This window comes from Quercus suber, unplaced genomic scaffold (genome assembly GCF_002906115.3).
Source record: "Quercus suber isolate HL8 unplaced genomic scaffold, Cork oak 2.0 scaffold_46, whole genome shotgun sequence".
Classification (NCBI taxonomy): Eukaryota; Viridiplantae; Streptophyta; class Magnoliopsida; order Fagales; family Fagaceae; genus Quercus; species Quercus suber.
In genome coordinates, this window is record NW_027069511.1 from 660,678 (window position 1) to 732,766 (window position 72,089).

At 35.9% G+C, this 72,089-nt stretch overlaps 1 protein-coding gene, 2 long non-coding RNA genes and 1 other non-coding gene across 10 annotated transcripts; all 4 read right to left on the minus strand.

Annotated features, from left to right (window-relative positions):
- Positions 1–11,999: 11,999 nt before the first annotated feature.
- Positions 12,000–15,353, minus strand: LOC111998126 (putative leucine-rich repeat receptor-like serine/threonine-protein kinase At2g24130). The gene is made up of 2 exons (XM_065771619.1): positions 12,896–15,353; positions 12,000–12,455 (listed from the first exon to the last, which is right to left on the minus strand). The coding sequence occupies exons 1-2, from the start codon at positions 15,351–15,353 to the stop codon at positions 12,043–12,045; spliced, it is 2,871 nt and encodes a 956-aa protein (XP_065627691.1). The 3' UTR covers positions 12,000–12,042.
- Positions 15,354–26,347: 10,994 nt separating this feature from the next.
- LOC111998127 (uncharacterized) lies at positions 26,348–28,398 on the minus strand. 2 transcript variants are annotated; one of them, XR_002881434.2, is made up of 3 exons: positions 28,082–28,396; positions 27,421–27,629; positions 26,348–26,590 (listed from the first exon to the last, which is right to left on the minus strand). It is a non-coding gene; the product is annotated as an uncharacterized LOC111998127 (transcript). The 2 variants fall into 2 exon arrangements; XR_010628246.1 differs by lacking the exon at positions 26,348–26,590 and having other exon boundaries at positions 27,110–27,629; positions 28,082–28,398.
- Positions 28,399–29,033: 635 nt separating this feature from the next.
- On the minus strand, positions 29,034–32,966 carry LOC136066767 (uncharacterized). Of its 2 annotated transcripts, XR_010628245.1 has the most exons (4): positions 32,942–32,966; positions 32,695–32,862; positions 31,540–31,652; positions 29,034–29,299 (listed from the first exon to the last, which is right to left on the minus strand). It is a non-coding gene; the product is annotated as an uncharacterized LOC136066767 (long non-coding RNA). The 2 variants fall into 2 exon arrangements; XR_010628244.1 differs by lacking the exon at positions 32,942–32,966 and having other exon boundaries at positions 32,695–32,932.
- Positions 32,967–33,071: 105 nt separating this feature from the next.
- LOC112017331 (uncharacterized) lies at positions 33,072–35,854 on the minus strand. 5 transcript variants are annotated; one of them, XR_002883462.2, is made up of 6 exons: positions 35,483–35,854; positions 35,207–35,346; positions 34,752–34,830; positions 33,784–34,267; positions 33,568–33,589; positions 33,072–33,487 (listed from the first exon to the last, which is right to left on the minus strand). It is a non-coding gene; the product is annotated as an uncharacterized LOC112017331 (long non-coding RNA). The 5 variants fall into 5 exon arrangements; XR_010628247.1 differs by having other exon boundaries at positions 33,784–33,818; positions 35,483–35,851; XR_010628249.1 differs by lacking the exon at positions 33,568–33,589.
- Between the last annotated feature and the right edge of the window lie 36,235 nt (positions 35,855–72,089).

A 72,089-nucleotide genomic window follows, 5' to 3' on the forward strand; every position in this document is an offset into this window, starting at 1 on the left:
ACCTTACCATTCAAGCTTTGTACCTCCTTAATGTTCTTTGGAGGTGTCATTTCCAATATGACCTCAATTTTGTCGGGGTTAGCCTCTACACCTCACTGCGATACCATAAAGCCGAGAAACTTTCTTGATGATACCCCTGACACATATTTGCTGGGATTGAGTTTCATGTCTTAGAGGAGTAGGGTTCCTAATGTCTATCGAAGATGTCCAAGTGATGATCCTCCTCCGTGCTCATCACAAGCATGTCATCCATATATATACCTTGACATTCTGCCAATCTACTGGATGAACATTTTATTCACAAGCCTTTAGTATGTCTCCCCTGTGTTCTTAAAACTAAATGACATGACCTTGTAACAAAATAACCCTTGGCTCGTGTCGAATGAAGTCTTCTCTTGGTTAGCTTCATCCATCCTGATCTGGTTGTATCCAGAGAAAGCATCCATGAAATATAATAGCTAAAGTCAACTGTTGAGTCCATAAGGAGGTTAATGTGAGGGAGCGGGTAACTATCCTTTAGGTAGGCTCTGTTTAGGTTGGTGAAATCCATGCACATCTTCCACTTGCCATTCGCCATTTTTACTATCACTAGGTTGGCCAACCATTCAGGATAATACATTTCCCTGATGAAGTCTGCTTCCAGCAACTTGCGGACTTCTTCTACTATGGCTTTGTCTCTTTCTTGGGTAAAGACTCTCTTCTTCTGTCAAACAGGAAGGAAGGATGAGGACACATTGAGCATGTGAACCATGACAATTGGATTAATCCCTAGCATGTTCTCATGGGTCCAAGTGAAGACATCTTGATTATTCTTCAAGAAGAGGCCGAGCTCCTTGCAGACTAATGGATTGGCTTGCGTACTGATACAGGTGATCTGACTTGGGACATTATCGTCCAGGAGATTTCCTCTAGGTCTTCTGTTGTTTCTACCATGACTCGTCGCTCCTCAATGTTTAACGATTACAAATGATCATCCATTTCTAGCATGGCTATGTAGCATTCACGTATTTCTAAAGGCCATTTGATCTCCGTGTGCTTCTCCTATCCCATACTCCGTTGGGAACTTTACCAGTAAATGGTATGTAGACGTGGCTGCTTTTCATGCATTGAACATAGGTCGCCTAATGATGGCATTGTAGGCAAAGGACTAATCGATGACTAGGTAAATAACCTCCTTAGTGAGCTACTGACGGTACGTTCCAATGGTTACTGGTAGGGTGATGGTCCTGACAGGGAAGACCTTGGTACCACCAAATCAGACTAGCAGTGTGTATGAAGGCAGGAGGTGCTCCTTGTCGATCCTCATTTACTGGAATGTAAGGTAGTAAAGGATGTCCGTAGAATTCCCATTATCCATTAGCACTCATTGGGTGTTGAAGTCCGCTATCGACAAGTTGATGACCAAAGCATCGTCATGAGGGTGGTGGAGACGTCGGGCGTCCTCTTCCGTGAAATTGATGGCTGGGTTATCAACCCTAGTCATTTTAGGTGGCCAGCCAAAAATCTAGACGTTTTGCACCATCTATAAATATGTCTTTCTCGTCTTCTTAAAGGAGCCAACCATTATACTTCCTCCTACAATCACCCTTATCTCTCCAAGTGGGTTCCTTGGTCTTTCTTCGACCCATTGGTTGGGTTTAGGGTTCCTTGGCAGGTTCTTTCTGCTTCTGACAAATTGTTGTAATTTTTCTTGCTTGATGAGGGCTTCAATCTACTACTTTAGTTCATAACATTTTGGAAGTGTTGTGCCCACGATCTCGATTGAACTGGCAATACTTGTTTCTGAACCTTTTGTTTGGACCGGCGTTTAGCTTGTCCAGCAAAGTCAACGTCGTGTCGTCCCTTATCTGCATAAGAACTTGTTCCAGCAGGGTATTTAGTGGCATGAAGTTCACAATCCTCCCAGGCGAAGGTCTTGATCTCCTATCGTCCCTTCAATCACTTGTTCGGGCAAATTTTCTTCCTTTGTCAAGATGGGGATCATCTTGTCTTTCTCTTTTCTTTGGCCTACCCCCTCAGGCAATCATGGCATCTTCAGTATTCATATACTTCATGGCCTTGTATAGCATATCGGCCATTGTCTTTCGGTCGTTCTTGTAGATGGAGAAAAGGAACACTCCTAGATAGAGCCCGTTGGTAAATGTGGTGACCCAAACTTTATCATCGGCTTTGTTAATCAAAAGGGCCTTCTTGTTGAAACGAGTCACATATCAACAGGCTTGTTGAGGACCTTGTTAGGACATATATGTTTTAACTTGATTAAAAACATATGTCACTTATTTATGTAAATTGGCTAATCCTTTGACAAAACGCACTCTACTTGTAATTGCGTAGTTCTAGGTGTTTTTAATACTTCAAGAAACAATGTTTCAAGGTCAAGTGTTGAAGTCATCAGGTCTGTACAAGAAAAAGCAAGCTGAAGTGCAAAGTTTTTAAAGCTTGACACCTGCTCGATAGCTACCTCGACACCTACTATCTATCGAGATTTAAAATTTTAGATTTCTAATATGATTTTCTTGGGATCCGTGAATATGTTTTTGGGCTTTCTTTTCTTCTAACCCTAAACATATAAAATGATTATTTTAAGAGCTGTCAAGTGTGACACAAGTTGCATTAGCATTGAGCAATCTCTGTTCAAGCAAATTGTGATCAAAAGACGAAGTTCTTGACCTAGTTCATCATCCATCAAGAAGTTGCTGTGTATTTGCACCGTAGAGTTTTGTAACCAAGCATCTTCCTGCTATTCATCATAAAGGATGAACTGAAGAACTTTGCAGCCAACCATTCTTCCTTAGTTGGTGTTCAGAAGTCGTGTACTTGGATCCGTGCATTGGTTAGTCACGTACTTGGGAGCCGTGCATCAAAGGAGGGAACTGTCGCTACAGATCAAGTCCAATTGGGTATTGGGGTAAGGGTTCAACTGTAAGTTGGTAAGGTACTTGGGATTCCTTTACTTGTAACCGCTTGATTTGATAATAGTGAAGTTTCGGGAGTGGTGACCTGAAAATCACCAGGTGGGGTTTTTGCCGTAAGGGTTTTTCCCATTCGTAAACAAATCATCGTGTTATTTATTTTCTGCTGCATATTTAGTTGTTGGTGATTTGTTTGTGCTTCCATAAAATTGCATGATTAATTGATTAATTAATTACTTGGCTAAATTAATTAATTAGGGTTAATCACTAGGGGTTATTCAGATTGTGACCTATCAAGTGGTATCAAAGCGGGCACACTCTGATTAGGGTTTGATCTTTGCTGTGTTGATCCATTGACCCCTGTTTCTCATGGATAGAGGACAATCTTTAATTATACCTCCTTTATTTGATGGCACTAACTATGCATACTGGAAAGTACGCATGAGAGCTTTCTTGCAGCCTTTAGATGAAAAGGTGTGGCAAGCTGTAGAGATTGGCTGGACTAAGCCAACAGAAGATCCGGCCGATTGGGATGATACTAAGATCAAGGCGGCTAACTTCAATAGCAAAGCGTTAAATGCCCTATTTAGCGCAGTCACAAATGAGGAGTTCAAGAAGATATCCTCAACTGAAACTGCTAAGGAGGCTTGGACCATCCTCCAGACTACCTATGAAGGTACAAAGGCTGTCAAAGATTCAAAGCTTCAGAGGCTCACTACAAGCTTTGAAGAAATTAAGATGGAGGAGGATGAGTCGTTTGATGAGTTCTATGCCAAGCTCAAGGACATAGTGAACTCAGCCTTCAATCTTGGGGAAACTATCCCTGAACCCAAGATTGTGAGGAAGGTGCTCAGATCTCTACCTGAGAGATTCCATGTCAAGATTACGGCAATAGAGGAATCAAAGGACATTGACAAGATTCCTTTGACTGAGCTGGTAGGAAACTTGCAAACCTATGAGATAGGACTATCTAGGATTGGCAAGTCAAGTAAAGGTAAAAGCAAGGCCTTGAAGGCAAAGAGCAGTGATACAGATGAGTCTTCCGATGATGAAGATTCTAAGATGAAGTCCTACATCACTCGGCAGTTCAAGAAGTTTATGAAGAATGCCAATGGAAGGAGCTTCGACAAGGACCATAGGCAGTTCAGTTCTTCTCAGTTTAAAAGCCAAGACAAAGGGAAGAAGGATGCTAAGGATGGTGGTCAGTACACTGTTCCTGCAGGACCAAAGTGCTTTGGATGTCATGGGTTCGGACACATGAAACATGAGTGTCCTACATATCTCAAGAGCATTGGGAAAAGCAAGGCACTTGCTGCAACTCTAAGTGACACTGAGCCTGAAGATGATTCTGACAATGAGGATGACGGAATCTTAAATGCCTTCACTGCCACAGTCAATCCTACTAAAGGGAATGTTGAAGAAGTGGATGAAGAAGAAGAACTGGTGGAGTCAAATTTTGAGAAAATGGATGATCAAGATGATATCCATTCAGCCTATGAGAAGCTTTACAAGCTCTCTGAAAAGCATGAGAAATTATACAGGTTGGCCACCAAGAAGCTCAGTGATGTGGAACTTGATCGTGAAGAGTTGTCCACAAAGTTTGATGAGGCGAATCAAACTATTGGAGCACTGAGATTTGAAAACAACTTTCTGGCTGAGAAGACCAAGAAGCTTGAAGCAGAGCTGTTTCAAGTTAGAGCTCAACTAGAGAGGACTTCAAGTGCAAAGCTTGATGAGATGCTTAGCAATCAGAAATCTGCTTCGGATCAAACTGGTTTATGGTATGGTATTTCTTTCTCTAATACTGCTTCTACTAGCAATACTGTTTTTGTTCCTCCTGCTAATAATACTGAAATTGAGAATATTGATGTTAAAATTGAATTAGCTAGTGAGAACTTAGACAAGGGTAAATCTATCTTAAGAGCACCCCCTAAGCAAGATGAGAAAGATGCTAAAAACCCTAGGGCCAAGAAGGCTAACTCTCAAAAGCCTAAACAAAAGAAGCAGCATCTCTGTCATCATTGTGGAGCTGCCGGTCATACTAGACCAAATTGCTATAAGTGGTTAGCCACTCAATAGAGCAATGGCATGATAGCATCTGGAAGCCAAATTCAGATTCAATCCTCTCTTGCTCCTCTTGAAGATCTTCTGAAAGCCCTCATGTTCCTTTCGAACTTGAACGGGTTAAATTCTTCCCCCTCACTGCCGGTTCAAGGATTCAATCAAAGGAAAGGATCTTCCAAGGTGTGGAAGAAAAAGGATTTTAAGTGATTTCATCACCTTCTTTTCCCTTATTGTTTTTCTTTGTATTGCATTGCTTGTGTGTTTTGTTTTTTTGCTGAGTCAGTCTAGTTTTTGCTTTATTTTGTTTAACATATTTTGTGTGTTTACCTTCAATTTTGTTTATTTTGTTTTTGATATAAAAAAAAAAAATTGAAAAATTAGAAAAATACAAAAACAGTGTGTGTTTTGTGTACTTTGGTACTTGTGTACCTTGGATGGCCAATGAAACAAAGTTTTCTAAACTTTGTATCTCTTGTAACTTAGATGAGCATCTCTATGCACAACTAAGCAAGTGAGCTTTGTGGCTCTTGTTTGTGATGAGTAAGATTAGGTTATCTCTTAAAACTTAACACTCATATCACTCTTTTTGACGGGTAGGACTAGAAAATCCTAAGAGAAAGGCATAAATAACCATCTCACCACTGTTGCCCGCCAATCATAATATGACACCTGTATGCTTCGGCATAGCAAAAGTGCAGTGTCAAAGACATTCGTATGCTTCGGCATAGCAAAAGTGCGATGTCAAATGCTTAACATCTTGGGTATTTCTTTTCTCTCTTTTATATACCCATGTATGATATGCTAAAATAAAAGAAAACATGCAAAGAAAATAAAAAGCAAAAAGATTAAAAATGCTTTATATATGGTTGCAAGCGTGTATTCTAGGAGATGTGGGAGTTATAGGATGTACCTCGAAGGTGATAGTCCCCATCAAACAGTTATGATTGTGTGTGAGTTAAAAGTTATTTTCTCATATCTCAGATCGTCATAACATTTATACACATATGCAATCTTGCGATGTTTTTCACACACAACACGCAATATTCTTTGCTACTTTTGATACATGTGCAGGTACAATGTGATTTGGCCATCACAAAGGTTTTACATGTGCTAATGTATGCTCACTAAACTGTCATAACTTGTTTTTGAAATATAAAATTGGTTAGACTTGTTTAGTGTGTGTGTGTGTTTTGCATGATCCTTGTGCTTATTTTCTTGTTGAGAGATGTTTTTGAGAGGTTTATATGTTGAGTGGATCTTTGGTTGAGATGTGTGTTGGATTGCATTCATGTCTGTGTTTTTCCCTTCTCGAAAAACTGCTTTTTACTGCTGGCTCGACACCTCCCTCGACACCTCCTCGATACCTGGTCATCTGTCGAGCTTCTCAAGTTGTTTGTTATCGCAATCTCGACACCTTTTCGACACCTGATGGATCGATCGAGAAAGTTTCTGTTCCCTCGATAGATTCTCGACACCTGACGGATCGATCGAGATTCACTTAGTGTGTTTGAGTCTTCTTTCTCGACACCTGTCTCGACACCTTGTGGATCGATCGAGATATCTTCTGTCTCCTCGATACCTTCTCGACACCTTTGCGATCGATCGAGCTTCACGTATCTGAATTTCTTCTTGCATCTCGATACCTCTCGATACCTTCAGCTGTCGACGGCAAATTCCTCGATACCTTTCTCGACAGCATCCTCGATACCTCTCGACACCTCAGCTGTCGAGATTTACTGAGGTGCCTATTTAAGGATCTGTCGCGATTTTCTTCATTTCTCACTCGATCTCTCTCGATCTCTCCGTGTCTGTTCATCTCCCTTTCACTCTCCTTTCACTCAAATCCTCCAACCCTCTTGGATCTTGATCATTTCTTGCTCAAATCGCTTGGTAAGTTCACTTTTCTCTTCCTTTTTCATGCATTGCATGTTTTAAAACCTAGTTTTTGGGATTTTTCATAAAAGTTTGGGGTTTTTCAAAATTGTTGAGTTTTTATTGAAATTTTGGGTTGGGTTTTCACTTAAATGTTGTTAAAATGTCATACATTGCATTTCATGTGCATTATAATGATATTTACATACATTTAGATGTGTGCTATATGCTGTGTGCTGGTAGGATTGGATTGGGCTGAGCCCATGATGAAATTTTTGTTTTGCATATCACATGATCATGCATTCCCATGCATACGTACTTGTTATTCAAAATATTTGTCATTTTTGAACTGTTTTGGGAAATTTTCTGAGTGTCTTTCTCTCTCTCTCTCATTCTTTTACGTTAGTAGTGTCTATGGCACCCAAACGTAAATCCACTCCTGCTCGGAACCCTCTGCGTTCTGGAGCTTCTACTTCTTTTAATACTGCTCCCTTTAACCTTCGGTACCGTGATGGAGATGCCCATAAGGCATTTTCGGAGAACTTTTCTAAACGAGGTGTTCATTCGGAACGCCAAGTTATTCTGGCGGACTTCGCCGATACTGACCTTCCCTCTATCATTCACAGTAGGGGATGGGGGTCACTGTGTGACATCTCGGTCACTTGCCCTCTCGTGCTGATACAGGAGTTCTACTCCAACATGCACGGGATTGATCTTTCAGTACCTCACTTCTTCACTCGCATTTGAGGTACGCGCATCCCTGTCACACCGCAGCTTGTTGCGGATGTGCTTCGGGTACCTAGGATAGAGTTTCCTGATTACCCCTCTTGTGAGCGTCTGAGGACTGTGTCCAAAGATGAGCTCATTTCCGCTTTTTGTGAGTGCCTTGTTGATTGGGGTGAGCATCAGTTCACATCATGTAGGCCTTTTGCTAAAGGTCCTAGATTTATTAACATGGTGATGACTTTTGTTCTCTATCCTCTTTCTCACTATAACTCTATCACAGAGCCTCATGCTTGATTTTTGCTATCCCTGCTAGAGCATCTTACAATAGACTTTCCTTCTCACTTCATCCGGTCTATCATAGATGTTTATCTTGATTCGGCGTCCCGTGATAAGCTCATCTTTCCTTCTGCTATCACGCGAATCCTACACCATTTTTCCATTCCCTTTCCTGTGTCCGACCACTTCACACACATATCTGCCATAGATGCCGCTACCGTAAAACGTAGTGAGGCGCAGTTCAGGTCGAGACAGCCGGGTGCCACTCCTCCCTCCCGTTCGGCTCCATCCAGATCAGCTCCATCTACATCTGCTCCTTCATCCTCTTCGAGCGATGTATCCCTTAGAGATATTATGGTGCAGCTGCAGCGCATGGACACTCGTCTTGATACACTCTCTGCTGAGTTGTATCAAGTAAATGTTCGTGTTGGTCGTATTGCACGACGGCAGGCGACCATGGGTGGATTTGCTCTAGAGGCTACTCCTTCACCACCTACTCCACCAGCTTCAGATTCTGAAGATGATGATGATGATGATGATGGGGATGCTAGCTCTGCCGATGAGATGTCTACATGACACTCTACCCTTTGTCACTCGTGAAAAAAAGGGGGAGTAGTTTTGGGCTATGAGAGTAGTCATCTTAGGGGAGGAGTTAGTATAGGACATTTTTGATAGGGGGAGTGTTGTCATTTTTTGAGGGATGTAGTGAGGCTATATATGTATTCTTTCTTATATCTTAGATACATTGGTCTTGTATATGAGATCCTTTGAGCATTTTACATACATTGTACTTATCTTATCTCTTATATATGTTGATGTATGTTTCTTTCACCTCTCTTCTTCATGTGTTGTTTCTTTTCTATCTTTATACACGTGTTCTTCATACTTGTATGCAATCTATTTATTTCTGTTTCACACAAGATGCCTTGATGAGTTTTGTTTAAAGTGTTTTAGAAATACAAGTTGTCAAAGTCTACTTGCCATAAACTCTCTTCTTGCAAAGTTTTTCAAGAGTTTGTGTTAGGATAGATTTTATTGTATTCAAACAAGTGAATATGAGTTGAGTGATTTATGACTTCTCTTATATGCTCATTTGTTTGTTGTGGTTTTGTCACGGATTGCCAAAGGGGGAGATTGTTAGGACATATATGTTTTAACTTGATTAAAAACATATGTTACTTATTTATGTAAATTGGCTAATCCTTTGACAAAACGCACTCTACTTGTAATTGGGTAGTTCTAGGTGTTTTTAATACTTCAAGAAACAATGTTTCAAGGTCAAGTGTTGAAGTCATCAAGTCTGTCCAAGAAAAAGCAAGCTGAAGTGCAAAGTTTTTAAAGCTCGACACCTGCTCGATAGCTACCTCGACACCTGCTCGATAGCTACCTCGACACCTGCTATCTGTCGAGATTTAAAATTTTAGATTTCTAATATGATTTTCTTGGGATCCGTGAATATGTTTTTGGGCTTTCTTTTCTTCTAACCCTAAACATATAAAAGGATTATTTTAAGAGCCGTCAAGTGTGACACAAGTTGCATTAGCATTGAGCAATCTCTGTTCAAGCAAATTGTGATCAAAAGACAAAATTCTTGACCTAGTTCATCATCCATCAAGAAGTTGCTGTGTATTTGCACCGTAGGGTTTTGTAACCAAGCATCTTCCTGCTATTCATCATAAAGGATGAACTGAAGAACTTTGCAGCCAACCATTCTTCCTTAGTTGGTGTTCAGAAGTCGCGTACTTGGATCCATGCATTGGTTAGTCACGTACTTGAGAGCCGTGCATCAAAGGAGGGAACTGTCGCTACAGATTAAGTCCAATTGGGTATTGGGGTAAGGGTTCAACTGTAGGTTGTTAAGGTACTTGGGATTCCTTTACTTATAACCGCTTGATTTGATAATAGTAGAGTTTCGGGAGTAGTGACCTGAAAATCACCCGGTGGGGTGTTTGCCGTAAGGGTTTTCCCCATTCGTAAACAAATCACCGTGTTATTTATTTTCCGCTGCATATTTAGTTGTTGGTGATTTGTTTGTGCTTCCATAAAATTGCATGATTAATTAATTACTTGGCTAAATTAATTAATTAGGGTTAATCACTAGGGGTCATTCAGATTATGACCTATTAGACCTCTTGTACCTCTGTCCTTCAATGAAGTAGGTGACAAAGTGTTCACTCAATTCCTTAAAGGTAGAGATGGTATTGGGAGTCAGTCTGTTGAACCATACCCTTGCTAGTTGCTTGAGTGTAGTAGGGAACACCCTGCACATAATCTCATCTGAAACCCCTTATAGGTGTATGAGGGTCTTCAATGATTCCAAATGGTCAAGGAAGTCCCTTGACCTATCGTTCATTTCCACCTATGGCATTCAGAACTTGGCTGGGAGGGAGAAAGAAGTTACCTATTCACCGCTGAACTAACTCGTCCAAGTTGGTGGATACCCGTCCCCTTATGGCATTCATTATCATGTCCATCTTCTCCTTCATTATTTGCATATCTTGGGCCTTGCGCATTGTGCTGATTTCTAATTCCGACGAGTAGTTGGTGTCTTCCTACCCATCTCACCTACTAGGGATGTTGCTTTCTTCTTGATCCTCCCTCTCCTGCCAATCTCCCGTCGAAAGGTAACTGTCGTTCTTCTCCTCGTTGTCCCATCTATTGCGTTGATCTTAAGGACGTCACTCATTCCCCTGGTTTAGCTGTTGCTCTAACTCTTGGTTGCGCTAGGTGAGCCGTTCAACTACTGCTGCCAGGGTTTGCACTTGTCTCTCCAAGGCGTTGGAGGGGTTCCCTGTCTTCTAGTTGATGGTAGCCATTGATCATGTTTGGACCATGCAACTCTTTGTCTTAGAAGCGATGATATGGCTAATCACTCGTTTCCCACAAACGGCACCAATTGATGATGCACCAAAATCGTCAGTAAGTTGATTGCCCTTGGTCGCACCATTAGGTACCTGAAGAATAAGAAAATAAGAACCAAACAGAAGGCACCGGCGGGCTACTGGCCAAAAACCCTCCAAAGGTTAAGTTAGTGAATGAGAAATCTCCAAGAACTCTATAGTGAGAGAACTTTGGATTTTTTATGTACCTTGGAAAAGAGGAGACCTGTGGTTTATATAATGATGCGGAGGAGACCTAAATCCCGGGAATACAGGGCTTTGCCTTATAAGGAGGAGGTGGAGTTAATGACACCAAGATCTTTGGGATACCTTCCATACTAGGAAGGCAAAAGTCATGGGGTAGGGTCATTGTGCGTGGTGCGCAAGATGTTTCCATATATGAACGTGCGTGGAGACCAAGCAAGACCACATTGGATCCGTCGGTATGCCCATCCGTCTGTTGATGGGATTTGTCCGCTTGATACAAAAATGTATCTGTCAACTTTCAGGGGTCTGTCTACTCAGCCATCAGCTTCTGCTGGTGTAGGGCTCAAGGTTCCAGATGGACCTTTCTTGAGACCAACAGCTCCTTTGAGGATTGGTGTCGTCGGTTTTACCATTCGCTAACAGGCACTTTATTCTTTAATTTCTTATTCCAAAAATACCCTTATTAATATATATATATATATATAGATAATATAAGGAAAAAAAAAAAAAAAAGTCCTAGGTTTTGTAATTTGTATTTCTTTTTTATATTTGCTGGATTGTGCAATTTGTATATGTGATTTATTTGTGGGAAGAAGATGTTACTAGATCAAGATGATAGATCAACTAATTTGTAAATGGTGGGTTCCGATTAGCTTAACTAGTAAAGTTTATGATAGTTGAATAGAAGATCTATAATTCAATCACCGCCTATACAAAAAACCAATTTGTGTCTTGGTCTGATGATAAAGAATTATCGTCAAGAATGGACACCATAAATTGAAACTCTCTTAAAAAAAACTAATTTGTAAATGTAATTTATATGTTTTGCATTTCCTACGGTGAATACAACCCATCTGGAGCTTAGGATTTCGATGACTTTGCAGGCCTTCATATGGATGTCTTGGCATGTAAAGCATCTGAATAGAATTGGACCAATTATTGATTTGGTTCAGCTTATTTCTCCCATCTGTTCTGATTGTTTAGATTAGAAGAATGTGCTTAGTTTTAATATGTTAGTCAAAACATTTTAACAGGTGAATTCTAGATCAGAAAATAAATGGCATTTCCATGAAAGTACATATATATATAGAGAGAGAGAGGAACTGTTAGTCATCGCCTAGGGTAGAAGATGAAATTCCAAGAGAGGAGGCGAAGGTTGCTGTAGTATCCCCACAAAGGTATCTCTTGAGGCGATCCAAATCATCGGCTGCATCAAGCATAGAAGGCCTAGTAGATGGAGAGTCCTGTGTGCAAAGGATGCCCAACTCAATCAATTCTCCAATTGCAACTTCCCACATTTTCAATACTTCAGGGGATTGATCTCTGGAAGCTCTTACCAAAGAAGGATCTATCACTCTTTCTATCCTTCCATGATAGTGACTCTTCACCCATCTGTGCAGGCTTAGCCCGCCAGCAAACATGTCATCTGTTGGTCTTTTTCTAGTCACCATCTCAAGCACTAGAATGCCAAAGCTGTAAACATCCCCTTTTGTTGATGTGGTTGATCCATACCCATACTCTGCATTAGAAAATTTTGAAAACTGAAAAGGTTTGTGTTTTCACTAAATTATTAAAAAAAATAATTAATTAAAAGAAAAAAGTGTGGTAGGTAAAAAATTGAACAACAAATTCAGTTAGGATAAACAGGATATGTGGGATCAGTGTATGCAGGTTGCTGTTAAGAGGTAAGTTTGACTGAATATTCTTGTTTTTGCTATTATTGTTAATGCTTGAGTGAGTTTATAATCTGCCTTGATTCTCCACAAGATCGTACAGAATTTTTGAAAGGAAACCGTCTTTTCTTGAATAGCCTTTTTTGATAACAATGCATCAGTTTAGATGTGCTCCAATAGAATTAACATTTCTCTATTCACATTAAAAGCCAGCTCAAAGAAAAAGAAATTCTTCTTTGTTTCATTTTAAATGTTTCTAGATACTAGAAAAGGGAGAAATCCGTACCCGGTGCAATGTATCCAATAGATCCACATAACAAATTTGCAGTAGAATTTCCCATTTCAGCAGCAGCACCATTTCCCCCTCCAGCTGTCATAACTAACTTTGCAATCCCGAAATCAGAAACTAGAGCCGTCATGTCATCATTGAGAAGAACATTGCTTGGCTTTAGATCACAGTGTATGACTTTGACAGGGGAATGATGATGCAGATAGGCCATCCCTTCAGCAATATCACTGCAAATGTTGACCCTCTGGATAAGACTCAAATCCGACGAACCTGAACGCAAACCAGTGTCCGAGTGCAGATAAAGACGGCAATCCAAGCTCCCATTTGCCATATAAGGAAGAACAAGAGCCTTAAAATCAGGTAGACTGCATGCTGTTATAATCCTTATCAGGTTTCTATGACGAATCCTCTTTAAGACTTGGCATTCCCTGTTAAAACTCTTTGTTGAGTTTCCAGATTGCAAATGTAACACCTTGACTGCAATGGCTGTACCATCTGGAAGAACTCCCCTATAGACACGTCCAAAGCTACCGGACCCAACTAGTCTCTGATCATCAAATCCTGAGGTTGCATCTGATAGTTCTTTATAGGTAATTCTTGGAATATTGTGGATTAGTTCTGGTGTAGTTGGTTTTCTGACTGTTCTAGCCTTCCGTGAGTGAATAATTACTCTAACACAACGAAATCCAATCACACAGCATATTAATGTTAAGAATGCTGTTATGAAAATGACCAATATGAATATAATCAAGAACACACGGGAATGAAACCAGCGTCTCTTTTGAGAGCAAAATGGAATGCCAGGAATTTTGCTGGAGAGTGCCCTGCAAAGTCGGTGGTTGTCCAAGAATGACATGTTTGTTACTGAATCAAAGATGCCACCAGTGGGAATCAATCCCTCAAAGTTGTTCAGTGAAAGATTTAGATAGGTGAGTGAGTTAGTTTTATTGAGGCTCATTGGAATCATTCCAGATAATTGGTTTCGTGAGACATCAAAGGATTCAAGATTTTTAAGTTCCCCTAAGGATTCTGGAAGATGCCCTTCCAGAGAGTTGTTTGAGAAATTTATCACTCTCAATGCAATGCAGCTTGATATCTGAAGAAAGATACTTCCAGTAAGTTTATTTGAAGAGAGATCCATCTCTTGCACATTTGCTAGCTTGCTGAGCTCGATTGGCAAAGGCCCTTCGAGATGATTATGCGAAAGATTAATAAAAATTCTGATCTCGCGCATACCTGACAATTCTGGAGGGATGCTCCCTGTCAATCTATTATATGACAAGTCAAGCTCATTCAGATCTATGCACTGTCCCAAAGTTGGAGGTATCATTCCTGAGAGAAGGTTGTTGTTCAGAAACAGGTAATTTATTCGAACCAAATTTCCTAGAATTGCTGGGATTTCACCAGAGAATTTGTTGTGTGATAGATCTAGCAGACCCAGGTGAGAAGAAAACTTGCCTAGTACTGGAGGAATGGCACTGGTGAAAAGGTTGTGTGATAAGAAAAGTTGTTGTAAGCTTGATAACTGACTGATCTCTGTAGGTATCCTTCCATTTAGAAGATTGTATGTCAAATTCAGGACTAAAAGGTTAGAAAGATTTGCTAAATTTGGAGGAATTGATCCAAAGAGTTGGTTTTCCTGTAGTAACAAATAGTTTAGCTGGACACCAAGTTGGCCAATGGAACTAGGCAATCTTCCCCCAAGGCCGATGCCAGCCAATTCAAGCTCCAGTAGCTTAGTGCAGTTTCCAAGTGCAATGAAGAATGGATCAAGATTGGTGTTGTTGTCATGGCTTACCATTTTATTATATGATAAGTGAAGAAAGGCAAGTTCAGGAAGATTCCCAACAAGCTTTGAAGGCAGTTCACCAAAAAGAAAATTGTACTCCACATCTATGTTGTACAGTTGTGAAGCATTTGCTATAGAGAAAGGAAGTTGTCTAGCTAATTGATTGCTGTATAAATTGAGGTTCCATAGAGCTTGACAATTTCCAATCTCTATTGGAATTTCGCCTGTGAGGAAGTTGTTGGAGAAGTCTATGTTATGTAACAATGTGCAGTTGGAGAACAAGGAAGGTGGAAGTGTACCGCTTAAATTGTTTTGGTTAAGAAGTAGTCTAGTAAGTTTGGAAAGAAGGGCAAAGGAGTCTGGTATTGAACCATGTAGATTGTTCCCCTCAATATGGAGACGGTGGAGACGTCGAAGGTAGCAAAATTCAGGTGGAATTTTTCCGAACAAGTGATTGCCAACAATCACTAGTATACGAAGGCCAGTAAGATTGGAAAGGATGGGGGAAAGCAGCCCGACGAGTTCAGTTTTATTCAGACTGAGTTGTGCTACACGGTGATGTTGTTTGTCGCACGTCACTCCCGTGAAGTTGCACACATCAACCGCCGCATCCCAGTTAGCAAGTGCGGAGTTGGGATCATGTATTACAGTTTTTTTGAATGCCATGAGAGCAGCCTTATCTGTATGCAGAGAGTGGAGAGGGGGGTTGTGATGGCCTAACAATGTATAACTAGATGTTAAAGCCAAACGCTGTAGTAGAAGAAAAATTAAGGTTTTGATGAAGATCATGGTGGATATTATTGCAAACCCCAAATAATGTTTCTTTTGTGGAATCCTCGTCTCCTTCTTTTCCTACTTTCACATTGAATAAGAATAGTAATAATAATAAACAAGTGAAAGTAGTGGGAAGAGTCGGGAGCTAGAGCCTAGGGGCAAAGAGAGAGCAAAGGTAATAGAGGGCATGTGGAATGAGCTTTAAGTGAAGGTGGAAATAGATCTTTTGGCAAGAAACATTCAATAGGTGCAATGATTTGTAGGAGGACTAAGAGAATTGTCTCTTTTATCTTATTTTTCTATTGTGGTATTTGAAACCATGATGAGTAGACGTTCAACTCAACGAAAATGGCTAACACTGAGATGACAATAAAAGAATTAGTGCAGAAGATTAGTGGATGGCATTCTTCTTTTAAGAAGGACATGCGCATTTTAAAGTTCAGATTAAATTTTGTTGTGTTACACGCACACTAGCGCACACATTCTCAAACACATAGTTGACATTTTAGTATTCCCATCATCATAACACATTAGCGCACACACGAATTGGAAAGAGGCAGTTGACATTTTGTGTTCATACTAGCAGAAAATGGAGAAATTATACCGTCCTCTTGTGGACCACATCACTTGTCCATCATTCCATTGAAAAACTCTCACTTTTTTAAAACTGTTAAGTCAATAATCAGCTTCTATTTAAAAAAAAATTTATAACTCAGCAATTTTAAATAAGTGAAAGTTTTTTAGTGGAATAGTAGATCACGTCATTTGTCCACCATAAGAACCCTATGATTTCTCAAGAAAATGAGAGATTCAGTTGATCATATTGATGTTCTGTCCAGCCCAAATTTCTTATAAAATATAAATACTAGGTTGACTGATTTTAGAACTTAGGCCCATAAAAATCAAACTTGACCCATTATCAACATCCTCGGCCTTGGTCCCCTTAAACATAAAAAAGATGCCCAAATAACAACAAAAAATTTACCAATCTAAAATCACAAACCCAACAACAAAATTTATCAAGTGAAAAACCCGAAAAAATTAGCCCAAATGACAAAATTTGCTAACAAAAATTTTAGGCCAAAATATACAATTGATCCATGAAGTTTACCGAGTGTTATTGGTCCCTAAAATTTATATATATATATATATATATATGAGCATTATCGATCATTTTGTTAGCTATTGTTAGTTTCCTTACCGATGTAGTTAATAGAGTAATAACATGTCATTTTTTTAACTCGAGGCATCGTTTTTAATATTAAAAAAATTACGTATCAACCAAATTGATGCCCATTGGATTTGCCTATCCATAGGTATTTGGGTTTGCCACGTCAACGTTGTCAATATTTAGGAAAAATTACACTTTATTACTCTAAACTATATTCCGTATTACACTTTACACTCTAAACTTTTCAAATGCATTTTTTGTACCCTAAACTATAATCCTTGTTACACTTTGCACCCCAATGATAAATTTACTAATAAGTTGGATGGAAATTCTAAGTTTATGGTACTAAGTGTAATAAAGAGTATAATTTATGGTTTAATTTATCTTTTGTTTTTAAAGCATTGATAAGACAGGCAATTAGGTCTTTTCATGTGATTCCATATATTTTCATTCAAGTTGATAGTAAACTTAATATTGGAGTGCAAAGTGTAGCAAAGATCATAATTTATGGTGCAAAGTGTAATCAGAAGTATAATTCAGGGTGGTAAAGTATAATTTCCCACAACATTTACCATCCAACTAGTTGATAATGTGTCATTTTTAGTCAATGTTTACAATCGAAATGGTTCTTCTTCAGAAAAGAACCCCATCTTATAAAAAAGTTTATAATACTAGTGGGTAGGGTTAGTTGCGTGTAGTTTTTACTGGCTACAGGCGTTTTCAAAGAGCTATTGTTTAGAAAGGTTCCCTACATTATATATGTGTGTGTGTGAATTTACAAACAAAGCCACCAGATTTATTTTCGAAAGAAAGATCAATTACAGTAACAATATTGATTAAAAAAATTTTAAGGTGATAAGAGTAAAAAGAAACCTTTGATTGGTTGGAGTGTATTTATTTTTAATTATCTCAATAGATAATGACATTAATAGAAACAAATATTTTATTAAATACGTTGGAACTCTATTCACTCATGTGTTCTCGCTGCTCTTAATGCCTTGAGTAACATAGGAAGAAAGGAAGATTGGTTTCTTGTGTTTTTTTTTTTTAATATATATATATATATATATATTTTTTTTTTTAATTCTTCAAAATTTGTAGGAGACTTGAGGATAGAGATTGGACAACTTTGTAACTGCTTGATGATAACAGGAAATTTGAAATTATGAATTACTGGAAGAACGTTTAAATTTCAATTTGTAAACTAATTAGGGGGAGCTAATAGACATATTTTTACTATTTTGCTCTTAATTGTTTTCCCTCATTAAATGTTGGATGCGAGAATATTTTAGACTGATAAATTGTTCATCCCAAATAGGAAAAGCCTCTTAAATAGTAGTATAGAAGAGACGTATCGTACATGCTTAGCACGAGTGATAAGGCTAGTATTACTATTTAAGGGATTTATTTGGTTTAGGATGAATAGTTTACTAGTCTAAATTACTCTCGCATCCAATATTTAATAAACTAGTCGCTATCCCGTGCAATGCACCAGATAGTTACAAATGAATTAACTTTTTATAAGAAAAAACACTATGTGTGTGTGTGTATTAAGAAATAACCATATTATTTCATTTTTTATAAGATGAAACAAATACATACTACCAATGTTTCTCCCATACTATTCATTTCCACAAAAACAATTAATAGATATTCACAACATGATGGAAGACATGACAAACATACATATCGCCTCCTAGACATCAAATTTCAAAATGAAACATATATGATCCACATTTTCATATGCATATTTTCAAATATCAAGATTCTTTTATGTCAAATATGAATAAAAATATTTCTTTTAGCATTTACTCAATTTGTAGTTTGTATAGAAATCCCAACCATGTTGCCACAATGCATTAAAAAAAAAAAAAAAAAACATTATTCATCATGTAAAACTTTAGTTTTTTTTTTTTTTTTTGGGAGAAGGATGTAAAACTTTAGTTAAGTCCATATATTACCTTTAAGGGAGACACATAATAGTTGCATATTTAACTTCATAGGATCTATACATTACTAAATATTTTACAATTTTAAGTACAATCTATATGTAGGAAACTGTCTATAAATGGAGCTGAAAATGAGTGAGGATGAGTCTTTTGACTCTTTCTATAGCAAGCTGAATGAAGTAGCCATCGACAAGTTCAACTTGGAGGAGAAAACAGAGGACTCTAAAGTTGTGAGGAAAATCCTTCGTTCATTGCCGAAGAGCTTCCATGCCAAGGTGACAGCGATTGAAGAGAGTAAGGACCTTAATGATATCAAAGTCTAAGAATTGATTGGCTCACTTCAGACTTATGAATTGTCATTGCCCGAACAAAGGACGAGCAAATCTCTTGCTCTTAAGACGGTTGATGAAAGGGTCGAAGCTCATGACTCATCGAATGAGGATGTTGTCGATAAAGATGTGGCATATTTGGTGAAGAATTTCCGAAAGTTCTTGAAATTCAAGAACAATGGAAAATTTGGTGGTAAAGGGAAATTCCAAAGTTTTGGGAAGGAGAAAAAGGAATTCAAAAGGAAAGATGGAAAGGAGTCCCAATCTACACAAGGAATCACTTGCTTCGAGTGCAACGGACACGGACATTTCAAGAAAGAGTGTCCCAACTATTTGAAATCTAAGGGCAAGGCATATGCCACAACTCTTAGTGACTTGGATTCATCCAATTCTAATTCTGAGGAGAGCTGTGGCGAAGAAGGGAATTACTCCGCTTTTATGACTATTGCTCATGTTAAATCTTTGGAGGACTTGAATTTGCTTGTACAAGAGCTTGAGGAGCATAGTGATGAGGAATCAATGGGAATTGTAGAAAATCGAATGTTGAAGAAGATGAAAGTACAAGGGGCCTTCAAGAAAACTTCAATTCACTCCTTGAGAAATCAGGAGAGTATGCACATGTGACCAAGGCAGTCGTGAAAAAGATGAAGAAGGCAGAGGAGGACTATAGAAGTCTCCTAGTGCAACATAAGGAGGCCAAGTGTGAGATAGAGACGCTAAATGATTAGCTGGCCAAAGCTTACTCAAAGATAAAAATTTCTTGAGCTTAAGGTAGTTCAAGCAAATGCCAAGGTAGAGAGGGTCTCCACCAAGAAACTAAATGATGTCATTTCCTCTGAAAATCAATTCTCAGACAAATCTGGATTGGGATATACTGGAGCAAGTAGTTCAGCTGCCAAAATCACTAAAGAAGTGAAGTTTGTGCAAGCCAAAGAACCTGTAGTGGCTGATGAAAAGAAGAAAAACATGGCTGACCAAAGGGTGTTGAACAAGCCCCGTAACCAATCAGTGATCAAACCTGAAGCTAGAGGGAAATCTCTTCCAAGACCACAAAGAGGTCCAAGAACGAACCATTTTTGCCATCATTGTGGACTTCAAGGACACACCAAACCAAATTGTCATAAGCTTAGAGCATTAAAGAATGCAACTGATCAAAGGTCAAGAGGCCCAAGAAATGATAAGAGGACTTAGGCCGTTGAGTCATCAAGAGGTCGAAATGGTGATCCTAGTGTGATGGACGTGATGAAGATAATCGGTGCATTCACCACCTGCTTGAAAAGCTTCACTAGAAGGTTTGAAAGTCCTAACTCTCATACCCAATCCTATAGGGATATCACCCCAAACGCATGTGACGTGTGGGTGAAGAGGGATACTCATGCATAAGTATTACAACATGTTCATACATCAATTCTTCCTATGATTTGTGACTATGCTTGGTTGTGTGTTTTTTGCTTATTTGAGTTGAAAATTGTTTGGTTGTTTATTTTTTTTAATGTTTTTACATTGCTGTTTTGATCAATCTTTTCTTGCTTTTGTGTCAAAAAATCCAAAAAAAAACAAAAAAAACATAAAAAATAGAAAATCCAAAAAGTTTGATCGACATTGTTGAGTTTTGTCTCTAAACATGTTTTGCCTTGTACCTTTGTACTAATGATTTTGTGCATCTACGAGCTTAGCTTGTTCCCTATGCACTTATATCATTGTGGAAAAAATCTTGAAATCTATGTAACTATTGTAAATAGATCTTCAATCTTGTCATGAATGATTAGTGAATAATTTTGTTGATCTTGAGACATGCATAGACTTGTGCCTATATATCTTCCCACTATTTTATTTTATTGCTTTTACTCAAAGAGCTCACCAAATGTAAATCTCCAAAGGAAAAGAAATATTGAGCTGCAAAAGCCTGTTGCACATACTAGTATTTGACTAGGAAAAAGGGAAAGCGACCAAAAAGAAAATGTATGATGCCCAAAAAGCCAAAGGCTATCTCATCAAATTGAAATATCAAAAATTTCAGCCATTGATCTCTCAATGAGATGTATTGTTTCAAAAAGATCAAATGATGTCATGTATATGAAGCCAAATGAAAAGCTTCAAAGTTATGATAATCAAGTTGTTTGTAGGAGGTCATATATACATATTTCTATTATTGAGATGGGTCACATTATCTAGTGCTATTTGTGTATGTCTTGGTTGAATTAATCATTAAAGCTTCACATTAGACTAAGGACTATCTCATTTCTAATATCCACACACATCACATATGTCTATGTTCAATGAATGTCATATTCATTTGTGTGATTGTACTTGATTAAATGTGTTTTCACATGCTCAATCTTTGTTGATCAAGCACAAAAAGATTTTTGAGCGTTTTAGTTGTTTTTGGAAAGTTTTTTTGTTTTTACAAAAATTATCAAAAATTTTAAAAACATTATTGCCCTGTTCTGGCGACTCAGTCGCAGGTTGGTCCAGTCGCATGCCCCAGTCGCAAAAAATATTTAGAATATTTTTCAAAATTTTGGTTTTTATGTTTCTCGCGACTCACTATGGCAACTTGTTCACGGGTGGAAGGACCAGTTGTGAGAGGTACACAGAGATTTTCGTGGCTTACCTCGCGACTCTCTCACAGGTAGACCTTCCAGTCACAAAAAACACTTAGAAAATTTTTCAAATTTTTGGTCTTAAGTGTTCTGGCAACTGGTCCTGGCGACTTGCACGCGACTTGACTCAATCGCAGAAATCACGTATTTTGCATTTTAAAGGCAGTTTTTAAAACTTTTTAGTTTTCCCTCGAACTTTTGTGACTGTTCATTGTCTTCTCATTTCAACTCTCTCTCAAACTCACCATGTTTAGCTCAAAAATTCCATTTCCTTCATCACTTCAACTTCAATCTTCAAAGAAAAAGGTATGGGTTGTCTTCTTTTCTTTATGTTCTTCATGATTATAACCTTGTTTTCTTTGGATTGTTGAGTCGCTGCTTGGTTCTTAAGATATGGGTGAATTTGGATATGGGTTGAGGCTATTAGAGTTTGATTGGTTAAGTGTTGTTGCTTTTGACAATCTAATACTTGTTTCATTTGTTCTCATCGCAGACACTCATTTTTGTAGTTTGTATCTAGCCTGTGCTTTGTTGTGCATTTCATGCTAGTAGTTGTCTATCAAAATAATAGTTACTTGTGACTTTGTAGTGTGCACAAATTACATTGTATTTAGTTGTCCCTGCACATTCATCTAATTTGCACTACACATACACAAGAACTGCTCATGCCAATATACTGTTGAATTGGTTCCTGAACTGTGGTTGTGTGAATATCAATATGCATTTTTTTGTGCTAACCTGTTTGTGTCTTATGGTGCTGCATTTGGTTCTTAGCTGTGTGTATGTTATTTTGCAAATGTCTCATCGTTCCTCTTGAGGAAAAGAGCCTGAAACTGATCCTCCATCATCTCTTACTTCAAAACGAACTCGACACTCGTCTCAAGCTTCAATCATTGAAAGATTTAGGACTCCACTCGATTCACAGACCTTTGACAATATTTTTAAAAAGGCTCCTACTGTGGTGGAAAGGATTGTAAAATTTAATACCCTGGGAACAACATTTATTCCTAGGATATTTGAAGCAAAAGATTAGGCTGATCTGTTCGGGAACTTCGAGGATTCGATTGAAGAACTGGTTAAAGAATTCTATTCACATGTTAGATACACGGGAGTTGACTTATAATGTTAGGTACGAGGAAAAGAGTTTTCCATCAATCCAAACTACATCGCAAAGGTTCTTCACATCACTAGACCGACAAATGTAGACCTCACTCCGTATGATGATAGACAGCCCCAGATACAAGACATTCTTCAAGTTCTTGGACTTGACCACGAGGTTTCAAGCAAAGGCACATCCATAGGGACTGCAAAGTTTGCACCTGATCTGACGACTCTAAAGTTGATCATGTTCTCCAACCTGTATCCACTCTCAAACTCTGCATTCATCAACCTTAGGGAAGCGCAATTTCTATGTGACCTAATCATAGGAGCTCCAATTGACATATGTGCCCACATTTTTCAGATCATTGGGAAAACAGCGGCTCAATCAGCGACACGAACATGTATCCTTTTTGTAGTCTTGTCATAAAGATCATGGTTCATGAAGGGGTAAGTCCACCAACAGATGGGAAGAAAATAGATCGTCCTCATCCATTGTCCATGTTTTCACTACAAGCCAACAAAAGTCACTCTTCCAAAGCACCTAAAAGTGAACCTTTCCTTTATACCACTTCATCCGGTCAAGGTTCAGCTACACTTGTGCATACCAAGACTGGTTCTCCCATTCCTTCTGAGATGCAAACAACTGGCACCACATCTTCATCACCTAGCTCTCAAGCTAATAGGTTAAGCACTTTGATTGATTGTGTATATCAACGGATTTCAGGACTAGAATGGCTTCTCTACTCCACCAACAACCAAGTTTAAGTGCGTCTCACAACCATTAAGACACAGTTAGATGCTATTTAACAAAAGCTAGAAGAGAGTTTTTAGCTATTCGTGACAAAAAGGGAGAGAAAGATAGCATACAGTAAGGGGGAGAGCAACACAAGAAGGAGAAGTGTGCATACTGAACTGAAAGGGGGAGTTGTCCTACTTATAGTTATTTTTATATAAACTCTTGTGTGGATATGGTGTTAATACTTTTGTGGTACTTGATTCTATATATAAGATGTTATTCAGTTTTATTTTATGCAGTTTGTACCTGTTGCTTTTGTAAGCTTTTAAGGTTTTTGTACCAATACTTTGTAGCTTAAGTACTTGCTATTAAATGTCATGCATTTTCTTTAAGTACATCACTCTTCTGCCCTTTGTTGGATTTTATATCCTTAATGCATTTACCTAGTGTTTATGCATTGATTGAGTGTTGGACATGCAAATAATACTTTGCAATTAAACTTATTAGCTTGCATGTCCGAATGTTCATTCCATGAGTGAATGAGCATTGTGATCACTATTTATAGTGATTGTTCATTTTTGGTCAAGCCATGGTATATTACTTATTTCCATTTTGCTTGATCGCATTATGCTTGCTCCATATGCATTACAAGTTTTTTGCATACAATGATCATATTGTGTTATGGTGTTTTAGAAGATACTTGTTCTTATGGTTCAAAAGCTTTACAGATTCTAGAATTAGTTGTGAGTGAGTTTTGTTCAATTGTTCTCAACTCACACATTAAGTCTAGAGTTTGTTGTAGGGCTTTGTCACGAAATAGCTAAAGGGGAAGATTGTAAGGTTGAATTTAATCAACCATTATGTTGGCTTTATTCCATGCCAAGTTTTCTTGTAATTTAGCATTTAGAAACCCTGTATTTAGGTGAGAATCATGTAAGGATAGTGTGTGAGAGAGTGTGAAGAATTGCTTAATATTGTGCAGTGAAGCAGAGACTTGTGATTGGAACTCGCGGGTAGCTCGTGACTGGCAAGCCACCAGATGATGCACACAAGTGAAGCATGCAAAGAAATTGAACCGTTATGCCAGCTGTTGCACTATAGGAAAAAAAGTTCAAACTAGCCATTCAGTTATCTCGTGGCTTGAACTCGCAACTCAGTCAAGTCGTAAGGCTAAGTCGCTTGCCAGCTCTGTTTTGGAAAAATGACTCTTTGCATTCCAAACACCCACCACTATATATAGACCCTTATACCCACGAAATGTAGAGAGCTTCTAGAGAGAATTTTGAGAGAGAAACTCTAGAGAAAAACAAGATTGATTCATCCACAATCTTTACATAGAGACTCTTTAAATTTCTCTACTCTCACCCTCTACATTGTTACATCCTTGAGAGGTCCTTACCCAAATCATTTTCTCATCATACCCATATCTGTGAGAAGGCTATTTGGTGCTTTGGGAAACAGTTAGAAAGGGACCAATGGTTATTGGTTGATGCTATGGGTTATAACGGAATTCGGTAAGCTAAAGAAGACAAAGGTTCGACTCAACCTCGTTGGAGCAAGAAGCTTGGAGGGCTTAGGTACACTGGGTAGATTAGGCTTGGAGGGTCTTCTGCTATTCATGTATCCCAACTTCATTCTTTAGTGGATTATTGACCGCTTGGAGGGCGGCGAAAAAGTTTTAAGCTGAGGGCTTCAATTTCCTCTTCGATAACACATCATTGTGTTGTCCTTTTGTTTGCATCTCTCTTTCCTTACTCTTTGCCATTTAATTTCCGCTATGGATGTGCTTTTATTTGGTTTAGATTGTTTGTCAATTCTGTTATAAGTTTATGTTCATTTTTCGTACGTACATTGTTTGATATTAAGCTTGAATTGGTAATTTGTAAATTAAGGATCTAAACGTTCATAGTGTTTTACACACTATTTGAACATTCAATAATAATTATAAGAAAAGAGAGGTAAACATTGGGTTATTTTCAGAACAGAACCGTGTCTTGTAGGTAAACCTATCAAATGTATGTGATAGCAATATACACATGAACTATTCACCTAATAGCAATAAATGAAAAATAAATTCTAAACTTAAACTGCCCCTATGACAATTCTTAAATCATGCAATCAAAAAATTTTGTTGGCACCTTAAGTAATCAACAAATTTCTTTTATTCTATTAACATAAACGAATTTTGAGCCTCCTTAAGAGCTACATCTTTTCTTCTAAATGAAAATCCAAATCAAAAAGTTTTTATTCCCCTAGAACATGAAATTTATTCCTCCATTGAGTCATTTAAAATTCCTCAAAATGGAAAGTCATATTTCTCATATATATTCATAGAAGGAGTTGATAGAACTCTCTAAACCCAGCATATTATATAGTCTATTGTCAACTGGACAGAGATATATTCTCCTAGAGATCAAGGATATGATGAAAAGGGCAAACTATTGTCAAATTTAAGGGAAAAGAAAATGAATTTCATAACCACCTTATGCAAAACTAAAATGAGCATTTTTTTTCTTAATGAAAATATAGTGGCATGAGCCTAAGAAGGGACAGTCATGCATAATTTACATGATAAGCTACAACTTGAAAATGCAGAAAATAACCTTCTTACTAATTAGCCAATAAAATTTTGGCTAATTAAGGAGAATATACCAATTAGGAACAACTACCACATCAAATTCAAGTCCAAATCCCATTGATGTAAAGTTGTTTTGTTTCATCAAGCTAATTTCTTCTTCATCAATTGCTTTCGTTATATATTTTTTGTAACAAAATTTTATCTATAATGAAAACATACAAACTTTTAAAATACCAAGACAAAGGAAAATGTACAATGGAATAAAAAAGTGGAGTTGCAGACTTTAGATAAAATAAGACAGACATTAGTTATCTTATGATTGGAACACCTTGGAGGATCATTGTGATTAAAAAAGAAAGAAATGTTTTTGTTTAAGATGTTTGCCTTAGAACTCATTGCTAGACCCTTTCTTTGGTGGATATTGGTAATATCATGGTGCAATTTGTATTATGCTCATATTGTGCCTGCTATGGGTAGTAATTAATTTGTTATCCAAAATATCTATTCATTTCTTTATTGTTACTATTATTATTCCAGAAAGTATGCTTCAAACATAGATGGAACTCTTTCCCACAAGAATTCAATATATTTTGAAGAAAAATAGCCTTTTGCCTTCCACATCCTTAGGGTGTTATCTTTAGAAGCAGCACCCACAATGATACCTTCAACACATGTATATAGAGAACAACTTAAACATTGATAGTGTAAAGAAGTAGAGTCGCTAAAACATTTACCATTGGAAAGAAATAGATACTAGCGAACAAAGAATAGATGAAAAAAATATCTTCAGAAACTAAGTAGGATTAAAAAATGAAAATTATTACTAAATTGCCTTAGACATACAAAGTTCTTAAAAAATTCAAGCCATATAGGTCCCAAGTTCAAGTGAAACAGTTATTTTTGGCATTTCTGGGAAGTAACAATGGGGAAAGAAAAACCCTTTCTTTATCTCAAATTTAGGCTTCTTATAAACCTCCTTTTCCTCTTTTTCTAACAAAGACAGCACCACCTTAACAAAAAATAGTTCCCATGAATCAAAATTCCTAAGCAAATTTAAATATCCCGGTAAGCAAAGCACTCAACAATGGGAGTATAGGACTGCTATATTAATAGGAAATATTTTCCTCAAAGTGAAAGCTTATCTAAAAAAATTCATTGAACCCTTCACATTGAAGTTAAGATTCAAAATAACTTTCAGTAAGAATGGAACGTTTTCTATTAGATTTTTTACCTTGTACTTCCTAAGTGATGGAAAGTTTGGTTTAGGCATTTTTACAAACACTTTGGGGAGCAAATAACATAGTCACCAACCAAAATCTTCAACTTGAAGTACAACTTTAAACAAAATACAAATGTATAAATAGTTACTAAGTATTTAACATCTAACCACTGTAATTTATCACACACACACAATGAAGTATACAAAAAATTTTCAATACCAAGAGCAATATAAACAAAGAGAAAGTAAGAAAAACACAGAAAGGACACTCACAATGTGGTTCATGTGGGCGTGAGAGATGCAAAGGAAGTCTTGCTGTATAGCCTGCTAGGGACAATGACCAATGTTGAAAGCCAAATTGAGAGTATGCAAACTTATGCAGCTTTTATGGCCTGTGATTGATAGATCCTTCCCCAGTAACTTTGTTTTATATTCATAACACACTCAGCTTTGCGACTCAATTGAGGAGAACAAACCACCATCTAAAAAATACACATAATTTAGCAAACTGACACAAAATTAAAATAGAAAGGAAGGAAAAATACACATTAAATAGAGCCCAAGAAGGCCAGTAAATAAATAAAATTTACTAAAATTAACAACAATTTATAGCATAATAACATATTACCAGTAAAGTTTATTTATTTTAATCAACCTAAACAAATAAAGAGCAATAAAATTATGGTATATAACACCAATAAACTAGAGGTCAACGGTCAATTCGTGTTTTGTGTTTTTCAAGGAAAAGATGGAGAGGCTGAGAGAGAGTTGAAGAAGAAGTAGATATCTTCGATTTTGCACGGGTTCAACCTTAATCAAAACCAATTATCCAAATACCTAAATTAAAGAAAATCAAACCAATAATCCAAATACCTAAATCTAAGATAACAAAAAGAAAATCATATACAACACCAATTTTCTTGTTTAAAAATACCTGCACTGGTAGCGGCTTTGGTGGTATATGACGGTGGTGGGAGGCTGGCATTTTTTGCCACTGAAAGAGTGAGAGAGCACCCATGGCTATGGTTTAGGGGTTTTGAGAATTGAGAGAGGCAAAGAGAATGACAAAGAAGAACAAAGGGAAAACTTAAAGGGAAAAAATTTTAATTTATATGTAATTTGTGAAGAAGAAAAGACATAACTGTTCGGTATAGCAAGAAAGATATAAAAAAGAAGTGATGTTTTATCGATAACTACACTACTACAGTTGTGTCTCTAGTTTGTGATAATAGGCAGTTTTTTTTTTTTTTTTTAAAACAAACATTTTCATGGAGAACCCAAAAGCCCGAAACAAAAAGGAATCAAAACCAAAATCAAATCTAAACCTTTCCAACAAAAAAACTCAATAAAAAGTAATATTTCATACCCAAATCTAAAAAATAGAGAAAAACGTACCGGAGCCGGTTCCGACGATCTGATGGTGGCAGATATATAGCCTAACGGTGTTGATGCCCATAGATTTTTCTTTCTGCTTGCACCGGTGCTCTAAGTCTGGCGAGGGAACGGAGAACTCTCTCTGCCTCTCTATTTCTCTGTCTCTCTTTTCTCTCTCTCCCCTTTCTCCGTGAAGAGTCTTTCTTTTCTTTTCTTTTTTTGTGTTTTAAGCGGTTGGTTTCATTTTATACCAAGAGGCTCCCAAACAGTGTTTTAACAAAGTGAATCATTTTTTTTTTGGTTTTAAGCGTGGCAGATTTTAAAAGGCCAAACGTTGTAACGTGCGGCTGTTTTATTTGAAAGCTGTATGCGTGTCAGAACGTCCTTAATTATAGGCATTGACTTTCTCTCAGCTTCGTCTATTATATATACTAGCATTAAACCCGCGCAATGCGCAGGAAACATTTTACACATTTAAAATATCATCAAATTGACATAAAAATACAATAAAATACAACAATTAATATGTTTATTAAAGGCTTTGTTTTAATAATGCCAATCAATTCCACAAAAAAAAAAATTACAATTGTGCGGTGTAGGGTCAGGTTCAATAACAATGTCAAAAGTCCAAAATTCCCCATAGCAAAAAATAAAGTATAAGCACTTATTAACCCAAAAAAAAAACATCTAGTCAGCAAAGCCATATTCTAGCTAGGCCTGATGGCACTATAAATGCCAGCTTTGTTTCACTTGGATGAATTGAGTCATCTTCGGCCACCTGCAAAAATTATAGCACATATGTAACCTTTGAAATAATAGAAACTAATACAACCTTTTGAGCTCCATGTAAGGAGAACATATTCAATAATAATATAAGGTTAAATTTCAATGTATAAATACAAAGAAAAAATATTTTAATTTCTATTGGTAGAAAGTAAGTGATTGATAAGAGAAAGCATAACTGATATAAAAAAGAACTTTGATGTACTTAAGTATTATAAGATCATTTATAGCCTTAGCACTTAGCAACAAAATGACTTACACCTGCTAGGGAAATCCAAATTGGGATGTAGATGCCAAAGATTGATGTTCTAGTCTTAAATAGATATAAATAAATAAATAAAGCATCAAACATGGTTAACAATTGCAATTTTTAATACATAAACATCATCTAAATTAAATCTATGAAAAGTTGAAAACCATAAAAGAACAAAGAACCTGAAACAAAATTGGAAAAGAAAAATAAGTTCATATTTTTTCTCTACCAAGTTACAATTTGCTCAATCTTTTATAGTCTAAATTCTAAGAATGCATCTTACAATCCTAGCCACCAAATTTCCACTATGGAAGTTTCAATTGTGTAATGATCATAAGCATTATAGTGTCAAGCAATTTTTTTTTATTTTAAATAATTAAAAGCACATAGTTCTTGTAATTCAAATGGTTTTATTTTTTGATAAGTTGTAATTCAAGTGGTTCTTTAGAAAATTATACTAAACCGATGTCCAAAGTTGAAACACATACATGCTAGAGGAATTGCATCTAGAATCTCATCTTTAAAAAATTTAAACACATTAAGCAGTTGGGATATTTTCTATCTTAACTTTTACATCAGACTATCAGAGAATAGACGTAAAATTTCTTCTTTTCACCAAGTATAGACATTTCCTTCACTTTAAATAGACTATTAATTCTATTTTAATTACAAATCAAATAGAACTTTGAAAGAAAAACACTTCCATTTCTGCACAAACAACATTAAAAAAAATTCTCAGTTGGTACAAACTACTTTCTATTCTTCTCAAATAGCACTTGAATTTACATATCCAAAAATTGGGTTTTTATTGAATACTATAGAATACGTATAAAAAAAAAAATCAAAACTCAGTAAATAATTAATTATTTTCATTCATATACCAAAGCAACAATACCTGAATAACCTTCTAAAATATAAGCCTTTTTCTGTTCTTCATGAGCAAAATTCTAGCAATGCAAAACAGCTACCAGTTCAACTTCTAGAGGATTTACATTTTTTTTTTTTTTTTTTTTTTTTTGCATAGCAGTCATTGGAAGAAACACTGAAATATTTAAAACAACTGAAATAAAAAATTTATTCAATTCAAAATGAATCTGTTTGACTGCCAAATGTATATTGAACAATATATAAGAAAACCTTGAATAAAAAAAATTACATTATCTCACATTTTTTTTAAAAAAAGATTGACTTATGAATCCAAAATCTTCTCAACTACATTACCACCAACAAATCATTTCACTTGTCCTTACTAAATTTGTTTGCAAATACGTAAATTGACTGCTTACAAATAAAGAAAATATACATTGTTACACCTCTGTGATATAAAAGATACAATAACCAATATCTTGAGTTATTCTTGTTACAGCACAACGTTATGGGAAAACAATGCACTTCAAAACACTAAGCTAAGTGGCATAATCTTTAATGGGAGGCTGTAGGCATCAAGACCTATTATAAAAATATGAAGAATGGAAGTATTTGCCTATTTTAAAAATACTAAACATTGATATATGAAACAGCAAATGAGTTCCACTAACCATTACATATATCATAAATTCCATCCAACACATGATAGACAATATTAATTTAGCCAACTTTGAAAGCAAAACAATATATATATATGAATACAAATTCTACTTTGATTTTAGTTTTATTTTATAGTTTTGTTTTAGACCTACTATCATATAGTATATCTTCAATTTGTTATGCCTTCCAAAAAGAAAAATAAGAACAATATTATTACATCAAAACAAAAATAATCAGATTGGCTAAAGAATTTTATTTTTATTTTTTAAATCTTATAGTTGAAGATAATAATTCTTTACTACAAATTGGCAAGACTGATACAGACAAATATTTATGCACGTGCACATTTATATACCTTGCTGCCCCTTTTTTTAACAATGCCAAAATTCCAATGAGATAATTATGATAAAGCTTTAATCATCTCAAAACAGAATAAAAGTACTTATAGAGCATACTCTTAAAAAAATTCCAAGGCATAGGTAGGAGCTTTTGTTGTGAATGACCTCAAGCTATGTATCCACACCCAATTTTGCATCCCACCTTGGCTGTGGGAAATTTTAGACCAGCTCTGTAAAAAAAAAAAAAAACTATTCAAGTTCTATTTTTTCAACCCACAAATTAGCAAACAATATTTTAAAAGGCAATCTTTGAAAGAAAAAACATATTACCACCAAAACTAATCAAAGATGTAAATGTGTTTGCGAAATTGATTTACCAATTGCAATTTCTATAAGCTTTTATTAAAAAGATAAATTGCACATACAAATGTGACCTATAGAAACTAAAGCAATGGAAATCCAAAACTTACTGCATGAGTAAAAACCAAGCATTACAGAAAAATACTTGAAGTAACTAAAAGTTAGGCTTATGAGTAAAAAAAACTTCTCAATCTAATGGGTACGAAATTCTTTTTTAAATATCCTTGACACAACAAATTCTCTATCGATAATGCAATAGGCTCTTACAATATTAAAAAATAAAAATAAAAATCAAAACCGAAATATCATATTGTGTTCAATCATAGAAACATTATGGCCTTTTGCTACGTTATTTTCTAAAATTAACCAAACAAACCATGCTTTCTCATCTTCTAGTCTGCAATCATAGGTTTTGTAAATTATATGATAGAAGACTATGTATTGTAATATCTTTTTCACTTACCAAGATAGCTTACCAAACATAGATAGTTTCAATTTTTAGTAGATTTTATAAATGAGATAACATGCACACACAAAAAAGAAGAAGAAGAAGAAGGTTGTTCTATGTATTAAACTTTCAAAATAAAATAACAATATAAAAGTATGGTTCAATATCAATAGATTGAGATTAAATTTAATCTCCTTGGTGGGCTAACAAACAAAAATTAAAATAAAGGAAACTACAGTTACAACTCTTTTTTAATCTATATAGTATACCAGTACCACTCCTTCATTGAGGAATTTTATCAATCATATTATACACAAACCCTCCCCCCAAAAAAATTCATTAGCATTGCTAAAATCAATGCAATAAATTTAACATGAAAGAACTAAGAAAACCCATAAAAACCAAAAAATAAAAAACAGCCCACAATCCTTTCACACTCAAGATAGGTGGAAACTTTTTATTACCTTGACAATCCTTCCTCATTAACTGTACACTGCCACCAACAATAGCCAAGTTGCTCTCTAAGAATCTTTCATGTACACAACCCAACCATCAAATCACAATGAAAGTTGTCAACCACCAGCCAATCAAAAAATCTCATATTATACTTCTGAAAATATCGGAGACTTTCTCTGCAGCCAAACACAACAATAAAAAAGGAGAAAAAAAAAAGGAAAGAAAAGTAAACATGCTGAAATAAAGAAATGGAACCTTATTGGAAGCAAATTGAAATCTGAAAAATATATTAAACTTTCAAAATAAAATAACAATATAAAAGTATGGTTCAATATCAATAGATTGAGATTAAATTTAATCTCCTTGGTGGGCTAACAAACAAAAATTAAAATAAAGGAAACTACAGTTACAACTCTTTTTTAATCTATATAGTATACCAGTACCACTCCTTCATTGAGGAATTTTATCAATCATATTATACACAAACCCTCCCCCCAAAAAAATTCATTAGCATTGCTAAAATCAATGCAATAAATTTAACATGAAAGAATTAAGAAAACCCATAAAAACCAAAAAATAAAAAAACAGCCCATAATCCTTTCACACTCAAGACAGGTAGAAACTTTTTATTACCTTGACAATCCTTCCTCATTAACTGTACACTGCCACCAACAATAGCCAAGTTGCTCTCTAAGAAGCTTTCATGTACACAACCCAACCATCAAATCACAATGAAAGTTGTCAACCACCAGCCAATCAAAAAATCTCATATTATACTTCTGAAAATATCGGAGACTTTCTCTGCAGCCAAGCACAACAATAAAAAAGGAGAAAAAAAAAAAGGAAAGAAAAGTAAACATGCTGAAATAAAGAAATGGAACCTTATTGGAAGCAAATTGAAATCTGAAAAATGAACAAACAATTTAACTAAATTTTAGGTGCAGATTATAGTCTTATAAACCAAATTGACTTTTGAAATCAACAATACTTGAACTAAAAGTAATTTGAAAATAAAAGAATTAGTAAAACTAAATAAAAGTTAAAATGATCCACAATTATATTATGCAATTTTGTCAGAAAGGGAGGAAAAGAGTGACCTTGAAGGAGTCGGTGCTTTGGGCTAATAGCATCACTGGGGAAGAGAATAAAAAAGGCCAACAAACATCACTTAAGAATTTTATCAAATAGTTTGTGCACATGATAAGAAACAACACTTAATGAATCATTGTAAAATTCAAATGTAACAAAAAAAACTTCCCAAACACATATGTATTAGTACTTCCAAATTTGCAATTTGAGCCCATATCTAACCAAAGTTGCCTGGACAATATTCAAGTGCATATTAATTAACTTTAGCTTAAATTCTCATTCTAAACATATTGGGCATAAATCAGCAACTTCAATCTGAGAAGAACGAATTCCAAATCAAATGAAAATTGAAACTCTAATAGATGATGGGAATAAAGTTGAGAATAATAATGAGTTAGTAGAGCAATAAAATTGATTACTTGAGCAAACAAAGTCTTGAAAGAAATGAGAGGTACATATTAGAATCTGTGTTGGACCTGGGATAACAACTTGCTGCAAGGTTTCATGAGAAGAGTCCTTAGTTTCTTGAAAAGTGAAAGCCAATAAAAGAAAGAAATATATGAAATAAAGAGAACACAAAACAAAAATTGGAAGCAAAAAGTAAAACAAAAATAAAAAACAACTTGCAGTTTTGGTTTTCAGATGATTCTAGGTTTTTATGCATTGAAGTTGTCCCCAAAACCAAACACAACAATTAATAACAAAAAACGGAGATTAAAAAAATAGTAAGCATGTCAAATTAACCATTTAAAATTTAAATTAGGGAAAAAAATGGTGGGAGAAAGAAGAGGTGACTATCAAAGAGACTGAACATCATTAAAATATGAAAAATATCATTGAAACATTTCCTTAATGCACCAAACGAAAAGTGACAATGTTTTGGTGTTTTTAAATGTAAATACAAAATCAACCACTTGTTAACAGAAGTATAAATTAAGAACCGGGAAAATAAAGGGGAAAATTTGTAAAAACTTACCTTTAATTTTGGTACTCATTCTATTGCATTTCATACCTCAATCACTGTGATCAGTGAATGCCATAGCCTTTGTTGACAACTGCAGGAAAAACTTATTATTTTTTATTTTTATTATTAAAAAAAGCACTCAAATAACTTTACAAAAACGAACAAAGAGAACATAGGAAACCAAAATATATCAAAGAGGTAATGAAATGTATATCAATTATAAAAAAAAAAAAAAATTATATAAAAAAAACATAAATGAAATGCCATGCATGTAGGCAGATACCCAAAACGAATGCAACCCAAATAGGCAAAACAAAACCTATTCTAATCCAAACTCCTAATTAAAAATTATTACAAAATCTAAATCTAAACCAATCCAACCAAGAAATTCAAACCCAAATTATATTCAATTCCTAGATTTGAAAACGAAAAGGAAAAGGAAAAAAAAACAAAAACATTAACTTTACTGGTTATGGGTACATGGCCTGTCTCTTTGATGGTGGCAAAATTGTTTTATGAAACTTTTTGCTTTCGTCGCCTCTCTCTTTCTCTGCTTCTTTCTCCGTGTACACATCGCCTTTCTCTGTTTCATCGCCTCTCTCTATTTCTAACCCAAAATACCAATCTATAAATCAAAACCAAATCTGACCCAAAATACCAATCTAAATCATAATTAACACCCAATTGATTCTCCAAATAAAAACCAAAAACCCTAAATTTTTAAATTTAAAACAGAACTATACCAGTAGCGATTTCGATTCCGATAGTCGGGTAGTGAGTGGAGGCTTACGGTGATGGCAGAAGACCTGGGTGGCGCCCTTCTCTCTATCTCTGCTCCTCTATTTCATTCTTGAGTCCTCTTCGTTCTTGATGCTTCATCTTCGTTACTTCTTCTTATTCCAGGGAAAGAAATTAGCGGACAGTTAGATGAAGAAATCTGACAGGAAGTGAGAGACATCTTTTCATTCTTGATTGTAAACTGCAGTTTTTAATCTCTCGATCCCTCTCTCCTTCTCCATTCTCTGCCTCTCTATTTCTCTGTCTCTCTTTTCTGTCGGTCTCTCTTTCTCCTTTCTCCGTGTAGCAGTCTTTTTTTTTTTTTTTTGGGGTCTCAGCGGTTGGTTTTTCCTTTTATACCCATAGGGCTCCAAACAGTATTTAACTTAGTGAAAAATTATAATTTATCGCTTTTTTTAAAGTGACGTCACTTTTCTGACTTGTCAACACGTCCCTAATTGTAGGCACTCACTTTCTCTCAGCTTCGTCTATTATATATATATAGATATGAAATGAGTAGGTTCCAGTTAGCTTAACTGGTAAAGTCTTTGATGATTAAATAAGAGATCTGAGGTTCAATTTCCACCTACACCAAAAACTGATTGGTGTCTTAGTCTAATGATAAATAGCTATCATTAGGAGCAGACGTCATAGGTTGGAACTCTCTCAAAAAAAAAAAATTATATATGAAATGACAAAATTTGACACTTCCCGGAAGGTGAGATTTGTGACTTGTCTAGCTAGCTCCAATAGAAAAGACAAAATTGTTTGTCAACCTAACATTCTTCTTCTTTTTAATTTTTTCACCAAAAAAATTAAAAAAAAAATCATTTACATAACTTTTTATTTTTTATTTTGATACTTTTTTGAGATAAAAGATAGAATTTTTTATTTTGATACTAGATAAACATGCATTGATAATAAAAAGTTAGTACGACGAAGGACTACTAGGCTTAAGATGAGTTCGGATTTAGCCTACAGTGGTGAACAGGGAAGCAAGCAATAATATGAGCAAATTCCAAAATATTTGAAATTACTTCCTTAGGTACAAAAAGATGGTGTATAGCTAGTCCTTGCTGTTGAAGCTAGTTCAAGTCTGAAGTGAAGGTCTTCTCAAGCCAAGATGGCTTGCTTGTTTGACTGCAAATCTGCACGTATCTCTTATTGTTGCAAAGAATTAGCAGTTTAGTGTAGCCCAACCCGCTGATTTTGATAATAGCCTCTCCCACAGCATCCTGGATTGGTTGTAGGAAAGCACCCCAAGAAATAAACAATAGGAACGAAGCAAATCCAAAATCTGAAAAATAAATAAACACACACAAACAAAAGAACACTAAGGATTTACTTGGTTTAGCTTTTGGCCTACATCCACAGGCAATGACGAAGAAATTGCACTAATCAAATATGGAGACATGCAAGTTAGTGTATCAATATTCTCACACACACCCAATCTCCAATACACCCAATAGCTCTCTCAATACACCCAAATACACCCAATAGCTCTCTCAGTACACCCAATAACTCTCTCACAAAGAGAAGGAATCCTATGCTAAACTAGAGAACTCTCACAATAATATGCAGCAGCCAAAACTCTCTATTGCACTTTCTATTTCTCTCTTTTCTATCTCTACAATTGCCGCAACACCTCTCCTCATACAGAGTATCAACTCGGCAAAGATGAATCCTAATAGAATTGTATTCCATATATTCACGTGCTACTCCAAGTAAAGACACTACCACAAGTAGGACTCTAATTCTCAACTCTTGAGCACGTGAGGTCCAAATCAATTCCAAGTTGAACTTGGATATCTAAGCCGGTTAGGTATCAATTTAAGAGTCCTAAAACAATTAGGAATTATAGTTGCACTTGAAATAGGACATCAAGTCCTATAGGCCACTCCAAAACAATTTGGATTAGTATAACAAGCCAACGACATCACAGGATTTAAAGCTGATGAGGTCTCCTGCCATTGCTTGCACCACCTGTGAATAGCACAACTCCATCCATTGTTTTTGCCTCAAAAGCATATCCACTCCTTCTAGTTTTCTTGTTCTTGTAAGCTACTACTTTATCATGATTGTAAGGTTGAAATTTATCAACCATCTTGTTGGCTTTATTCCATGCCAATTTGTTTGTAATTTAAGCACTTAGTAACCCTGTATTTAGGTGGGATTATTGTAAGGATAGTGTGTGAGAAGATGTTAAGAAAAGTTCAAGTATGTGCAAGAAGGTAGAGATTCGTGGCTAGGACTCGCGGCTGACTTGCGACTGGCAAGCCGCCAACTGCAGGCACGTGAGATGCACACATGGGGAGTTAAAGGGTTGCGCCAGCTATCGCACTACAGGACAAAAGTCCCAAGCTGGCCAGACCTTTACTTCGTGACTTGAACTCACAACTTGGACAAGCCACGAGGCCAAGCCGCCAATCAGCCTTGTTTGGCAAAAACTGACTCTTCGTGTTCTAAACACACACTACTATATATAGACCCTTATACCCACTAAATTGAGAGATTTTCTAGAGAGAATTTTGTGAGAGAAACCCTAGAGAAAAACAAGATTGCCTCATCCCCAATCTTTACCTTAGAGACTCTATAAATTCCTCTTCTCTCTTCCTCTCCATTGTTACATTCTTGAGAGGCCTTTAGCCAAATCTTTATCTCACCACACCCACGTCTGTGAGAAGGTTTATTTGGTGCTAAGGGAAGTAGTTTGGAAGGAACCAATATACATTGGTTGATGATATGATATAGTAGCGGAATCCGGGAAGCTAAAGAAGAAATAGGTTCGGAGTAACCTTGTTGGAGCAAGAAGCTTGGAGGGCTTAGGTACTTGGGTAGATTAGGCTTGGAAGGTCTTTTGTTGTTCATGTATCCCAACTACATTCTTTAGTGGATTATTTACCGCTTGGAGGGCGGTGGAGAGGTTTTACACCAAGGACTTCAGTTTCCTCTTCGATAACATATCGTGTGTTGTCTGTGTGTTTGCATCTTCCTTCTCTTTATCTTTGCTTTATATTTGCTGCTGTAGATGTGTTTATATTTGGCTTAGATTGTTTATCAATTCTGTTATAAATTTGTTATCATGTTCCGCACATTAATTGTTTGATATAAAGCTTGAATTGGTATTTTTATATTTTGGGGTCTAAACGTTCAAGGGTGTTTTATACACATTTTGAACTTTCAATTAGTATCAGAGCAGGTACACTTGTTGTGGTTTTAATACCTGAGTGTGAACCTTGACCCCTTGTTGAGATGGATAGGTCTTAATCTCTCAATGTTCCACCATTTTTTGATGGTAACAATTATGCCTTCTGGAAAGTTAGAATGATGGCATTTCTATGCTCTATTGATGACACTGTGTGGAATGCGGTTAAAATAGGTTGGACTAGGCCGGAGGTTGCTAAATCTACATGGGATAAAGCAGCTCTTGCATCAGCCAATGCTAACAGTAAAGCTTTAAGTGCTATATTCTATGGTGTGTCTTCAGATGAATTCCACAGGATATCTCACATGACAGTGGCCAAGGAAGTTTGGGAGATTTTGGAGACCACTTATAAGGGGACTAAGAAGGTGAAGGACACAAAACTCCAAATGCTTACCACCAAATTTGAAGAGCTCAAGATGGGTGAAGATGAATTATGGGAGGCTCAACACAATTGTCATTGCTAAGCTCAATTTTGGTGAGAAGATTGAAGATACTAAGGTGGTGAGAAAAATCTTGAGATCCTTGCCTGAAAACTTTAGAGCAAAAGTTACAGCTATAGAAGAGAGTAAAGACTTGGATGAGATCAAAATTCAAGAGCTGATTGAGTCTCTCCAAACATATGAACTGGGACTGCCTTCCCACAAGACGAGTAAATCGCTTACTCTCAAAACCATCACCGAAAGAATGGATGATCCTTCCGAAGAAGATGAAATGGAGAAGGAAGTAGCGTATCTTGCGAAGAACTTCCGCAAATTTCTGAAGATGAAGAACAGTGGAAAACCATTCAACAGAGGGAAGTTTCCATCCTCAAGAGGTGATAGGAAAGACTTTAAGAAAAGTGAAGGGAAGGATTCTCAATTTCATGCGGACATTGTGTGCTTTGAGTGTAATGGACATGGACACTTCAAAAAGGAATGTCCTAATTATTTGAAGTCAAAAGGAAAGGTCTATACCATTACCTTGAGTGATACTGATTCATCAAATTCTAACTCTGAAGAGAGCTGTGATGAAGAAGGAAACTACTCTGCATTCATGACTATTGCACATGTGGAATCCTCGAATGATTTGGGTTTACTTGTGAAGGAACTTGGCGAATATTCTGATGAGAAGTCTATTGGGATTGTTGAAGAATCAGAGGCTGAAGAAGAAGAAGATACATCTAGTCTTTAGAAGAATTACGCCTTACTTCTTAAAAAATTAGTTGAATATACAAAGGTAGGAAAGGCAGCTGTGAAGAAGATGAAGAGAGCTGAGGAAGATTACAAAAGCCTGCTGGTCAGATACAATGAGGCAAAATGTGAAATTGAGACACTAAATGGTGAGCTATCAGAAGCTTATACCAAAGTAAGATTTCTTGAGCAAGAGGTGGTGCAAGCACAAGCCAAGATAGAAAGGGTCTTCTCCAAGAAGCTAGAAGATGTTATTTCATCACAAAAACTTTCCTCAGACAAGTCCGAGTTAGGATACACTAGAGGTAGTAGCTCGTCAGCCAAGGTCACCAAAGAAGTGAAGTTTGTGAAGGCTAAGGAGACAATTGTGGATAGGTCCAGTCCTGAGAAAATTAAGGCTGAAAAGAAGAAGAATGTGACTGATCAATGGGTGTTAAATAAGTCCCGTAATCAATCAGAATCCAGATATGGAGCTAGAGGGAGATCAGTTCCAAGATCACAACAGGGTCCTAGAACGGATTATGTTTGTCACTATTGCGGATTGCAAGGACATATCAGACCCAACTGTCAAAAGCTGAGAGCAGACAATAATGCAAGTGCACCTCGGTCACGAGGAAGAAGAAATGACATGAGGTTTTGGAGTAGTGAGCAACCAAGAAGTCAAAACCGTGATCCAGGAATGATGGATGTGATGAAGATGATCGGTGCCTTCACAAATTGCCTGGAAAGCTTCACACGAAGGTTTGATAGTCCTAATTCTCATACCCAATCCGTTAAGGATATCACCCCAAACGCACGTGACGTGTGGGTGACGAAGGATACTCATGCATAAGCATTACAACATGTCCATGCATCAATACTTCCCATGTTTGTGAATATGCTTGGTTGTGTGCTTCTTGCTAGCATTTAGGTTGTTATTTTGTGTATGTGTTTGTCTTTGGTTCAAATGTTTTTACATTTTTTTTTTGTTATGTTTTTTATCAATCTTTTACTGTTTTTGTGTCAAAAATCCAAACACACATAAAAGGTAGAAAATCCAAAAAGTTTGATCGACTTTGTTGAGTTTTTTCTCAAAGCATGTTTTGCCTTATACCTTTGTACTAATGGCTTTGTGCATTTAACGAACTTAGCTTGTCTCTCATGCAATCATATCATTGTGGAAGAAATTCTAAAATCTATGTGACTGTTATAAATAGATCTTCAATCTTGTCATGAATGATTAGTGAATGGTTTTGTTGATCTTGAGACATGCATAGACTCATGCCTATATATCTTCCCACTTTTTTTTTTATATATTTTTTTTATTTATACTTAAAAGAGTTCTCTAAATGTAAATCTCCAAATGAAAAGAGATATAGAGCTGCAAAATCCTGTCGCACATACTAGTATTCGACTAGGAAAAAGGGAAAGCGACCAAAATAAAATGTATGATGCCCAAAAAGCCAAAGGCTAACTCATCAATTGAAATATCAAAAATTTCAGGCATCTATCTCAAAATGAGATTTTCTTTACTCAAAAAGTGCAAATGATATGTTGAATATGAAGCCAAATGAAAAGTTTCAAAGAATTGTTATCAAGTGCTTGTGGGAGGTCATATATGCATGTTTCTATAATTGAGATAGGTCACATTATCTAGTGCTAGTTGTGTATGCCTTGATTGAATTGATCATTGAAACTTCACATTAGACTAAGGACTATCTCATTTTTGATATCCACACACAACACACAAGTCTATGTTTAATGAATGCCATATTCATTTGTGTGATTGTACTTGATTAAATGTGTTTTCACATACTCAATCTTTGTTGATCAAACATAAAAAGATTTTTTTAGTGTTTTAGTTTGTTTTTTGAAAGTATTTTGTTTTACAAAGATGTCAAAATTTTCAAAAACAATGTTGCCCTATTTTGGCGACTCAGTCACAGGTAAGTCCAGTCGCATGCTCTAGTCGCGAAGCTCACTCCAAAAGTTTTTACGGGTCAGTGGTGAGTCAAGGCTGCAATTGGAAAAAGACTTAGAAAATTTTTCAAATTTTGTGTTTTTGCATATTTCGCGGCTCAGTGTGGCGACTTGTTTGCGAGTGGAAGGTCCAGTCGCGAGGGGTACACAGAGATTTTCGCGGCTCAACTCACGACTCCCTCGCGGGTAGATCTTCCAGTCGCAAAAAACACCTAGAAGATTTTTCAAGAATCTTGATTTCACAGTGTTTCGCGGCTTACCCTGCCGACTTACTGGCTACTTGATCCAATCACGAAAAACGCGTGTTTTGCATTTTAAAGACAGTTTTAAAATTGTTTTTAAGTTTTTCCCTCGAGCTTTAGTGACTATTCATTAACTTTCCCAAATCACTATTTCAAACACTCCGTGTTCACTCTTGTGATACCTCCATTTCTACATTTTTTCCTTCTCAAATCTTCGAGAAAAATGTATGGGTTTTCTATCCTTTACTTCGGATTTCCTGTTCTAAGTGTTTTTTTTCTTGAATCTGTGTGTTTTGAAAATGGATTGTGTTATTGGGTGTTTAGTTTTGGGTTGTTCATTTTAGTGAATGTCATCTGATTAACTGTTATTGTAGTTGTGAATATTTTGGTCTTTTAGTTGGGTTTGTTGAATGGGTTTTTGTTGCTAATGACTTGTTTAGTGTGGCTTCACATGGTGTTTTGACTTATCTGAGTGTTCTTACCTTGATTGACTCTGTTTGTGCATATCACTTTCATGATATTGTGTTAAAATGCTTGTTGTCTGTGACATTTTGCTCATTTTTGACAGAGTGTGTTGTAATGCCTATTACTCTCTGTGGGTTGGCAATGCTTATTTTGTCACTCTATTGACTTAGTTCTCTAAATATGTTTGGTCTTTGTACTCTCATTTCTTAACTAGATCTAACAAAATGAGTGTGCTGTGGATTTGGTACTTTGCTGTGTGTTTGCTCTTTTATAGATGTCTTGACGATCCTCCAAAGAAAAAGAGGTTATGACAAAAGAGGGAATATTACCTGTTGCAAAACGAACACATTCCTCATCACAGCCATCTACTGAACTCAATAGTGAGTTATTCAGAACTCCTTAGCACCTACATGCTTACTCAAGCGTTTTTGACCAGGCAACTCCTATAGTGGAACGAGAGGTCAGATTTGACACTTTGGAAACCACTTTTGTCCCTCAGATCTTCGAGGCAAAAGATTGGGCAAAATTATTTGGAAATTTTATTGATCCAATGATGGAACTAGTGAAGGAGTGTTTCACGAACACAGTTGATCTTGAAACTGAACTACACTATATGGTAAGAGGAATGAAGTTCATCATTAGTCTGGACACCATAGCTGAACTTCTTAAAATCACTAGACCTGAGAATGCCGACCTAACTCCCTATGATGATCGCACTCCAGTGATTCAGGACATTCTCCAAGTTCTTGGTCCTGGCCATGACATCTCCAGTGCTGGCACATCCATAAGTACTACCAAGTTTTCACCTGAGTTGACGATATTAAAGTTGATCATGTTTACCAACCTCTATCCATTGACCAACATGATGTATATCAACCTTGGAAGGGCTTAATTTCTATGTAATCTCATCACAGGCACCACCATTGACATCTGTGCCCATATTTTTTATATCATAAGAAAGACAGCGACTCGAACAGTAGCACGAGGGTGCCTTCCATTTTTCAGTCTCATTATGAAATTCATTCTAAGTGAAGGTGTTACTCCTTCCTTAATTGGGAAAATAATTGCTCGTCCTTGACCAATCTCTATGTCTACTCTACAAGCTAGCAGAAGTCATTCATCCAAAACTCCAAAGAGTGCACATTTCATTCATGCTACTCCTTCTACTCCTGAGCCAGATTCATATGTACATGCCACCCATGTATTACAGCAACCTAGCACTACACAAGCACAGTCTGCCCCTTAACCTGATAGGTTGGAGATGCTATTTGAGAACCTCCACAAGCGCCTTGAGGAATTGGAAAAGACTTTTAGAGAAGGCCAGAGAGAGCAGTCAGAGAGAATGGCAGTCATGTAGGACCAGATCGATGTTTTAACAGCTTAAGTTGAGGGCATTTTCACCAAGTTACAACAGCGACCCTTTAGCCATTCTGGTCAAAAAAGGGGAGATTTTTTGGCCAGCACTTGAGGGGGAGTGCTTATTTGAGGGGGAGATTCATAATCTTTTGTTACTTTGGTTTGGTTATCTGTTGTTATTATAGGTTTATTACTGGTTTGGATTAAACTCATATCTCTTGAATGTTTTTAACACTTTGGTTTATTAATTCAGCATATAATCTGCTTTTTTCTGATTTGTACCCATGTTGCTTTTGTAAGCTTTTAGGGTTATTTATGCACTTGTAGGCCTTTGTGGTTTGTATCATGCTTTATGCAGCCTTTGTGTTTTGTTATATCAGTACTTCTAACATAATGTTATGCATTCCTTTTTAAGTATTGTCACTCTTGTACCCGTGTAGGATTTTTCCTAGACGTACATACTTCATGTATTGTGCATTGGTTGAGTGTTGGTCATTCAAGTGATTTGCCTTGAGTTTGTCAACTTGAATGTCCGGATGTTTATTCCAAGTGTGAATGAACACTGTGATCACTTGTATGAAGTGATTACCTGTTTTTGGTCTTGCCATGATTTATTGCTTTACTCCATTGTGCTTGATCGCATTATGCTTGCTCCATTTGCATTACAAATTTTCTGCATACAATAAACTTATTGTGTTGTTGTGTGTCAGGAGTTACTTGTTCTTATGGTTCTAAAACTTCACAAATTCTAGAGTTAGGTGTGAGTGAGTTTTCAAACTGTTCCCAACTCACGCGTTAAATCTAGAGTTTGTTTTACAGTTTTGTCACGGAATAGCCAAAGGGGGAGATTGTAAGGTTGAAATTTATCAACCATTTTGTTGGCTTTATTACGTACCAATTTGCTTGTAATTTAAGCACTTAGTAACCCTGTATTTATGTGGGATTATTGTAAGGGTAGTGTGTGAGAAGATGTGAAGAAAAGCTCAAGTATGTGCAAGAAGGCGGAGATTCGTGGCTAGGACTCGCAGCTGACTCGCAACTGGCAAGCCGCCAACTGCAAGCACGTGAGATGCACACATGGGGAGCTGAAGGGTCGCATCAGTTGTCGCACTACAGGACAAAAGTCCCAGGCTGGCCAGGCCGTTACTTCGCGACTTGGACAAGCCACGAGGGTAAGCCGCCAATCAGCCCTATTTAGCAAAAACTGACTCTTCGTATTCCAAACACACACCACTATATATAGACCCTTATATCCATTAAATTGAGAGAGCTTCTAGAGAGAATTTTATGAGAGAAACCCTAAAGAAAAACAAGATTGCCTTATCCCCAATCTTTACCTTAGAGACTCTACAAATTCTTCTTCTCTCTTCCTCTCCATTGTTACATTCTTGAGAGGCTTTTAACCAAATCCTTATCTCACCACATCCACGTCTGTGAGAAGGTTCATTTGGTGCTAAGGGAAGCAGTTTGGAAGGAGACATTGGTTAATGCTATGGTATAGTAGCAGAATTCGGGAAGCTAAAGAAGAAATAAGTTTGGCGTAACCTCGTTGGAGCAAGAAGCTTGGAGGGTTTAGGTACTTGGGTAGATTAGGCTTGGAGGGTCTTCTGCTGCTCATGTATCCCACCTACCTTATTTAGTGGATTATTTACCGCTTGGAAGGCGGCGGAGAGGTTTTACGCTGAGGAGTTCGGTTTTCTCTTTGATAACATATCGTGTGTTGTCTGTGTGTTTGCATCTTCCTTCTCTTTATCTTTGCTTTATATTTACTACTATGGATGTGTTTATATTTGGCTTAGATTGTTTATTAATTCTATTATAAGCTTGTTATTATGTTCTGCACATTAATTGTTTGATATAAAGCTTGAATTGGTATTTTTCTATTTTGGGGTCTAAACATTCAAGGGTGTTTTATACACATTTTGAACTTTCAATGATCTTCCATCCCTCATTGGTGAGCAACTACTTAGATTGTTGTTTAGATATGTGTTGCTGATCCTAATTGGTTTGGAAAACTTCTTGGTACCTGCAAGTGAGAGACTAAAAGGTTAGAATAACTTCTATTGGGTTGGATAATTGTCCTTGGTGTAGGACCATATTTTGATGGTTCCATATAGACCACAGGATGGTGAATATGGACTGCAAGAAGAACATTTTGCCATTGTCTCTGTTTACATTATGTAGAATACAAGATGCCAACCAACGTGTAACTAAGTTATGTACCAAATCTGAGGTTCTAACTTCTAAATTGGATCCATGCCAAATGGCTCTTGCAAAAGGACAGTGTAGAAACAAGTGATTTACAAATTCCTCTTCCTCATTGCATATGAGGCAATTGTTAGGAATTGTTATGCCTCTCTTATTTAGTACCATAAACATAGGCAAACTCCCACGCAACATTTTCCAAATAAAGGTCAGGATTTTATAAGGAAGTTGCACTTTCCAAATTAGATTCCACACAAATTGGGGCAAACCATGGATCATTCCTTTTTGCAGAAGTGAAGGATGGTGGTTCTGATGGAGCATATGGTAGGCTTTGTTAACTTTGTACTCTCGAGAAGTTGATTGTAACGACCCCGCCCCAACTGTGTAGATCCATTGCTGTGTGCTTTGGGGGAAAAGAAAACCGTGAGGGGTATAGGACCCCAAAGCGGACAATATCTACACAGTTAGGGTGGGGTCATTACAGATGGTATCAGAGCCAGGTTCTAGCTAGAAGTATAGGTCCCAAAGCGAACAATATATATACAATTGGGGCAGGGTCGCTACAAATGGTATCAGAGCCATGCCCTAGCCGAAAGTGTGGGTCCCCCACGTGAGGACGCATGTGCTCATAAGGGGGGTGGATTGTAGTGGCCCAAAAAGGGGGGGTCTTGCATTTCATGGAATCCCACATCGCCTAGGGAAGCACATAGGAATGTGTTTATAAAGAATGACCTCCCTTCAAAGTGTAGAGGCCTTTTCCCCCGTACAACGTAGGGAAAAACAAAACCGTGAGGGGTATGGGTCTCAAAGCAGGCAATATCTACACAGTTAGGGCAGGGTCATTATAGATACCATCAAAGCCATGCCCTAGCCGAAAGTGTGGGCCCTACATGTGAAGAAGCGTGTGCTCGTAAGAGGGTGTATTGTAGTGACCCAGAAAGGGGGGCCTTGCATTCCATGGAATCCCACATCACCTAGGAAAGCACATGAGAATGTATTTATAAGGAATGACCTCCCTTCAAAGTGTAGAGGCCTTTTCCCCTACGCAACCTGGGGAAAAACAAAACTGTGAGGGGTATGGGTCCTAAAGCAGATAATATTTACACAATTAGGGCAGGGTCATTGTAGATAGTATCAGAGCCATGCCCTAGCCGAAAGTGTGGGCCCTACATGCGAGGAAGCGTGTGCTCGTAAGGGGGGTGGATTGTAGTGACCTAGAAAGGGGGGGTCTTGCATTCCATGGAATCCCACATCACCTAGGGAAGCACATAAGAATGTGCTTATAAGGAATGACCTCCCTTCAATGTGTAAAGTCTTTTCCCCAGTGCAACCTAGGGAAGAACAAAATCATAAGGGGTATGGGTCCCAAAGCAGATAATATCTACACAGTTGAAGCAGGGTCGTTACAGATGGTATTAGAGCTGTGCCCTAGCCAAATGTGTGGGCCCCACACGCGAGGATGCGTGTGCCTGTAAGGGGGGTGGATTGTAGTGACCCAAAAAGGGAGGTCTTGCATTCCATGGAATCCCACATCGCCTAGGGAAGCACATGTGAATGTGTTTATAAGGAATGAGCTCCCTTTAATGGGTATAGGGGTTTTCCCCACTGCTGTGTGCTTTGGGGAAGAACAACACCGTGAGGGGTATGGGTCCCAAAGTGGACAATATCTACACAGTTGGGGCAAGGTCATTACAGATGGTATCAGAGCCATGCTCTAGTTGGAAGTGTGGGTCCCACACGCGAGGACGCGTGTACTCATAAGGGGGGTGGATTGTAGTGACCCAAAAAGGGGGGGGTTCTTGCATTCCATGGAATCCCACATCGCCTACGGAAGCACATAAGAATGTGTTTATAAGGAATGACCTCCCTTCAATGTATAGAGGCCTTTTCCCCAGTGCAACTTGGGAATAACAAAACTGTGAGGGGTATGGGTCCCAAAGCAGATAATATCTACACAGTTGGGGCAGTTTCGTTACAAGATCATCACTTAAGCCTTCTCTAGGAACCTCCCATCCATTCCAAAAACCACAATTTTCCAAAATTTCAACTCCTTTATCTTAGTTGTTAATTTGGTCTCCATTAAGAGAATGATGTCCAGTTTATACTCTTGGGCCTTTTTTTGATATTGTAGAACTGCAAAGGGGCTACCCAACCCTTTACAGTTCCAGCTGATGACCCTATAGTTGCTAGGGAAGCTATTGAAGGCTAGCTTCTCGAAGCCCTGTAGTCATATCAGCATCAGTGGAGGTCCCCTGATCAGAAATAGCTTGGATTTGGTTGTTTTCTCTATCAAATAAGCCACACAATAGTCTCTATTTAATATTCCTCCCAAACTTCCCTATCGCCTTTCTGATTCTCTTCTTTGAGCTTAATTTTGGTATCTCCCTTGCAAGTGTGTCCCCAATTTCACTACACCAAAAACTAGTAGTTGGAATAAATGAAGGTAGGTTTATAGTGGGTAAGGAAGGTCCTAGGCCAAGACTGAGGAGTTCAAAAGGGCCAAGATCCCTTACATTAGGCCCTAAACTGTTTAGTTGGGTGTCACCTATTGGGCTATCTAATTGGTCTAATAGAACAAGCCCATTGTTCATTTTTTGGGCGTTTAGGAGTCTAGGCCCATTATTGGAATCCCTCAATTCAAATCTGAATCTCCCTCTATTTAGTCTTTGTACTAACGACTCTATGAATGAATCAGGGGACTCAAATATGCAACCCTTTTCGCAGCCATGGCACTTCATGGCCTCAGGTCTACTTTCATTTAAACTGTCTAGGTTTAACATAATTTCTTTAGTATCACTCTTTAAATCTAAGGCTTCATAATGGGGACAGGTACTTGGTCCATTTGTAATGAAAGGACCATTACCTTCATTCCAAGTCCATTGAAGGTTTGAGACTTTTAGAGGTTGCCATGGTGGTCTAGTTCAGAAGGAAGCATTATTTATTCCATTACCTAAAGGGCCAAGCTGTGTTGGTAGATAACTAGCATGCAAATTATCGGTGTTTTCACTTGAATTAGTACTAGTATCTTCTAAGGCCAATGAAGGTACTGTATGTGGTTCAAGGTCATCAATTAGTGTATTGATAAAATTGGGCATGGGGTCAGATGGGGTCTGGTTGGGTTGGTTAAGTTTTAGTGAATTATTGGCCAAATGAAGTGTGGGTGTATTAGTGTTTGGTTAATGGTTAGATGGAGATGGGGCTGCATGTTGTGAATGTGGTGTGCTAGGAGTGCTAGGATATCAGAAGTGGGGGGGGGGGGGGGGGGGGGGGATTTTTGGCTAAAATACTATCACCATTATGAATATTTTTATTGTTTTTGTTAGGTTTCTGGGTTGGATCGTTGCTACTTGGAGGGGGCCTAAGGTTTTGGAAAGGGAACAACTACAAAAATGATGTATATAATTTGTAAAAATTAAAAATAAAAACAAAAACAAAATTGGACCAGGGGGTCAGGCCCCTTAGTCCCCACATGGGTCCATCCTTGATGCCAATTGTTATCAATGAAATAAGTAGTAAGGCATATGTAATTAATATTTTGGATCCAAGTCCAAGTGTTAGTGGTGAGGGAAGTCCTTTGAGTAGACTTTGCCAAAAAAATTTCAACCTATCCCCTCTCCATTGTATAAAGTCTTATGTAATCTCTCACAATAGTAGTGCGAGTTGGGACAGTGAACCTAGGCTGCTACACACGACTATAGTGCCTAAGCCCTTCATGCTCAACAAATTTTAATTGCAATTCATCCATGGTAATCATCTTAGCGAGTGCTTCCCTACACATGCTCTCATTGTAGCTTACAACAATAAGACTGTTACTATTAGCACCATCAGCATCATCACTCTTTTTAGGTCTAAAGGTTAAAGTCATTTAAGTCTTATCCTCCTTAGTCCTATAAGGATATATTTACACCGAATTTCCAAATGAGTTTTGATGATATTAAAAATCACCAAGTTGAGGACCTCGTCTCATTGGATGGACGATCCCGTGATGAGTCGTGCCTCTGGACCAAACCTGCAAGAAAGCTTGAGAAATAAGCGTAATACACCGGTGTGGTGTTTGCCAAAAAAATTTTGATGCTTGAGTCAGAAAGAAAGAAAATGATTTAGAGAGAAAAATGACTTGGAGTGGTTTTTCGGTGAGTATATGTGTGTACCTTGGGATTGTGTTGTTCCTTTCTTTTATAGTTGTTTTTCTGTTTTATGGATGATGTACATTGATAATAGTTTATATTTGCATATTTTATCATTCTTAGAAAGCATTATCATACTTATTTTAAGTTAATTCATGCAATTTATATTTTGTTTTGGAATAATGATGAATAATCAATTTTGTGCTTAGTTAAATTTTATTGCGTGAATTTATCTTTTGTAGGAGAATGGAACTAAATATGTGGATTTGTGCAAAGAAGAAAGCTAATAGACTTTATTTTTACAAGGGCCATGATGAAGTTAAAGAAGGTCAATCCAATTAAATTCAAGTCCAATTGGAGCAAGGAATGAAAGGAAATTTGTACCAAATCCAAGTCCAATTCAGATAAGGATTCCAGCCTGCACATCAATTAGTATTTTTTAAATAACTTTTGGCTCAGATGTCCAATCGAGATGATTTAAGTTGTGCTGGAAAGTTAACTTAAGGGATTACAACTTTTTAGTTTACCAAAAGTACGAATTATGATGTTAAATGGGCCAAAATCATTGCAAGTGTATAAACCGTACCAAAGTATAATTTGACAAAAATGAGGTCGAACCCACAGGGACTTGAATGAACGTAGGAAAATTAATCAAATCTTAACCAAATTAATTCTAATCTAGTTTAATAAAAATTGGTTGTGTGAAATTAAATATACTAAGCAAATAATTAAATTAAGCAAAGATATAATATAAAGCAGTAAAGAAATGTAAACAATCTAGAGAAAGGAATTAAGGTTTTGGAATCCGTCTTATTAATTCTTATCAGCATATATTTATGATCATTAATTTTTTTCTGACTACTACATAATAATCTAGAAATCAATCTTGTTACCATGGATAATATTATCATTAAAACTTCTATTTAAATATCTAAATCATGCTCTTCTTCACTTCTTAGGTATAAAATCAAATCATCATTAGTATCCATAGCCAAACAAATCACGAGAGATATCCAATTTTAAAATCAAGAAATAAAAAACCAAGAATTCAATTAATCAAAACAAATCCTAAATCATGAGAAAAACATTATTGAACTTATATTTAGAATCCTATCTTAGTCAATTGATATGAAGCAAAAACAATTTAAATCATTAAAGAACAACTATTGTAAGAAAAATCAAATCGCATATATATTAGTGATAATCCTTAACAAGGTTTCATCCTCAACCCTAATTATAAATTTAGCTACTCATGGTAACTGAAATAAAACACAAGAATAAAATACTAAGCATTAAACTAGACAAATAAAATAGGGAAAGAAATAATCACAATGCTATCATGGAGAAAAGCTACAGAGAAGCCAAATGCGACACTGCCTCTTGCTCCAATTTTATGTTTTGCATCCCAGCATTAACACTAGCCTTCCTGAATTTTTCCCTAAAGAGCCTTTAAATAGGTCAAGGAATCCTATTACAAGTTGAATTCTCATTTGGAGAAAATCCCAGATTTTTAGGCTTCATTTAACTGACGATTTTGACCCATTTAACATCAATTCCGACTTTTGGTCAACTACAAAGTTGTAGATCTTTAAGTTAACTTTCAAGCCCAACTTGAATCATCTCAATCGAACATCTGAGCCGAAAGTTATGCTAAAAATATTAACTAATGTACAGGTTGGAATCCTAATCTGAATTGGACTTGGATTTGGTGCAAATTTCCTTTTTTTCCTTGCTCCAATTGGACTTAAATGTAATTGGGTTGGCCTTCTTCAACTTCATCATGGCCCTTGTAAAAGTAAGTCCATTGGTTTTCTTCTTTGCATAAATCCACTTATTTAATTCCATTCTCCTACAAAAGGCAAATTCACGCAATAAAATTCAATTAAGCACAAAATTAAATTAGTGTACGAGAACTTCGATACGTGATAAAGAAAATCATCTTGTTAGTTTTGATTATCCATCCACCATGGGAGAAACAAGAGATGATTCAAAAACTCTTCGAGAGTTTTTCTCACCTATTACCATCAATCCTCCATCTTGCATAGTATTGCCAACAACTACTGCTGCGCATTTTGAGTTGAAGTCACGAATAATCCACCTTCCTACTTTTTATGGATTGGATAGAGAAGATCTTTATATGCATGTGAAGGATTTTCTTGAGATTTGTGCTACTTTTAAGTTCTAGAATTTCACTGATGACTATGTTCGCTTGCTTTTATTCCCTTTTTCCTTGAAGGATAAGGCAAAAGCATGGTTTAATTCTTTGTCACCTGGATCTATCACTTCATGGGAACTATTGGTCACAAAATTCCTCTCTAAATTTTTCCCAATGGCCAAGACCAACGCTTTGAGGAGAGAAATTGCAAATTTTTATCAGGATGAACAAGAAAAATTTTATGAGGGTTGGCAGAGATTTAAGGACTTGATCTTAAAGTCTCCCAATCATGGTTTTGAAACATGGAGACTAGTACAATATTTTTATAATGGTTTGACTCAAACAAATCGTAATATGATTGAATCTGTGAATGGTGGTGGATTTTTGAGTCTTATAGATGATGAGGCGTACAAATTTCTTGAGAATTTATTTGAAACAAGAGATGATTCAAAAACTCTTCAAGAGTTTTTCTCACCTATTACCATCAATCCTCCATCTTGCATAGTATTGTCTGCAACTACTGCTACACATTTTGAGTTGAAGCCACAGATAATCCACCTTCTTCCTACTTTTTATGGATTGGATAGAGAAAATCTTTATATGCATGTGAAGGATTTTCTTGAGATTTGTGCTACTTGTAAGTTCCAGAATTTCACTGATGACTATGTTCACTTGCTTTTATTCCCTTTTTCCTTGAAGGATAAGGCAAAAGCATGGCTTAATTCTTTGTCACCTGGATCTATCACTTCATGGGAACTATTGGTCACAAAATTCCTCTCTAAATTTTTCCTAATGGCCAAGACCAATGCTTTGAGGAGAGAAATTGCAAATTTTTATCATGATGAACAAGAGAAATTTTATAAGGGTTGGTAGAGATTTAAGGACTTGATCTTAAAGTCTTCCCATCATGGTTTTGAAACATGGAGACTAATACAATATTTTTATAATGGTTTGACTCAAACAAATTGTAATATGATTGAATCTGTGAATGGTGGTGGATTTTTGAGTCTTATAGATGATGAGGCATACAAATTTCTTGAGAATTTATTTGAAAGTTCACAACAATGGGATTTTTTCAACTGTAGAGAAAGATATGCCCTTGCAATTTAGAAAGGGGGATTGTATTAAGTTAGTGAAGATTTAGACATAAAAGCTAGTTTGGACAATCTCACTCGTAAGGTTGAAGCTTTAGCTTTAGGTAGAGTCATGAATTCTGTTAATCATGTTTAAAGTGAAGCATGCTCTATTTGTGCGAGTCCTATGCATACAACACAAATGTGCCCTTCCACAATTGGTTACCCTAATTTTTATACTATGCAAGCAAATGCACTGAATAATTATGGAAAACCATTTGCTAGTCCATTTTCAAAGACATACAATCCAAATTGGAGGAACCATCCTAATTTCTCATGGAGGCAAAATCAGCCTCCAACAAATGTAGGTGGACAACAAATACATCAACAAAGTCAATTTCGTCCACATACTTAAGCATATCCTCCCATTCCTCAATCAACTCCTCAATTTGTAGCACTACCAAGACAACAATCATCTCTAGAGGAGTCTCTCAAAACTTTCATGCAATCAACTAGCCAAGCCATTCAAAAGGTGAAAATTTTCCACCCATTTGAATACTCAAGCTATTTCAAAGTTGGAAAATCAAGTTGGCTAGTTAGCAACCCAAGTTAGAGAGAGGGATAAAGGAAAGTTTTCTAGTCAACCTATACCTAACCCAAAAAGGCAGTATGCCATCAATGGTTCTTCTAATTCTACTCATGAACAAGAACATGTTCAATCTATTACTACCCTTAGGTCTAGTAAGCAAGTTGATAATCAAGTGAAAATGCCAAAAGTAGAGGATGATGAAAATATTGTGTTAAAGGAAAAAGGAACTCATAGTTCACATGATGATCATGAAGAAAAGAAAGACAACCCACCCTCCATTCCAATTCAGGATCTTAGTTCTCCCCTTGATAAGAAGTTTGTTCCTAAAGCTCCATTTCATCAAAGTTTAATTAGTTAGAAAAGTGCACAATTTGGAGACATGTTAGAGGTTTTTAAGCAAGTGCAAATAAATATTCCATTTCTTGATGCAATTCAACAAGTTCTTACTTATGCTAAGTTTCTAAAAGATCTTGCGACAATAAAGAGAAAGACACATGTCCCTAAAAAGGCATTTTTGACAGAGCAAGTCAATTTAATCATTCAGAATAAATATCCAGTGAAATAAATATAAGGACCTTGGATCTCCTACAATTTCATGCAAGATTGGGGATCGTCTCATTGAGCGAGCTTTGCTAGATTTGGGGGGAAGTGTGAACTTAATGCCATATTCAATTTATTTACAACTAGGTTTGGGGGAGCTAAAACCCAAAATCATGATACTCCAGTTAGCTAACAGATCTATGAAAATTCCTAGAGGTATTGTTAAGGATGTGTTGATTAAGGTGGATGCATTCTATTTTCCTATTGATTTTGTTGTGTTAGACACTGAGCTTGCTCTAAATGCCAATACACAAATCCATGTCATTTTGGGTTGCCCTTTCTTAGCCACATCCAATGCTTTGATCAATTGTCAAAGTGGTGTGATGAAGATTTCTTTTGGAAATATAACTGTCGAGCTTAATATCTTTGACATAAGTAAGCAAGTACCAGACAATGAGAATATATGCGAGGTTAACATGATTGGGAGCCTAATCCATGATACTTTCATACAATCAAGTTGTGAGGATCCCCAAAAGGCTTGCTTAACCCTTTTTTATTGCAATTTGGATATTGAAAAATCAATTAAGGAGGTCAATGCATTATTGGATTTTGTTCCTCTCTTAAGTACTGATAGCTGGCAACCAAAAGTAGTCCCTCTTCCATTTTCTTCATCCCCACTCCCATCTACTGTAAAACCACCATGGATGACTTTTAGGAACATCAATTGATAAGTATACTTCAAGTCTGGAAAATTGCTGATATTAAGGGTGTTATTCCCTTTGTGGTTATGCATAGAATTCACTTGGAAGGGATTGCTAAAGCCTCCCAATATGTTTTTGACCTATGTAAGTTACAATCTCATTGGACTAGTCCATTTATAATATGCATTATTTATCTCCATCTTGTTGTTGAGGTTTGGATGGTCCTGTTTATCAGGATTGATCTCTAGTTGTGTTAAATCTTTTTGCAAAAAAAAAAAAAAAAATCTTTTTCTTGTTTATTTTCTGCTTTTAGATTAATATTTGTGTTTATTTTCATGTTTAGTTTTATATTCTTTTGTTCTAGCTGATATTTGACAAAAAATTAAAATTTATAACAACCAACTTGATCAAGGTACGTCTCTTCCTTCTCCTTACCTTACTTGTTTCTACTTTGTTCTCATGTTGCATATTAATATTTTGCTCTTTTTTCATTCAAGAAATATATTTGAGAGTACATTTTTAACATTAAGGACAATGTTTGGTTTAGGTTTGGGGGGATGTACATAGATTTCTATCTTTCTGTTGTGTTTTGTTTAGTACCAAAAAAAAAAAAAAAAATCATTTGCCTAGCTTGAGGTTTATGTTTTGAGTTCATTATGCTACTCTTGCTTAAAGAATTTCATTACTTTCATGCTCAATTCATTGCATATGCACGTAGCCACTCAGACACAACTTGTTTTTGAAGGATAAAAGTGATTATAAAATCTTGAAGATAACAATGTGGAGACTGTAACCCTTGTGAGTTTTGAGCCAACCATTATTTTTGGAGGGTTCTTTTTATTTTTTTTTTTTTTTTCTAATCTTAAAGCTCATTTGGAAGTGCGTAACATATTTTCCTTGTTGTAGTCTCATTGTTCTTTCCTTTGGCCAAGAAAAAATTAATTAATTTTATGCCACACTTAAATCTTTTGAAGTCATTGATGTTGAATGAATTATACTAGTCTTTGAGAGATGAGATTAGGCCATTTTTGTCTACTTTGAGCCATATATGTGTTTTTCTTTTTCTTTCTTGATACATTATCGGTAGTCACCCTGTTGAGTCTTTTAATTAGCCTTTCTTTCTTAAAGCCCTTATCCATAGTGTTTCAAGATAGAATTTGATCAATTTGTTTCAATGTAGTGGTTTATGCGAGAATTCAAAAAAGAAAGAAAAAAAAAATCAAAGAAAAAAGAAAAGTGTCAAAAAGAAGAAAATAAAAAGGATTCTCATCAAATTTTGAAAAGTGAAATGGAAGGAAGGAGTACTAATTTGAAGAAGAAGAGTTGAAAAACAATGTTGAATGAAAATTCCAAAAAGAGTTGACATTCTGACTAATCTTGAAAACACTTCTTATATTTATCTTCACCCATTTTTATTTCATTCCCTCTGCTTTTAGCCTACATTACGTCCTAATAAAGTCCTTATTTGATCCTAAAAATTGTGTAGTTCAGATATTGATATGACTGAATAAAAAGTGTGGTATAAATTATTTTTAGCATCTTTTCATGAGACTACTTGTTCTTTCTTGATTAAACGTTTTTTTTTTCATGTGATTTATACGTGAGGTGTTTGATTTTGCTTGCATTATTCCGCTTATATATATCGTTAAGAGTGTTACACCTCATTTTAGAGTGATTTCATTTGTTAAGTGATAACACTGGAAGATTTGAATTGAAGCATACTTTCAAATAGATATTCGAATCAAGTTTATTTTAAAACTAAGAATATGTTTGGGTTGGCTACCACTTTTCACTCACATTTAGTTTTGATGGCATGAGAAATTTCTTTAGCATTTGTAGTGTTTTTGAACTTGAACTAATCCTCTTTGCACAAGGCTAATGAAAAAAAAAAAGGTTTTGTTTGATTTCCTTTGTTTTGTTTTTATTTTTATTTTTAGTTTTTGGTATTCATTTTCAGAATTTTGTGGGTATATTCCCTGCAAACTCTTACGATACTACAACTCATCCACTAATGTAAGCTAGGGGTTTAAAGGCTTGTTGCATATGCTAAATACAATCAAAATTTCCAACGAAAGTGGATTAGTTAGGATTTCCTTTTTCTTTGTTTTGTTTTACTCTTTATCTCTTTTGCTCGAGGACTAGCAAAATGTAGGTTTGGGGGTATTTGATGTGCATTGATAATAGCTTAATTTTGCATATTTATATCATTGTTAGAAAGTATTATCATACTTATTTTGAGTTAATTCATGCATTTTATATTTGGTTTTGGAATAATGCTAAATAATCAATTTTGTGCTTAATTAAATTTTATCACGTGAATTTGTCTTTTGTAAAAGAATGGAATTAAATAAGTGGATTTATACAAAGAAGAAAGCTAATGGACTTTACTTTTACAAGGGTCATGATGAAGTTAAAGAAGGCCAACCCAACTAAATTTAAGTCCAATTGGAGTAAAGAATCAAAAGAAATTGCACCAAATTCAAGTCCAATTTGGATTAGGATTCCAGCCTGCACATCAGTTAGTAGTTTTGACATAACTTTTGGCTCAGATGTCTAATTGAGATGATTCAAGTTGTGCTGGAAATTTAACTTAAAAGGCTACAACTTTTTAGTTTAGTAAAAGTCCGAATTCTAACATTAAATGGGCCAAAATCATCGATTAATTGAAACCATAAAATCTGGGATTTTCTCCAAACATGAATTCAACTTGTAATAGGATTCCTTAAGCTATTTAAAGGCTCTTTAGGGCAAAATTCAGAAAGGCTAGTGCTAGGGTTGGGATGCAAAACAGAAAATTGGAACAAGAGACAGTGCCGCATGTGGCTTTTCTATAGCTTTTCTCCATGACAACATTGTGACTATTTCTTTCCCTATTTTATTTGTCTAGTTTAATGTTTAGTATTTTATTCTTGTGTTTTATTTCAATTACCATGAGTAGCTAAATTTATAATTAGGGTTGAGGATGAAACCTTGTTAAGGATTATCAATAATATTTATGTGATTTGATTTTTCCCACAATAGTTATTCTTTAACGATTTAAATTGTTCTTGCTTCATATGATCAATTGACTAAGATAGGATTCTAAATATGAGTTCAATCATGTTTTTCTCATGATTTAGGATATATCTTAATTAATTGAATGTTTGGTTTATTATTTCTTGATTTTAAAATTTGATATCTCTTGTGATTTGTTTGGCTACGGATATAATTAATGATTTGATTTTATACCTAGGAAGTAAAGAAGAGTATGCTTTAGATATTTAAATAGAAGTTTTAATGATAATATTCTACATGGTAGCAAGATTGATTTCTAGATTATCATGTAGTGGTTGGGAAAAATTAATGATTGTAAATATATGCTGATATGAATTAACAATGTTGATTCCAAGACCTTAGTTCCTTTCTCTAAATTATTTACATCTCTTTACTGCTTTATATTATATCTTTGCTTAGTTTAATTATTTGCTTAGTATATTTAATTTCAATCAACCAATTTTTATTAAACTAGATTAGGATTAATTTGGTTAAGATTTGATTAATTTTCCTACGTTCATTCAAGTCCCTATGAATTCGACCTCGTTCTTGTCAAACTATACTTCGGTACAATTCGTACACTTCCAAGTACTTTAAAATTTCACAACAGTGTATAATGAATTCTGGCATTTATGAGCAACAGGTAGTGTGTCATGAATGGGAGCTTTGAGGTACATAGTTCACTTGTTACCGTTGCTCTGTCCGTTACGTTTTATCATTAATGCGCGCAATAAGTGTGTAACATTCGTGGGATCGTCATTGGCATTGAATGACTATTCCACATTTACTTTCTAACTCATCAACTGCCCCCCTTGTTCATGCTCTCGTCTTTAAGACGAGGCAAGAACAAAATCGTCCATCGCTTTGTGTTCCGAGTTCAACACATGTATTGTGAGATGACACCCTATCTATCGTGTGCCACGTGTAGGTGCTTGCTCACTCCCAAGTGCAGGAGATCGTAGCAATATAATTCTCGAAGTATCAAGGTTGAACCACAAGGAGCAGAGTAAATTCAAAGACAATATAATTAAATAACAATTTGGGTGAAGAAGAAAAATACTTTTGCTTGGTGATTGTTAACAAGAATAATAATAAAAACTGATTAAATCAATAATGTAAATACTAGGGCATCGGGGTGTTTCCCTATATTGATATGAAATTCTTTATGATCTAAGAAATTATGTATTTCATAATTGATTGTTCTTATACAATTAAAAACTTATGATTCGGTTGAACTGAGACAATTCAAGAACGCATGATAACCTCGATTAATAATGCGGTTAGAAAAGTTTTCAGAAAAACCCATTCACTTTAAAACATGATTTCTATTTGAAACTATTAGAAATTCCTCTAAACAATAAGAAAAAAAAAAAAAAAAAAAAAAAAAAAAAAAAAAAAATTATAGGCTAAAGTATTCTATTTTCTTCCATAGAATTTAAAATGGTAAATTGCACCAACCTCTTTAAAGGTTCCACAAAACACTATCTTTGTGAAAACTATGGATAAAATGACAATCCCATGTGAGGTTTCTATAAAAAAATAAAATAAAATAAAAAAGCAAATAAGTCAATGTCTATATTTCCTAAAGGAATATTCTATTTAAAAAAACATTCCTACCCAAATTATGGACCAAATTATCCTCCTCTTAAGTTTGTATAAATGACACTCCTTGTTATATGTCCCAATTAATAGGATTTATTTTTAAAATAAAATATTTCATTAGAGAAGTAATGGTGTTAGAGGCATGAACTTATTTGTTGCATTTATAGAAACCTTAAGTTAATGAGTGTCATTTATACAAACTTCTAGGGAGAGTCTCATTTTGATAAACCTAAAGAGAATTTGGTGCAATTTTCCCTATTTAAAAAGTTCAATTCATCGTTGAAATTTAATATGTTTTACATTTTTCCCTTTCTGACGTATAGTTTAGGTTGTATTTTCTTCCCAAAAATATAGTTTAGGTTTTCCTTTTATCCCAAAAATACATATTCTATTGGAAATCTTCAAAAGAAAAGAAAAGAAAAAGCTTATTCAATAAAGGTTGGTTCTTTGATCTAGTTTTGAATGACTTTCTAATCAAATTATTCATGAGTTTTAAAGTCTCATTTGAAGTTTTAGACAAAAGTTTAATGAAAGTAGAAGAAAAGAAGAAATGTGTGACATTTTAAATTTTTAGAACACCATAGAACATTTGCTATTTCAAGGATCGATGAAAAAAGAATATTGTTGCCTATTTTATAATTTGGAATGATATGTGTAATGTGCAATTATCCCCCAAAAAAATACCATTATTCACAAAAGCTAATCAAAAGGACTATTTGATCAATATGATTTTAGTGTGATATTTAGATCAGTAAAATTATTGGTACTTGATTTGACTGATTGACCAAACGTCAATCTTGGGTTTTAAACATTACCTTGGTAAGTAATAATGACTTTTAAAAATAGGAAAAAAAAAAAAGAAAAGAAAAAAAAAAAAGAGGTCTGGAGAATGCTTGCTCACTCCCAAGTGTAGGAGATCGTAGCAATATAATTCTCGGAGTACCGAGGTCGAACCACAAGGAGCAGGGTAAATTCAAAGACAATATAATTAAACAGTAATTTAGGTGAAGAAGAAAAATACTTTTGCTTGGTAATTGTTAACAAGAATAATAATAAAAACTGATTTAAATCAATAATGTAAATACTAGGGCATAGGGGTGTTTCCCTATATTGATATGAAATTCTTTGTGATCTAAGAAAATATATATTTCATAATTGATTGTTCTTATACAATTAAAAACTTATAATTCAGTTGAACTGAGATAATTCAAGAACGCATGATAACCTCGATTAATAATGCGGTTAGAAAAGTTTTCAGAAAAACCCATTCACTTTAAAACATGATTTCTATTTGAAACTATTAGAAATTCCTCTAAACAATAAGAAAAACATGATTGAACTTATTGAAAGCATGGAAGAACTAATACATCAAAAGAAATCTAATTGAACAATCAAATATGTCATTGATAAAATCCTAGAAAGAATCACATTGAATATTCATACTGTAGAGAAGAAACATAACCCCTAGCAAAAAGTTTAGGCTGCCATTAGAGAAAGAAAAATACAAGGTTTTCTTTTTCAAAATTCGTTCTCACCGCCTCCCTTCTAAAACCCTAATGTCTAAGTGTCCAAAGAAAATAAAACTTTTCACTATTTAAATTTCCGTCCAAGTTTACAGCAGTAAATTGTGAGTTAATTTTGGCCTTCAAAAATTGAGAATTTCGAAAAACTAAAAACTGGAAAGTTGTAGATATTTAAGTCACGGTTCCAACCCATCTGGTCTTGTGTCAATTGGATTTTTGAGGAGAGAGATACGCCCAAAATACTGATCAGTGCTCAAATCAGATTTTTCCTTTTCAGATTCTGCCTCTTTGATTTCTTTCCTTATTTGAAGCTTCCAATCATGTTAGATGATCCAAGCACTCTAGCTGCACCTCCTTAGACATTTAAGCATGGTCCTTTAGCTCCACTTTAATTCTAGTTTGACCTCCATTCTCTCACAAATTCCTGTAAACTTATCTTTCTCACATAATTTCCTGAAAGTAGAAAATTACACACAATGAATAGCATCTTATTCAAGAAATTATGTAAAAATAAATAATAGGGACTAATACAAATCATGGCTTAATTATACAAATTAAGTATAGTGATAAGGAGATAACGCCCACATAAATATATAACAAGTACACATTTTAAGGCGCTATCACACCCCCCAACTTAAATCTTGCTAGTCCCTAGCAATCCACAAAGCACCCATGTCTACTAAAAGTGAAAAATTAAAACTAAAATACAAGCCACTTTCGTAGGCTACACGACTGCACTTCCCATGTGCAGCAAGTCTTTGAACCCCTAGGTCACCCTAGTGGACGAGTTTACTCTCGTGAGGGTTTGCAGTGACTCTACCCACAAAAGTCAAAGGTTCCCTGAAAATTCTTGCAGCAAATGTTAGTCTTCTTTATCATTATATCATACAAATGAACTTTCAATTTTTGAGTTGGGATACTATTCATCATATTAAAGAGCTTTCACTAGCTTCACTTTTGGAGTGTGTGTGTNGAAAGACCAAGAAGCTTGAGGCAGAAATGTTCCAAGTCATAGCCCTATTGGAAAGGACTTTAAGTGCAAAATTCGATGAGATGCTCAGTCTTCAGAAATTTGTGTCCGATCAAACCGATTTAGGGTATGATTTCTTTTCTCCTAGTATTGCTTCTGCTAGTACTACTATTTTTGTTCCTCCTGCTAATAATATTGAAACTAAGAACAATAATGTTAAAAATGAATTAGCTAGTGAGAACATAGACAAGGATAAATCTATCTTGGGAGCTCCCCCCTAAACCTGATAAGAAAAGATCAAGAACCTTAGGGCTAAGAAGGGAAATACTCAAAAGTCCAAACAGAAAAAGCAGCATTTTTGTCATCACTGTGGCGCAGCTGGACATACTGACCTAATTGCTATAAGTGGTTAGTCACTCAACAGAGCAAGCAACAACATGATCGAGAAACCAGAATCAGTTCCACCCTCCTTTACTCCTCTTGGAGTTCTTCTCAAGCCCTCATGTTCCTTTTGAACTTGAATAGTTGAAATTTCTCCCCTTCACCACCAGATCAAGGGTTTGCTAAACAAAAGGTTCTTCTAAGGTGTGGAAAGAAAATGGCTCCAAGTGATTCTATCACTTTTTCTCTCTCTCCTCTTCTTGTTTTTGTTTTTACATTACTTGTGTGTTTTGCTTTATTGTTTTAAGTCAGTCTTGTTTTATGCATTTCTTTGTTTAACATGTTTTTGTTTGTTTACTTTTTAGTTTTGCTTTATTTTATTTTTCATATAAAAATAAAAAAAAATTGAAAAAATTTGAAAAATACAAAAACAGTGTGTGTTTGTGTACATTGGTACTTGTGTACCTTAGATGGCCATTCAAACAAAGTTTTCTAAACTTTGTATCTTTTGTAACTTTGATGAGTATTTCTATGCACAACTAAGCAAGTGAGCTTTGTGGCTCGTGTTTGTGATGAGTAAGGTTAAGTAATCTCTTGTGCTTAACACTCATATCACTTTTTTTGACGGAAAGGAATAGAAAATCCTAAGAGAAAGGCATAAATAACCATCTCATCACTGTTGCCCGCCAATCATGAAATGACATTTATATGTTTCGGCATAGCAAAAGTGGAATGTCAAATACTTAACATCATTGGGGTTTTTTTTTTTTTATCTATTATATGCCAATGCATGATTTGCTTAAAAAAAATATGCAAAAATAAAAATAAAAATAAAAAGCAAAAGGAATCAAAATGCTTTATATATGATTGCAAGCATGTGTTCTAAGAGATGTGGGAGTTATAGAATGTACCTCGAAAGTGATAGTCCCCATCAAACAGTTATGATTGTGTGTGAGTTAAAGTAATTTTCTCATACCTCAAATCATCATAACATGTAGACACTTATGCAATCTTGCGATGTTTTTTACACACAATACGCAAAATTCTTTGCTACTTTTGATACATGTGCAGTATAATGTGATTTGGCCATCACAAGGAATACTTGTCTAAATGTATGCTCACTAAATTGTCTTAACTTGTTTTTAAAATATAAAATTGGTTAGACGTGTTTAGTGTGTGTGTGTGTGTTTTGGATCTATGTGATTAACATTTTTCTTGATGAGAGATGATTTTGAGAGTTTAAAATGTTGTTTGGATCATTGTTTGTATAACATGCTTGATTGCATTCATATCTGTGTTTTTCTCTTCTTGAAAAACTGCTTTTAAGCAATCTCGACAACTACTGGACACCTCTCGACAGCTAAGCTATCTATCAAGACCTTTCATTTGTTTTTTATCGCATTCTCGATAGCTTCTCGATAGCTGCTTGATCCCTCGAGATACTTTCTGGTTGCTCAATAGCTTCTCGACAGCTTCCTCAATCCATCGAGGTTCCTTTTTTATGGACAGCTCTCAATAGATCCTAGATAGCTCTTCGACAGTTAAAAAGTGCCTTTTTAATTCTCGACACCTCTCGACACATCTCGATCTATCGAGAATTATTTTTTTCCTATATATATGATCCATGCAATTTCAGATCATTTCTCCTCAATCTCTCTTGATTGTTTTCAGCCTTTTCACCTCCCAAACTCTTTTCTCTCACTCCAAACTTCATTTCCAAGAGTTTTTGACCTTGATCTTATTCTTCTTCACTGGTAAGGTCCTTAATCCCTCTCTTAATCATGCATTTCATATCTTTTGACCTAAACTTTAGGGTTTTCGAAAATTTTTGGGATTCTTCAAAATTATTGAGGATTTTGTGAAATTTTTGGGATGGGCTTTATGTAAATGATTTTTAAAAATCATGCATTGCATCACATTTACATTATAACAATGTTCCATGCATTTAGATATGTGTTTATTTTGTTGCAATGTTGTGTGTTGGTAGTTTTGGATTGGGCTGGGCCCATGATGTATTTAAGTTTGCATGTCACATGCTTATGCTCATGCATTTTCATACATACATACCTTCATTTCCTTATATTTTTATATACTACTATGTTGGTACTTTTATGATTGTTTCTCTCTCTCTCTCTGTCTCTCTCTCTCTCTCTCTTGCTTTAGTTTGCTCTATGACACCTAAATGCAAATCTACTCCGTCCCAAAACCCTTTGCGTTCTGGGGCATCTTCTTCCTCTAACCTTACACCTTCCTCTGTACGATTCCATGATGATGATGCCCAAAAGGACTTCTCAAAGAACTTTTGTAGACGAGACATTCATTTGGAATACCACGTCATTCTGTTGGAATTTTCCAACACTGACCTACTCACTGTTATTCATAGTAGGGGTTGGGAGTCACTTTGTGACATCCTGGTCACTTGTCCCTCTATGATTATACAGGAGTTTTACTCCAATATGTAGGGATCGATACTTCTATACCTCATTTCTTCTCTCGTATTCGAGGTACATGCATTGTAGTTACTCCAGACATTGTATCCAAAGTGCTACACATTCCTAGGATAGCACATCCTGACCACCCTATGAGCATCTAAGGACAGTGTCCAAAGATGAACTCTCGTCTTGCTTTTGTGAGACACCTTCTTCTTGGGGTAACCGTCAAAACACCCTTTGCTCGAGCTTTGTAAAAGGTCCGAGGTTCCTTAACATGATGATGACATTCGATCTTCATCCTTTGTCTCACTATAACTCAATTACAAAGCCTTGTGCTTGATTTTTGTTGTCCCACTTAGAGGATATCTCTATCGATTTCCCTTCTCACTTTATTCTATCCCTTATAGGTGTCTATAGGGATATGGTGACCCATGATAAGCTCATTTTTCCTTCGGCTATCATGAGAATACTTCACCATTTTTTTTGTCTCCTTTCCCATGTCTCCTCATTTTTCCATGATTGGTGCCATAAACGCTGCTTCTGTTAGACAGAGCATAGCACAGCTTAGACCGAGGCAGCCCCAGGCATAAACAGCAGCTCCTCTAGCTTCTACCGTTCCATCCACCTCCGCTCCTTCATCGTTTATGGGTGGAGTGACACTTGAGGCCATTATGGCACAGCTTGTGTGCATGGATACTTGCCTTGACACTCTCAGGGATGAGTTGTGTTAGGTGAACTCGCACGATGATAGGCTGTTATGGGTGGTTTCACTATTGCTTTCTCTCCATCTCCACCAGCCTCTAAGGACGAAAGTGATGACGCTCTAGTAGTGAGGATGTTGATGAGAATGATGGTGCTAGTTCGCCCAATGATGATGAGATGTCTACTTAATGTACTTGCCCTTTGTCACTCGTGACAAAAAGGGGGAGTAGTTTTGAGATGAGAGTAGTCATACTTATAGGGGGAGGTTTAGTATAGGAGATTTTGTGTTAGGGGGAGTGTATATATGAGGGATGTAGTGAGGATTTTTGTATCTTTTCTTTTCCTTCTATTTTATATACATTATCTCTTGTATATTGGTCTTGTGATCGCTTAGTGACAGCACACCTTGTACTTATGTTGATATATATGTTGAGGTTGTTATTACTTTCTTTCACCTATCTTTACATGTGTTATTTCTTTTCTTTCTCTATGTACATGCTTTCTATATAATGTATGCAATCTTATATTTATGTTTCACACTAAGATGCCTTGATGAGTTTTGTTTAAAGTATTTCAAAAATATAAGCTGTCAAAGTCTACTTGTCATAAACTCTCTCCTTGTAAATTTTTTCAAGAGTTTGTGTTAGGATAGATTTTATTATATTCAACAAGTAAATATGAGTTGAGTGATTTATGACTTCTCTCATATGTTTATTTGCTTGTTGTGGTTTTGTCACGGATTGTCAGATGGGGAGATTGTTAGGACATATGTGAATTGATGTTAGGAACATATGTCAATTTAGAATTGGCTAGTCCTTTGACAAAATGCTCTTTACTTGTAATTAGGTAGATCTAGGATGTATTTAATGCTTCAAGGGACAAGGACTCAAGTTCAAGTGTTAAACCCATGCAAGTCTATCCAAGAAACAAGTGAGAAAGTGCTGGATTTTAAAGCATGACAACTAGCTCGACAACTAGCATCTATCAAGGTTTAAAAAGCTGCTAAAGCCCGAAGCTTGACAGTTAGCCCGATAGATACTCTATCTGTCAAGGTTTATAAAATTCAATTTTTCAAATGTAATTTCATCCCAATTTGTGAGTATGTGTTTAGGCTTTCTTTTCTCACAACCCTAAACATATATAAGGATTATTTTAAAAGTCGTAAAAGGTTGTGCAAGTGTGAAGCAAAGTTGCGTTCATGCAAATTGTGACCAGAAACATAATTTGCCCTAGTTCATCTTTCTCTTAAAGAAGTTACTGTATTTGTACACCTTAGGGTTTTGTGACCAAGGAGTTTTGTGATATTCATCGTGTGATAAACTGAAGAACTTTGCAGCTAACATCTTTCTCAAGTTGGTGATTAAGTCGCTTATTGGGATTCGTGCATCTATTGGTTAGTCATGTACTAGGAGTTGTGCATTGAAAATGAGAGATTGTCACTACAGAACAAATCCAATTTGGTATTGGGGTAAGGGTTCAACTATAGGTTGGTATAGAGTATTGGGATTCCTTTACTTGTAACCGCTTGTTTTGATAATAGTAGATTCTCGGAATTGGTGACTTTAAAATCACTTGGTGGACTTTTTGCCGTGTAGGTTTTCTGTGAAGCCCTAGGTTGTTTTTTTTTTTTTTTACGTGACCCCACCTACCCCATTATTTCCCTACCACTCATTTCTCTCAAATTATCTCACTGTCTCATTCTTCTTGGTAGGCCAGCTCTCGTCACTTAGTTCTTTCTCTTACTTTTTTTTTTTTTTTTTCTCTCAACACAACACAAACTCTCCTCTCTTCACTCCCTTACTCTCCTGCCAGTACCACTCCTCACCACTTCCACCACCATTTTTTCAGCAAGATCACCCTAAAACTCCATTAGAAAAAGGTAAGGCTCACTCATCTCTACTATTTGAGGTAAAAATTTCTAATATTTTTTGTGGGTTTATATGCTTTTGCTTAAGATTATGTTTATCTAAGATTTAATAATAATACGCATGTGATTTATGAGCATTAGAAGCGATATTTATGTGTTTTTATGTATGAGTTTTTGTCTTGGAAGATTTATTTGATGAGTGGATTTATAATTTTTACAATGGTGGTTATCTAAGTGGTGAAAATTTGGGGGTTTTGGCTTTCTAATGTGAAATAGTTGGTAAATCTAATTTTTATTGTGTATTTGGAGCTAGTGGAGGATTTACATTTGGGGTTTGTAATGGTGGGTATTGTTATATATGTTGTTGTTTTATGGGTCTCTTGAAAATGACATGTATATTGAGGAAGAAATTCATAAAGTGTTAGGATCTCTTATGGTAAAGGTGAAGATTGGAATGACATGATGATAAGTTGGAGTCTATGCCTTGTAATGAAATTGTGGAGAAACTTTGGGAGTGGAATGTATTATTGATGAGGTTAAATATTAGGCTTGCCTAATCAAAGTGCTTATTTGGCAATTCCTAATTTGTAGCTAGATACAATTTCAAGCTTTATGCTTATTGTGATAGGTTTACTTGATATTGTTTAGGTTCTAACTAATCTCCGTTGGAGCTTGGAGAGTTAAGATTTTTGTAGGTTGCAAGGTAAGTAGCTTCTTCATGGGAATATTTGGAAAATAATCATGTTGCATAAACGTTACTTTTTTGGGTCAAACACATTTTGCAAAATGCATTTGTGGGATTATGTTTTCTTAAAAAGTATTGTGTTGTGATCTTATGGTATATGACTATTTATGGAACGTGCATCATATTTGGTAATGCGAATGGGGAAATGTATGATTTGTTAGATTGGAAATGATAAGCATCTTTTATAAAATTCTTGGGAATGGATTTCATGGATTTATTGCATTATTTGCAAATTCTAAAGATGTTTTTTCTTGACTTGTGATATTTGGGAAATTGATAGAAAATCTTATTGACAAGAAACGATTTTGGAAATTTTAAGAACCTTGTGAATATATTGGATTTTTCAAAGGTTTTTGTGAAACTACTTGAAATTGAACTGTGTTTTGATTTCATGTAAACTATGAGCTCTTCATGTTTTTACCCTTGGGTTGTGACATGTGATTACCTGGTGATTACCTAGCTAGATACTATAGTCTCTATGACATTAGTATCTCAACACCCGTCTTTGTGATGGTTATGAATTCTGGCTTTATGTCGGCAAATGAGTTCTAGCTTTGTGTCAGTGATGGGGTTCAGCTTTGTGTTAGCAACGAGTTCTGACTTTGTGTCAGTAGATTAGTTCTAGCTTTGTGTCGGCGATTGTCATGTGACCTTAGGTTAGATTTTCTAGTTTGGAATGATGTTGTTATTGCTTACAGTGTATAGTACGTAGTTTTATGTTGAGATATTTTGAGGTGTATATATATATGTAATTTCATGAGAGCATTTTGAGAAGCTTTGTGCCATGTCATTTCATTTATTCTTGTCATATTAATTTTTGAAATGGTTTTGTAGAAATTATTTGGAAATTCCCAAATTAAAAACATGATTTGTAAATTATTATCATCATGAAACTTGCATTTCTCTCACCCCCATTAATTATTCTACTTACTAGGCTCTGTCTCATTCTGTTATTTTATAAACTTTTCAGAGTAGGCAACAATATTTTAAGATAGCTTTTTGGTGGCTAACAGTAGTTATACTAACTACTGATGGAGGCTGAACTTTTGTAATAGAGATATTAGGTGATGTACATCTTAGAATAGACTTGACTCATTCTTTTGTATATTATAGTGGTTGTGACGTTATTCCCAATGATGGGACAAGCTAATGATATGTGATTATTTATTCAGACCTCTATTCTTTTGTGGCCAATGGTCCTTGTAATTATTGCTTAAAGCTCTGACTTACTTTGAGAATATATTCAATGGAATTATTATGATAATTCTTGATGTTGGTACTTGATATGATTTATGTGGATTGAATTATTAAAAAGGAAAAATCCACAGGTACTTGAGACGTCTTTCTTATGCTTTGGACCCTTTGGAGTTTGGGGCGTGACATTTTCCCCATTCGTAAACAAAGCACTGTGTCAATTTAATTTTCAATGCATTTAGTAAATTGGTGATTTGTTTGTGCTACCACGCATTTTGCATGTTAATTGAATTAATTAATTAACTTGGCTATATCAATTGGTTAATTTATCACAAGGGGTCAATACATTCTTGGCCTATCAAAATTAGTTGTGCAAAAGTACTTGTTACTAAATCTTGCTTTTCAGAATGTGGATATGTTGTAAACCTATTTGAATTGTTTTCTGTGACAAAGAATCTTGAACATGTGGTGAAGAAAGATTCAAAGGGTTCAATTGATAGAGGTACTTTTATTTTCTCTTCTTTGATATTTGTGTTGCATCATTTTGGTTTTATCATGTCTCAGTGTTTGCCTGTTTGGGTTGGGTAGGGAGTAAAAAGGTTGGAAATGAGTGTTAAGGGAAAAGATTGTAATGGAGTTGACAGTGGATCATAATTGTGCTTTGCAATATGCCATGATTGATCATATTAATTTTCCTAAGTATCACATTAATTTCTATATCAAAAATTTGTCTTGCAATATGCTGAATTTCTGCTTCATCAGTTGTGATGAAGGCAAACGTAGAAGTGGTGATGGAGATGATAAAGAGAAGGACAATTTGTTTGGTGGATGAATTGTTTTTGGAATGTAAGAACCACTGGTGGCAGCAGAATAGGGAGAGATATAAAAGCAAGAAGCCTTATTAGGAGTGTGTGGCCTTGTTTGGAAGGCTTTTGGATGAGGGAGTTGTTGTACACCAATGGTGGGGGATTAGAAACTTAAGAATTTCAGTGTGGGAGATGAGATTGATAGGCCTTAATAACGAGGTCTATCAATGGTTTATTAGATAATAATAGTAGTAATAATAAACTTCTCAAAAAATAATTAAGGAATTAAAGTTTTTTTTTTTTGGGGGGGTGCGGGTTGCATAAGCATTCGCCCATTACCAAGGGGTATGGTCAAAATTACTATCTCTTACATGCCATTTATCTAGGGCAGGTCTGCCTTATCCTTGCGCGCCTGTACTCTCAATTGCATATTTGGTTAACTATTTCTTCTGGATAAAGAGCAATAAGATTGACATGTTGGACTAGGTATATACTATTGAGAAGTACCTGTCATAACATAATAGGGCTCTGCTAATGTATTAAGGTGAAATTTTTTTGTCTAAAACTATTAGAACTAGGTATATAATTTTTTTGACAAAAATATGGTGGTGTGTGCATACATTGTAATTGCTATTATTGCATAGTGTATGCATCCAGTGATGCCGGTAGTAAATTCACAAGCTTGCTTGCATACATGCATTCACAGCTGTATTTTTTTTTTTTTTTGGCTCTGTCTTCACAAGTATTTCAGTTTTAAACTTTTTTGGGTTTAAACTGTGCCCGATACACCATGTTACCAAATTTCACAATTCATCTTTGTCAACAGCATTTTCCCCACAAAAGTAGCAACCTGCATCATTCAACCTTTTCAACTTGTTTGTGTCATGTCCAAGGTTAATCCCATGTACTTAATCCCAGCTCAAATAAACTTTAATCAATGAGATATCTATACCTTGTTAAGCTACATCTTTATTCTATTTTGTGTATTTTATCTACTGTATTATATAATGTCTCAAACTCTACATTGAATTTTTTCTTTTTCTTTTTTTTTTATATGCAGCCTTTTCCACTGGATTTAGTACTCTTTTCTGGTTGAGGACAACTTAAGGAATGTCCCTTTCTGAAGATTTTAAAAAAAAATTTATCCAGCTTTAGATGGAACAGACAAGGAATTAAAGACTTCCTTTACTTTTCATTTGAGCATACAACAATGGGGAATCAAATTTATTGTTTGTGTAAGAAATGCAATAACTACCTTGCAAAGACCAAAGATGATGGTGAGGCTGATTTGCCTACTACTGGTATTCTCCCAAGTTATACTCATTGGTTTAGACATAGTGAGGAGAGACATTTTCAAACATGTGATAGTTTGGAAAGTGATGATGAGTCAGACGGGCATGGCTTGAGTGAGATGGTAGAAGATTATTGTGTGGCCTTTAACGCAACCAGTTGTGTAGCTGGAGATTTGAGTGGTGAAGGTACTCCCGAAGAGCCTAATGATGATGTAGCTAACTTTTTTCTGAAACTAGGGG

What these genes read in the sequence shown, in the direction of transcription:
- LOC111998126 (XM_065771619.1), bottom strand. Translation starts at nt 15,353, where the DNA reads ATGGCATTCAAAAAAACTGTAATACATGATCCCAACTCCGCACTTGCT. An exon ending in TATTGGATACATTGCACCGG is followed by an intron (nt 12,456 to 12,895) that starts GTACGGATTTCT and finishes TTTCTAATGCAG; the next exon opens with AGTATGGGTATGGATCAACC.